A 72,089-nucleotide genomic window follows, 5' to 3' on the forward strand; every position below is an offset into this window, starting at 1 on the left:
CGAGAGATATGAAGTCTCCAATAAGTTCTTCAGCTGTAAGATGGAGGAAAATAGTTCTGTCAGTGAGCACATACTCACTATGTCTGGGTTGCATAACCGCTTGCCTCAGCTGGGAGTTAATCTCCCGGATGATGCGGTCATTGACAGAATCCTCCAGTCGCTTCCACCAAGCTACAAGAGCTTTGTGATGAACTTCAACATGCAGGGGATGCAAAAGACCATTCCTGAGTTGTTCTCAATGCTGAAATCAGCGTCAAGAAGGAACATCAAGTGTTGATGGTCAATAAAACCACTAAGTTCAAGAAAGGCAAGGGTAAAAAGAACTCCAAGAAGGACGGCAAGGAAGTTGCCGCGCCCGGCAAGCAAGCTGCCGGGAAGAAGCCGAAGAATGGACCCAAGCCTGAGACGGAGTGCTTTTATTGCAAAGGGAAGGGTCACTGGAAACGGAACTGCCCCAAATACTTAGCGGACAAGAAGGCCGGCAAAACAAAAGGTATATTTGATATACATGTAATTGATGTGTACCTTACCAGTACTCGTAGTGACTCCTGGGTATTTGATACCGGTGCCGTTGCTCGTATTTGTAACTCACAGCAGGAGCTGCGGAATAAACGGAGACTGGCAAAGGACGAGGTGACGATGCACGTCGGTAATGGTTCCAAGGTCGATGTGATCGCCGTCGGCACGCTGCCTCTGCATTTACCTACGGGATTAGTTTTAAACCTCAATAACTGTTATTTAGTGCCAGCTTTGAGCATGAACATTGTATCGGGATCTCGTTTAATTCGAGATGGCTACTCATTTAAATCTGAGAATAATGGTTGTTCCATTTATATGAGAGATATGTTTTATGGTCATGCTCCTATGGTGAATGGTTTATTCTTAATGAGTCTCGAACGTAATGCTACACATGTTCATAATGTGAGTACCAAAAGATGTAAGGTTGATAATGATAGTTCCACATACTTGTGGCACTGCCGCCTTGGTCACATAGGTGTCAAACGCATGAAGAAGCTCCATGCAGATGGACTTTTAGAGTCTCTCGATTATGAATCATTTGACACGTGCGAACCATGCCTTATGGGTAAAATGACCAAGACTCCGTTCTCAGGAACAATGGAGCGAGCAACCGACTTATTGGAAATCATACATACTGATGTGTGCGGTCCAATGAGTGTTGAGGCTCGCGGTGGATATCGTTATGTTCTCACCCTCACTGATGATTTAAGTAGGTATGGGTATATCTACTTAATGAAACACAAGTCTGAAACCTTTGAAAAGTTCAAGGAATTTCAGAGTGAGGTTGAAAATCAACGTGACAGGAAAATCAAGTTTCTACGATCAGATCGTGGAGGAGAATACTTGAGTCATGAATTTGGCACACACTTAAGGAAATGTGGAATAGTTTCACAACTCACGCCGCCTGGAACACCTCAGCGTAACGGTGTGTCCGAACGTCGTAATCGCACTCTATTAGATATGGTGCGATCTATGATGTCTCTTACCGATTTACCGCTATCTTTTTGGGGCTATGCTTTAGAGACTGCCGCATTCACTTTAAATAGGGCTCCGTCGAAATCCGTTGAGACGACACCGTATGAATTATGGTTTGGGAAGAAACCTAAGCTGTCGTTTCTAAAAGTTTGGGGATGCGATGCTTATGTGAAGAAACTTCAACCTGAGAAGCTCGAACCCAAGTCGGAAAAATGCGTCTTCATAGGATACCCAAAAGAAACTATTGGGTACACCTTCTACCTCAGATCCGAAGGCAAGATCTTTGTTGCCAAGAATGGGTCCTTTCTAGAGAAAGAGTTTCTCTCAAAAGAAGTAAGTGGGAGGAAAGTAGAGCTTGATGAAGTATTACCTCTTGAACCGGCAAATGGTGCAACTCAAGAAAATGTTCCTGAGGTGCCTGCACCGACTAGAGAGGAAGTTAATGATGATGATCAAAATACTTCTGATCAAGCTCCTACTGAGATTCGAAGGTCCACAAGGACACGTTCCGCACCAGAGTGGTACGGCAACCCTGTCTTGGAAATCATGTTGTTGGACAACGGTGAACCTTCGAACTATGAAGAAGCGATGGCAGGCCCGGATTCCGACAAATGGCTAGAAGCCATGAAATCCGAGATAGGATCCATGTATGAAAACGAAGTATGGACTTTGACTGACTTGCCCGTTGAATGGCGAGCCCTAGAGAATAAATGGATCTTTAAGAAGAAGACAGACGCGGATGGTAATGTGACCATCTATAAAGCTCGGCTTGTCGCTAAGGGTTATCGACAAGTTCAAGGGGTTGACTACGATGAGACTTTCTCACCGGTAGCGAAGCTAAAGTCCGTCCGAATCATGTTAGCAATTGCCGCATTCTATGATTATGAGATATGGCAAATGGACGTCAAAACGGCATTCCTTAATGGTTTCCTTAAGGAAGAATTGTATATGATGCAGCCGGAAGGTTTTGTCGATCCTAAGAATGCTGACAAGGTGTGCAAGCTCCAACGCTCGATTTATGGGCTGGTGCAAGCATCTCGGAGTTGGAACATTCGCTTTGATGAGATGATCAAAGCGTTTGGGTTTACACAGACTTATGGAGAAGCCTGCGTTTACAAGAAAGTGAGTGGGAGCTCTATAGCATTTCTCATATTATATGTAGATGACATACTATTGATGGGAAATGATATAGAACTCTTGGACAGCATCAAAGCCTACTTGAATAAGAGTTTTTCAATGAAGGACCTTGGAGAAGCTGCTTATATATTAGGCATCAAAATCTATAGAGATAGATCAAAACGCCTCATAGGTCTTTCACAAAGCACATACCTTGATAAGATATTGAAGAAGTTCAATATGGATCATTCTAAGAAGGGGTTCTTACCTGTGTTACAAGGTGTGAAATTGAGCTCAGCTCAATGTCCGACCACGGCAGAAGATATAGAAGAGATGAGCGTCATCCCCTATGCCTCAGCCATAGGTTCTATTATGTATGCCATGCTGTGTACCAGACCTGATGTAAACCTTGCCGTAAGTTTGGTAGGAAGGTACCAAAGTAATCCCGGCAAGGAACACTGGACAGCGGTCAAGAATATCCTGAAGTACCTGAAAAGGACTAAGGAAATGTTTCTCGTTTATGGAGGTGACGAAGAGCTCGTCGTAAAGGGTTACGTCGACGCTAGCTTCGACACAGATCTGGATGACTCTAAGTCACAAACCGGATACGTGTATATGTTGAATGGTGGAGCAGTAAGCTGGTGCAGCTGCAAGCAGAGCGTCGTGGCGGGATCTACATGTGAAGCGGAGTACATGGCAGCCTCGGAGGCAGCACATGAAGCAATATGGGTGAAGGAGTTCATCACCGACCTAGGAGTCATACCCAATGCGTCGGGGCCAATCAAACTCTTTTGTGACAACACTGGAGCTATTGCACTTGCCAAGGAGCCCAGGTTTCACAAGAAGACAAGGCACATCAAGCGTCGCTTCAACTCCATTCGTGAAAATGTTCAAAATGGAGACATAGAGATTTGTAAAGTACATACGGACCTGAATGTAGCAGATCCGTTGACTAAACCTCTCCCTAGAGCAAAACATGATCAACACCAGAATTCCATGGGTGTTCGATTCATCACAATGTAACTAGATTATTGACTCTAGTGCAAGTGGGAGACTGTTGGAAATATGCCCTAGAGGCAATAATAAAAGCATTATTATTATATTTCCTTGTTCATGATAATTGTCTTTATTCATGCTATAATTGTATTATCCGGAAATCGTAATACATGTGTGAATAACAGACACCAACATGTCCCTAGTAAGCCTCTAGTTGACTAGCTCGTTGATCAACAGATAGTCATGGTTTCCTGACTATGGACATTGGATGTCATTGATAACGAGATCACATCATTAGGAGAATGATGTGATGGACAAGACCCAATCCCAAACATAGCACAAGATCGTATAGTTTGTTTACTAGAGTTTTCCAATGTCAAAGTATCTTTTCCTTAGACCATGAGATCGTGTAACTCCCGGTTACCGTAGGAGTGCTTTGGGTATGCCAAACGTCACAACGTAACTGGGTGACTATAAAGGTACACTACGGGTATCTCCGAAAGTGTCTGTTGGGTTGACATGGATCAAGACTGGGATTTGTCACTCCGTATGACGGAGAGGTATCACTGGGCCCACTCGGTAATGCATCATCATAATGAGCTCAAAGTGACCAAGTGTCTGGTCACGGGATCATGCATTACGGTACGAGTAAAGTGACTTGCCGGTAACGAGATTGAACGAGGTATTGGGATACCGACGATCGAATCTCGGGCAAGTAACATATCGATTGACAAAGGGAATTGCATACGGGGTTGATTGAATCCTCGACATCATGGTTCATCCGATGAGATCATCGTGGAGCATGTGGGAGCCAACATGGGTATCCAGATCCCGCTGTTGGTTATTGACCGGAGAGTCGTCTCGGTCATGTCTGCTTGTCTCCCGAACCCGTAGGGTCTACACACTTAAGGTTCGGTGATGCTAGGGTTATGAAGATATGTATATGCAGAAACCCGAATGTTGTTCGGAGTCCCGGATGAGATCCCGGACGTCACGAGGAGTTCCAGAATGGTCCGGAGGTAAAGAATTATATATAGGAAGTGCTGTTTCGGGCATCGGGACAAGTTTCGGGGTTATTGGTATTGTACCGGGACCACCGGAAGGGTCCCGGGGGTCCACCGGGTGGGGCCACCTATCCCGGAGGGCCCCATGGGCTGAAATAGGATGAAACCCAGCCCATAGTGGGCTGGGGCGCCAGCCCCTATAGGCCCATGCGCCTAGGGTTCCACCATGGAAGAGTCCATGTGGTGGAAGGCACCCCTAGGTGCCTTGGGGGGGAGGGAATCCTCCCCTTGGCCGCCGCCCCCCCTAGTAGATCTCATCTACTAGGGCCGCCGCCCCCCCATGGCACCCCTATATATAGTGGGGGGGAGAGGAGGGATTTTACCCCAGCCCCTGGCGCCTCCCTCTCTCCCCGTTACGTCTCTCCCTCGTAGTCTTGGCGAAGCCCTGCTTTTGTGACGCCCTGCATCCACCACCACGCCGTCGTGCTGCTGGATCTTCATCAACCTCCCCTTCCCCCTTGCTGGATCAAGAAGGAGGAGACGTCTCCCGTCCCGTACGTGTGTTGAACGCGGAGGTGCCGTCCGTTCGGCGCTGGTCATCGGTGATTTGGATCACGTCGAGTACGACTACATCATCACCGTTCTTTTGAACGCTTCCGTGCGCGATCTACAAAGGTATGTAGATGCATCCAATGACTCGTTGCTAGATGAACTCCTAGATGATCTTGGTGAAACGAGTAGGAAAATTTTTGTTTTCTGCAACGTTCCCCAACAGTATGCCATGCTGTGTACTAGACCTGATGTAAACCTTGCCGTAAGTTTGGTAGGAAGGTACCAAAGTAATCCCGGCAAGGAACACTGGACAGCGGTCAAGAATATCCTGAAGTACCTGAAAAGGACAAAGGACATGTTTCTCGTTTATGGATGTGACGAAGAGCTCGTCGTAAAGGGTTACGTCGACGCTAGCTTCGACACAGATCTGGATGACTCTAAGTCACAAACCAGATACGTGTATATGTTGAATGGTGGAGCAGTGAGCTGGTGCAGCTGCAAGCAGAGCGTCGTGGCGGGATCTACATGTGAAGCGGAGTACATGGCAGCCTCGGAGGCAACACATGAAGCAATATGGGTGAAGGAGTTCATCACCGACCTAGGAGTCATACCCAATGCGTCGGGGCCAATCAAACTCTTTTGTGACAACACTGGAGCTATTGCACTTGCCAAGGAGCCCAGGTTTCACAAGAAGACAAGGCACATCAAGCGTCGCTTCAACTCCATTCGTGAAAATGTTCAAGATGGAGACATAGAGATTTGTAAAGTACATACGGACCTGAATGTAGCAGATCCGTTGACTAAACCTCTCCCTAGGGCAAAACATGATCAACACCAGAATTCCATGGGTGTTCGATTCATCACAATGTAACTAGATTATTGACTCTAGTGCAAGTGGGAGACTGTTGGAAATATGCCCTAGAGGCAATAATAAAAGCATTATTATTATATTTCTTTGTTCATGATAATTGTCTTTATTCATGCTATAACTATATTATCCGGAAATCGTAATACACGTGTGAATACATAGACCATAATGTGTCCCTAGTAAGCCTCTAGTTGACTAGCTCGTTGATCAACAGATAGTCATGGTTTCCTGGCTATGGACATTGGATGTCATTGATAACGGGATCACATCATTAGGAGAATGATGTGATGGACAAGACCCAATCCTAAGCATAGCACAAAGATCGTGTAGTTCGTTTGCTAGAGCTTTTCCAATGTCAAGTATCTTTTCCTTTGACCATGAGATCGTGTAACTCCCGGATACCGTAGGAGTGCTTTGGGTGTATCAAACGTCACAACGTAACTGGGTGACTATAAAGGTGCACTACAGGTATCTCCGAAAGTGTCTGTTGAGTTGACACGGATCGAGACTGGGATTTGTCACTCCGTGTAAACGGAGAGGTATCACTGGGCCCACTCGGTAATGCATCATCATTATGAGCTCAAGGTGACCAAGTGGTTGATCACGGGATCATGCATTACGGTACGAGTAAAGTGACTTGCCGGTAACGAGACTGAACAAGGTATTGGGATACCAACGATCGAGTCTCGGGCAAGTAACATACCGATTGACAAAGGGAATTGTATACGGGGTTGATTAATCCTCGACATCGTGGTTCATCCGATGAGATCATCGTGGAGTATGTGGGAGCCAACATGGGTATCCAGATCCCGCTGTTGGTTATTGACCGGAGAGTCGTCTCGGTCATGTCTACATATCTCCCGAACCCGTAGGGTCTACACACTTAAGGTTCGGTGACGCTAGGGTTGTAGGGATATGTATATGCAGTAACCCGAATGTTGTTCGGAGTCCCGGATGAGATCCCGGACATCACGAGGAGTTCCGGAATGGTCCGGAGGTAAAGATTTATATATGGGAAGTCCTGTTTCGGGCATCGGGACAATTTTCGGGGTTATCGGTATTGTACCAGGACCACCGGAAGGGTCCCGGGGGTCCACCGGGTGGGGCCACCTGTCCCGGGGGGCCACATGGGCTGTAGGGGGTGGGCCTTGGCCTACATGGGCCAAGGGCACCAGCCCCAAAGAGGCCCATGCGCCTAGGGTTACAAGGGGAAAGAGTCCTAGGAGGGGAAGGCACCTCCTAGGTGCCTTGGGGGGGAGGGAAACCTCCCCTTGGCCGCCGCACCTAGGAGATTGGATCTCCTAGGCTGGCGCACCCCCCCTTGGCCCTCCTATATATAGTTGGGGAGAGGAGGGACTTCATACCTCAGCCTTTGGTTGCCTCCTTCTCCCTCTCCAACACCTCCTCCTCCTCCATAGCGCTTGGCGAAGCCCTGACGGAGTACTACAGCTCCATCATCACCACGCCGTCGTGCTGCTGCTGGTGCCATCTCCCTCAACCTCTCCTCTCCCCTTGCTGGATCAAGAAGGAGGAGACGTGGATGTTCCGTACGTGTGTTGAACGCGGAGGCATCGTCCGTTCGGTGCTAAGATCTTCGGTGATTTGGATCACGTCGTGTTCGACTACCTCATCCCCGTTATTTGAATGCTTCCGCTCGCGATCTACAAGGTACGTAGATGCATCTAATCACTCGTTTCTAGATGAACTCCTAGATGGATCTTGGTGAAACCGTAGGAAAATTTTTGTTTTCTGCAACGTTCCCCAACACTTACTAGGGACATGGTGTTGTCTATGTATCCACACATGTATCTGAGTTTCCTATCAATACAATTCTAGCATGGATAATAAACGATTATCATGAACAAGGAAATATAATAATAACCAATTTATTATTGCCTCTAGGGCATATTTCCAACAAGTAGTACATCAAGATCGTCACCACGCCGTCGTGCTGACGGAACTCTTCCCCGACACTTTGCTGGATCGGAGTCCGGGGATCGTCATCGAGCTGAACGTGTGCTAGAACTCGGAGGTGCCGTAGTTTCGGTGCTTGATCGGTCGGGCCGTGGAGACGTACGACTACATCAACCAAACGCTTCCGTTGTCGATCTACAAGGGTACGTAGATCACACTCTCCCCTCTCGTTGCTATGCATCACCATGATCTTGTGTGTGCGTAGGAAAATTTTGAAATTACTACGTTCCCCAACAGTGGTATCCGAGCCTAGGTTTTATATGTTGATGTTATATGCACGAGTAGAACACAAGTGAGTTGTGGGCGATATAAGTCATACTGCTTACCAGCATGTCATACTTTGGTTCGGCGGTATTGTTGGACGAAGCGGCCCGGACCGACATTACGCGTACGCTTACGCGAGACCGGTTCTCCCGATGTGCTTTGCACATAGGTGGCTTGCGGGTGACAGTTTCTCCAACTTTAGTTGAATCGAGTGTGGCTACGCCCGGTCCTTGCGAAGGTTAAAACAGAACCAACTTGACAAACTATCGTTGTGGTTTTGATGCGTAGGTAAGATTGGTTCTTGCTTAAGCCCGTAGCAGCCACGTAAAACTTGCAACAACAAAGTAGAGGACGTCTAACTTGTTTTTGCAGGGCATGTTGTGATGTGATATGGTCAAGACATGATGCTAAATTTTATTGTATGAGATGATCATGTTTTGTAACCGAGTTATCGGCAACTGGCAGGAGCCATATGGTTGTCGCTTTATTGTATGCAATGCAATCGCGCTGTAATGCTTTACTTTATCACTAAGCGGTAGCGATAGTCGTGGAAGCATAAGATTGGTGAGACGACAACGATGCTATGATGGAGATCAAGGTGTCGCGCCGGTGACGATGGTGATCATGACGGTGCTTCGAAGATGGAGATCACAAGCACAAGATGATGGTGGCCATATCATATCACTTATATTGATTGCATGTGATGTTTATCTTTTATGCATCTTATCTTGCTTTGATTGACGGTAGCATTATAAGATGATCTCTCACTAATTATCAAGAAGTGTTCTCCCTGAGTATGCACCGTTGTGAAAGTTCTTCGTGCTGAGACACCACGTGATGATCGGGTGTGATAGGCTCTACGTTCAAATACAACGGGTGCAAAACAGTTGCACACGCGGAATACTCAGGTTATACTTGACGAGCCAAGCATATACAGATATGGCCTCAGAATACGGAGACCGAAAGGTCGAGCGTGAATCATATAGTAGATATGATCAACATAGTGATGTTCACCAATGAAACTACTCCATCTCACGTGATGATCGGACATGGTTTAGTTGATTTGGATCACGTAATCACTTAGAGGATTAGAGGGATGTCTATCTAAGTGGGAGTTCTTTAAGTAATATGATTAATTGAACTTTAATTTATCATGAAGTTAGTCCTGGTAGTATTAGCATATCTATGTTGTAGATCAATAGCTCGCGTTGTTGCTTCCCTGTGTTTATTTTGATATGTTCCTAGAGAAAATTGTGTTGAAAGATATTAGTAGCAATGATGCGGATTGGATCCGTGATCTGAGGTTTATCCTCATTACTGCACAGAAGAATTATGTCCTTGATGCACCGCTAGGTGACAGACCTATTGCAGGAGCAGATGCAGACGTTATGAACGTTTAGCTAGCTCAATATGATGACTACTTGATAGTTTAGTGCACCATGCTTAATGGCTTAGAATCGGGACTTCAAAGACGTTTTGAACGTCATGGACCATATGAGATGTTCCAGGAGTTGAAGTTAATATTTCAAGCAAATACCCGAGTTGAGAGATATGAAGTCTCCAACAAGTTCTATAGCTAAAAGATGGAGGAGAATCGCTCAACTAGTGAGCATGTGCTCAGATTGTCTGGGTACTACAATCGCTTGAATCAAGTGGGAGTTAATCTTCCAGATAAGATAGTGATTGACAGAATTCTCTAGTCACCATCACCAAGTTAGTAGAACTTCGTGATGAACTATGATATGCAAGGGATAACGAAAACGATTCCCAAGCTCTTCGTAATGCGGAAATTGACGAAGGTAGAAATCGAGAAAAACATCAAGTGTTGATGGTAGACAAGACCACTAGTTTCAAGAAAAGGGCAAAGGGAAGAAGGGGAACTTCAAGAAGAACAGCAAGCAAGTTGCTGCTCAAGTGAAGAAGCCCAAGTCTGGTCCTAAGCCTGAGACTAAGTGTTTCTACTGCAAAGGGACTGGTCACTGGAAGCGGAACTACCCCAAGTGATTGGCAGATAAGAAGGATGGCAAAGTGAACATAAGTATATTTGATATACATGTTATTGATGTGTACTTTACTAGTGTTTATAGCAACCCCTCAGTATTTGATACTAGTTCAGTTGCTAAGATTAGTAACTCAAAACGGGAGTTGCAGAATAAACAGAGACTAGTTAAGGGTGAAGTGACGATGTGTGTTGGAAGTGGTTCCAAGATTGACATGATCATCATCGCGCACTCCCTATACTTTCGGGATTAGTGTTGAACCTAAATAAGTGTTATTTGGTGTTTGCGTTGAGCATAAATATGATTTGATCATGTTTATTGCAATATGGTTATTCATTTAAGTAAGAGAATAAATTGTTGTTCTGTTTACATGAATAAAACCTTATATGGTTACACACCCAATGAAAATGGTTCGTTGGATCTCAATCGTAGTAATACACATATTCATGATATTGAAGCCAAAAGAAGCAAAGTTAATAATGATAGTGCAACTTATTTGTGGCACTGCCGTTTAGGTCATATTGGTGTAAGGCGCATGAAGAAACTCCATGCTGATGGGATTTTGGAATCACTTGATTATGAATCAGTTGATGCTTACGAACCATGCCTCATGGGCAAAGATGACTAAGACTCCGTTCTCCGGAACAATGGAGCGAGCGACAGATTTATTGGAAATCATATATACTGATGTATGTGGTCCGATGAATAGGCTCGTGGCAGGTATCATTATTTTCTAATCTTCACAGATGATTTGAGCTGTCGTTTCTTAAAGTTTGGAGTTGCGATGCTTATGTGAAAAAGTTTCATCTCAATAAGCTCAAACTCAAATCGGAGAAATATGTCTTCATTGGATACCCAAAGGAGACAGTTGGGTACACCTTCTATCACAGATCCGAAGGCAAGACATTCGTTGCTAAGAATGGATCCTTTCTAGAGAAGGAGTTTCTCTCGAAAGAAGTGAGTGGGAGGAAAGTAGAGAACTTGATGAGGTAACTGTACCTACTCCCTTATTGGAAAGTAGTTCATCACAGAAATCTGTTCCTGTGACTACTACACCAATTAGTGAGGAAACTAATGATGATGATCATGTAACCTCAGATCAAGTTACTATCGAATCTCGTAGATAAACCAGAGTGAGATCCGCACCAGAGTGGTACGGTAATCCTATTCTGGAGGTCATGTTACTTGACCATGATGAACTTGCGAACTATGAGGAAGCGATGATGAGCCCAGATTCCGCGAAATGGTTTGAGGCCATGAAACCTGAGATATGATCCATGTATGAGAACAAAGTATGGACTTTGATGGATTTGCCCGATGATCGGCAAGCCATAGAAAATAAATGGATCTTCAAGAGAAAGACGAACGCTGATAGTAGTGTTACTATCTACAAAGCTAGAATTGTCGCAAAAAGGTTTTCGACAAGTTCAAGGTGTTGACTACGATGAGAGTTTCTCACTCGTATCTATGCTTAAGTCTGTCCGAATCATGTTAGCAATTGCCGCATTTTATGAAATCCGGCAAATGGATAAACAAAACTGCATTCCTTAATGGATTTATTAAAGAAGAGTTGTATATGATACAACCAGAAGGTTTTGTCAATCTTAAAGGTGCTAACAAAATGTGCAAGCTCCAGCGATCCATCTATGGACTGGTGCAAACATCTCGGACTTGGAATATACGCTTTGATAAGTTGATCAAAGCATATAGTTTTATACAGACTTGCGGTGAAGCCTGTATTTACAAGAAAGTGAGTGGGAGCACTACAACATTTCTAATAAAGTATATGTGAAAGACATATTGTTGATCGGAGATAATGTAGAATTATTCTGCAAAGCATAAAGGAATGTTTGAAAGGAGTTTTTCAAAGAAAGACCTCGATGAAGCTGCTTACATATTGAGTATCAAGATCTATAGAGATAGATCAAGACGCTTGATAAGTTTTTTCAATGAGTACATACCTTGACAAGATTTTGAAGTAGTTCAAAATGGAACAGTCAAAGAAAAAGTTTCTTGCCTGTGTTACAAGGTGTGAAGTTGAGTAAGACTCAAAACCCGACCACGACAGAAGATAGAAAGAGAATGAAAGTCATTCCCTATGCCGCAGTCATAGGTTCTATAAAGTATGCCATGCTGTGTACCAGATCTATTGTATACCATACACTGTGTTAAGAGAGGGAGTACAATAGTGATCTAGGAGTAGATCAATGGACAGCGGTCAAAATTATCCTTACTTGAATAAGGATATGTTTCTCGATTACGGAGGTGACAAAAGGTTCGTCGTAAAGGGTTACGTCGATGCAAGTTTTGACACTGATCCAGATGACTCTAAGTCTCAATCTGGATACATATTGAAAGTGGGAGCAATTAGCTACAGTAGCTCCATGCAGAGCATTGTTGACACAGAAATTTGCAAAATACATGCGGATCTGAATGTGGCAGACCCGTTGACTAAACTTCTCTCACAAGCAAAACATGATCACTTTTTGGGTCTTAATCACATAGCGATGAGAACTAGATTATTGAATCTAGTAAACCCTTTGGGTGTTAGTCACATAGAGATGTGAACCAATCACATAAAGATGTGAACTATTGATGTTAAATCACATGGCGATGTGATCTAGATTATTGACTCTAGTGCAAGTGGGAGACTGAAGGAAATATGCCCTAGAGGCAATAATAAAGTTATTATTTATTTCCTTATATCATGATAAATGTTTATTATTCATGCTAGAATTGTATTAACCGGAAACATAATACATGTGTGAATACATAGACAAACAGAGTGTCACTAGTATGCCTCTACTTGACTAGCTCGTTAATCAAAGATGGTTATGTTTCCTAACCATGGACAAAGAGTTTTTATTTGATTAACGGGATCACATCATTAGGTGAATGATCTGATTGACATGACCCATTCCATTAGCTTAGCACCCGATCGTTTAGTATGTTGCTATTGCTTTCTTCATGACTTATACATGTTCCTATGACTATGAGATTATGCAACTCCCGTTTGCCGGAGGAACACTTTGTGTGCTACCAAACATCACAACGTAAATGGGTGATTATAAAGGTGCTCTACAGGTGTCTCCAAAGGTACATGTTGGGTTGGCGTATTTCGAGATTAGGATTTGTCACTCCGATTGTCGGAGAGGTATCTCTGGGCCCTCTCGGTAATGCACATCACTTAAGCCTTGAAAGCATTGCAACTAATGAGTTAGTTGCGGGATGATGTATTACAGAACGAGTAAAGAGACTTGCCAGTAACGAGATTGAACTAGGTATTTGGAATACCGACGATCGAATCTCGGGCAAGTAACATACCGATGACAAAGGGAACAACGTATGCTGTTATGCGGTCTGACCGATAAAGATCTTCGTAGAATATGTAGGAGCCAATATGAGCATCCAGGTTCCGCTATTGGTTATTGGCCGGAGACATGTCTCGGTCATGTCTACATTGTTCTCGAACCCGTAGGGTCCGCACGCTTAAGGTTACGATGACAGTTATATTATGAGTTTATGCATTTTGATGTACCGAAGTTTGTTCGGAGTCCCGGATGTGATCACGGACATGACGAGGAGTCTCGAAATGGTCGAGACATAAAGATTGATATATTGGAAGCCTATGTTTGGATATCGGAAGTGTTCCGGGTGAAATCGGGATTTTACCGGAGTACGGGGAGGTTACCGGAACCCCCCGGGAGCTATATGGGCCATGATGGGCCTTAGTGGAAAAGAGAAGAGGCAGCCCTTCATGGGCCGCGCGCCCCTCCCCTCCCTTGGTCCTAATAGGATAAGGAGAGGGGCCGGCCCCTCTCTCTCTTTTCCCCCCTCCGGGAATCCTATTCCAACTAGGATTGGGGGGGGGGGAATCCTACTCCCAGAGGGAGTAGGACTCTCCTGGCGCGCCTCTCCTAGGCCGGCCGCACTCCCCCTTTAGTCCTTTATATACGGAGGCAAGGGCACCCCAGAGACACACAAGTTGATCCACGTGATCATATTCTTAGCCGTGTGCGGCGCCCCCTGCCACCATAGTCCTCGATAATATTGTAGCGGTGCTTAGGCGAAGCCCTGCGGCAGTAGTACATCAAGATCTTCACCACGACGTCGTGCTGACGGCACTCTTCCCCGACACTTCGCTGGATCGGAGTCCGGGGATCGTCATCGAGCTGAACGTGTGCTAGAACTCGGAGGTGCCGTAATTTCGGTGCTTGATCGGTCGGGCCGTGGAGACGTACGACTACATCAACCAAACGCTTCCGTTGTCGATCTACAAGGGTACGTAGATCACACTCTCCCCTCTCGTTGCTATGCATCACCATGATCTTGCGTGTGCGTAGGAAAATTTTGAAATTACTACGTTCCCCAACATAAACGTCATGTAATTACTTTACTTTATTGCTAACCGTTAGCTGTAGTAGTAGAAGTAATAGTTGGCGAGACAACTTCATGAAGACACGATGATGGAGATCATGGTGTCATGCCGGTGACAACGATGATCATGGAGCCCCGAAGATGGAGATCAAAAGGAGCAAAATGATATTGGCCATATCATGTCACTTTTTAATTGCATGTGATGTTTATCATGTTTTTGCATCTTATTTGCTTAGAACGACGGTAGTAAATATCCCTCATTAAAATTTCAAGAAAGTGTTCCCCCTAACTGTGCACCGTTGCGAAGGTTCGTTGTTTTGAAGCACCACGTGATGATCGGGTGTGATAGATTCTAACGTTCGAATACAACGGGTGTTGACGAGCCTAGCATGTACAGACATGGCCTCGGTACACATGCGAAACACTTAGGTTGACTTGACGAGCCTAGCATGTACATACATGGCCTCGGAACACGGAGGACCGAAAGGTCGAGCATGAGTCGTATGGTAGATACGATCAACATGAAGATGTTCACCGATGATGACTAGTCCGTCTCACGTGATGATCGGACACGGCCTAGTTGACTCGGATCATGTAATCACTTAGATGACTAGAGGGATGTCTATCTGAGTGGGAGTTCATAAGATGAACTTAATTATCCTGAACATAGTCAAAAGGTCTTCGCAAATTATGTCGTGGCCCGCGCTTAAGTTCTACTGTTTAGATATGTTCCTAGAGAAAATTTAGTTGAAAGTTGATAGTAGCAATTATGCGGACTAGGTCCGTAAACTGAGGATTGTCCTCATTGCTTCATAGAAGGCTTATGTCCTTAATGCACCGCTCAGTGTGCTGAACCTCGAACGTCGTCTGTGGATGTTGCGAACATCTGACATACACATTTTGATAATTACGTGATAGTTCAGTTAAATGGTTTAGAGTTGAGGCACCGAAGACGTTTTGAAACGTCGCGAAACATATGAGATGTTTCGAGGGCTGAAATTGGGATTTCAGGCTCGTGCCCACGTCAAGAGGTATAAGACCTCTGACGATTTTCTTAGCCTGCAAACTAAGGGATAAAAGCTCAATTGTTGAGCTTGTGCTCAGATTATCTGAGTACAACAATCATTTGAATCGAGTGGGAGTTGATCTTCCAGATGAGATAGTGATGTTTCTCCGAAGTCATTTCCACCAAGCTGCTAGAACTTCGTGATGAACTATGATATATCAGGGACATATATGATGATCCTTGAGATATTCGCGATGTTTGACACCACAAAAGTAGAAATCAAGAAGGAGCATCAATTGTTGATGGTTGGTGAAACCACTAGTTTCAAGAAGGGCAAGGGCAAGAAGGGATACTTCATGAAACGGCAAATCAGCTGTTGCTCTAGTTAAGAAACCCAAGGTTGAACCCAAACCCGAGACTAAGTGCTTCTGTAATAAGGGGAACAGCCACTGGAGCAGAATTACCCTACATACTTGGTAGATGAGAAGGCTGGCAAGGTCGATAGAAGTATATTGGATATACATTTGTGTTAATGTGTACTTTACTAGTACTCCTAGTAGCACCATGGTATTAGATACCGGTTCGGCTGCTAAGTGTTAGTAAACTCGAAATAAAAGGCTGCGGAGTAAACGGAGACTAGCTAAAGGTGAGCTGGCGATATGTGTTGGAAGTTTTTCCCAAGCTTGATGTGATCAAGCATCGCACGCTCCCTCTACCATCGAGATTGGTGTTTGCGTTGAGCATAGACATGATTGGATTATGTCTATCGCAATATGGTTATTCATTTAAGGAGAATAATGGTTACTCTGTTTATTTGAATAATACCTTCAATGTTCTTGCACCTAAAATGAATGGTTTTTTTTGAATCTCGATCGTAGTGATACACATGTTCGTGTCAAAAGATATAAGATAGTAATGATAGTACCACCAACTTGTGGCACTGCCACGTAAGTCATATCGGTATAAAACGCATGAAGAAGCTCCATGTTGATGGATCTTTGGGCTCACTCGTTTTTGAAAAATTTGAGACATGCGAACCATGTCTATTGGTGTATATGCATGAAGAAACTCCATGCAAATGGACCGTTTGGACTCACTTGATTTTGAATCACTTGAGACATGCAAATCATACCACATGGGCAAGATGACTGAAAGCCTCGTTTTCAGTAAAATGGAACTAGAAAGCAACTTGTTGGAAGTAATACATTTTGATGTGTGCACTCCAATGAGTGCTGAGGCGTGTAGTGGATATTGTTATGTTCTTACTTCACAGATGATTTGAGTAGATGTTGAGTACATTTACTTGATGAATCACGAGTCTGAATTATTGAAAGGTTCAAGTAATTTCAGGGTGAAGTTGAAAGATCTTCGTGACAAGAGGATAAAATATCTATGATATGATCATAGAGATGAATATATGAATTATGAGTTTGGCATAGAATTAAGACATTGTGGAAATTGTTTCACAACTAATACAGCCTGGAACACCATAGTGTGATGGTGTGTCTGAACATCATAACTGCACCCTATTGGATATGATGCATACCATGATGTCTCTTATCGAATTACCACGATAGTTTATGGGTTAGGCATTAGAGACAACCACATTCACTTTAAATAGGGCACCACATAATTCCGATGAGATGACACTGTATGAACTATGGTTTAGAGAAACCTAAGCTGTCATTTCTTAAAAGTTTGGGGCTGCCACGCTTATGTGAAAAAGTTTCAGGCTGATAAGCTCGAACCCAAAGCGGATAAATGCATCTTCATAGGACACCCAAAACAGTTGGGTATACCTCATGTCTCAGATCCGAAAGCAATAAGGGATTGTTTCTAGAATCGGGTCCTTTCTCGAGGAAAAGTTTCTCTCGAAAGAATTGAGTGGGAGGATGGTGGAGACTTGATGAGGTTATTGAACCGTCTCTTCAACTAGTGTGTGGCAGGGCACAGGGAGTTGTTCCTGTGGCACCTACACCAATTGAAGTGGAAGCTTATGATAGTGATCATGAAACTTCAGATCAAGTCACTACCAAACCTCGTGGGATGACAAGGATGCGTACTACTTCAGAGTGGTACGTAATCCTGTCTTGGAAGTCATGTTGCTAGACAACAATGAACCTACGAGCTATGGAGAAGCGATGGTGGGCCTGGATTCCAAAATGGCTCGAGGCCATATAATCCGAGAGAGGATCCATATATGAAAACAAAGTGTAGACTTTGGAAGAACTACTTGATGGTCGTAAGGCTGTTAGGTACATATGGATTTTAAAAGGAAGACGGACAATGATGGTAAGTATCACCATTAAGAAAGCTTGACTTGTCGTTAAGATGTTTTCCGACAAGTTCAAGGAGTTGACTACGATGAGACTTTCTCACTCGTAGCGATTCTAAGAGTCTGTTGGAATTATATTAGCGATTACTGCATTATTTATGAAATCTTGCAAATAGGATGTCAAAACATTGTTTCCTCGACGATTTTCTTGAGGAAAGGTTGTATGTGATACAACCGGAAGGTTTTGTCAATCCTGAAAGATGCTGATAAGTATGCAAAGCTCCAGCAATCCTTCTAAGGACTGGGGTAAGCATCTCGGAGTTGGAATGTATGCTTTGATGAGATGATCAAAGATTTTGGGTGTATACAAAGTTTATGAGAAACTTGTATTTCCAAAGAAGTGAGTGGGAGCACTACAATATTTCTGATAAGTATATGTGGATGACATATTGTTGATCTGAAATAATGTAGAATTTCTGGAAAGCATAAACGGTTGTTTGAAGAGTGATTTTCAAAGGAAGACCTGGATAAAGCTGCTTACATATTGGGCATCAAGATCTATAGAAATAGATCAAGACGTCTGATGATACTTTCAAATGAGCACATACCTTGACATGATCTTGAAGGTGTTCAAGATGGATCAGTCAAAGAAGGAGTTCTTGCCTGAGTTGTAAGGTATGAAGTTAAGACTTAAAGCTCGACCACGGCAGAAGAAAGAGGAAGGACGAAGGTCGTCCCCTATGCTTTTGTCATAGGCTCTATACGGTATGCCATGCTGAGTACCGCACCTGATGTGTGCCTTGCCACATATCTGGCAAGAGGGTACAAAAGTAATCTAGGAGTAGATCACCAGATAGCGGTCTAAATTATCCTTAGAGGAATAAGGATATGTTTCTCGGTTATGGAGGTGATAAAGAGCTCGACGTAAAGAGTTACGTCGATGCAAGCTTAACACTTATCCGGATAGCTCTGGGTAGAGATACCGGATACGTATAATGGAGCAACAATTTAGAATAGCTCCAAGTAGAACAGTTATTTGAAATGGCTCCAAATGTAGCGTAGTAGTTGCATCTACAAGATGACATAGAAATTTGCGAAGTACATACGGATCTGAATGTTGCAGACCCGTTGACTGAAACCTCTCTCACAAGCATAACATGATCAAACCCAGAACTCTTTGGGTGTTAGTCACATGGGGATGTGACCTTGAGTGTTAATCACATATCGATGCGAACTGGATTATTGACTCTAGTGCAAGTGGGATACTGTTGGAAATATGCCCTAGAGGCAATAATAAATTGGTTATTATTATATTTACTTGTTCATGATAATCGTTTATTATCCATGCTAGAATTGTATTGATAGGAAACTCAGATACATGTGTGGATACATAGACAACACCATGTCCCTAGTAAGCCTCTAGTTGACTAGCTCGTTGATCAATAGATGGTTACGGTTTCCTGACCATGGACATTGGATGTCGTTGATAACGGGATCACATCATTAGGAGAATGATGTGATGGACAAGACCCAATCCTAAGCCTAGCACAAAAGATCGTGTAGTTCGTATGCTAAAGCTTTTCTAATGTCAAGTATCATTTCCTTAGACCATGAGATTGTGCAACTCCCGGATACCGTAGGAGTGCTTTGGGTGTGCCAAACGTCACAACGTAATTGGGTGGCTATAAAGGTACACTACAGGTATCTCCGAAAGTGTATGTTGGGTTGGCACGAATCGAGACTGGGATTTGTCACTCCGTGTAACGGAGAGGTATCTCTGGGCCCACTCGATAGGACATCATCATAATGTGCACAGTGTGATCAAGGAGTTGATCACGGGATGATGTGTTACGGAACGAGTAAAGAGACTTGCCGGTAACGAGATTGAACAAGGTATCGGGATACCGACGATCGAATCTCAGGCAAGTATCGTACCGATAGACAAAGGGAATTGTATATGGGATTGATTAAGTCCTTAACATCGTGGTTCATCCGATGAGATCATCGTGGAGCATGTGGGAGCCAGCATGGGTATCCAGATCCCTCTGTTGGTTATTGACCGGAGAGTTGTCTCGGCCATGTCTGCATGACTCCCGAACCCGTAGGGTCTACACACTTAAGGTTCGATGACGCTAGGGTTATAGGGAAAGTATGTACGCGGTTATCGAATGTTATTCGGAGTCCCGGATGAGATCCCGGATGTCACGAGGAGTTCCAGAATGGTCCGGAGGTAAATATTGATATATAGGAAGTATGGTTTTGGCCACCGGAAGTGTTCCGGGCATCACCGGTAGTGTACCGGGACCACCGGAGGGGTCCGGGGGTCCACCAGGTGGGGCCACCAGCCCCGGAGGCCTACATGGGCCAATAGTGGGAAGGGACCAGCCCCTAGGTGGGCTAGGGCGCCTCCCACCAAGGCCCAAGGCGCCTCCAATAGGGGAAGGGGCAAACCCTAGGGCAGATGGGCCCTAAGGCCCACCCTAGGTGCGCCTCCCCCTCTCCCCCTTGTGGCCGCCACCCTAGATGGGATCTAGGGCTGCCGCACCCCTTGGGGTGGGAACCCTAGGTGGGGGCGCAGCCCTCCATATCCCCCTATATATAGTGGAGGCAAAGGGGCAGCCCAACACACGATTCAATCTCCCTGTTGGCGCAGCCCTACCCCTCTTCCTCCTCGTCTCTCGTAGTGCTTGGCGAAGCCCTGTTGGAGTCCCGCGCTCCTCCTCCACCAACACGCCGTCGTGCTGCTGCTGGATGGAGTCTTCCCCAACCTCTCCTTCTCCCCTTGCTGGATCAAGGCGTAGGAGACGTCACCGGGCTGTACGTGTGTTGAACACGGAGGTGCCGTCCGTTCGGCACTAGGATCATCGGTGATTTGGATCACGACGAGTACGACTCCATCAACCCCGTTCACTTGAACGCTTCCGCTTAGCGATCTACAAGGGTATGTAGATGCACTCTCCTTCCCCTCGTTGCTAGATTACTCCATAGATTGATCTTGGTGATGCGTAGAAAATTTTGATTTTCTGCTACGTTCCCCAACAAAAGAATCGTTAACAAAAAAAGTTGTGACACTGATAGTGCATTTCTACACACTTTTAGTTCCCTCTATGTCACCAGCTTCTTCTTCAAACTGCAATAAACTAGACAAATAACCTTCTGCGCAAAGGAGGAATAGATAGGGGGAGAGAGGATCTCCTTGCCTAATTCCTCTAGTAGGCATAAAAGTCAGTAGCGGTTTCTTCAGAGTTATACCTTACTCTGTATCTCGCCAAGCCAACACATGCCATCATCTCCTCTATAAATCTTTCAAGAAAGCCCAATTTCGGCATCATGTTCCTCAGGAACACCCACTCTACTCGATCATAAGCCTTATGCATATCCAGCTTAATTGCACAAGGCATGTTTGCCCCACTCTTTTAGTTTTTATTTTATGAATACATTCATAAGCGATGAGAATATTATCAGCATTGAGCCTTTCAGGGACAAAGGCGCTTTGGGTTGGAAAGATAATATCTGGAAGAATTGTTTCCAATCGAGCCGCAATCTTCTTTGAACTAACTTTATAAAGTACATTGCAAAGACTAATGGGTCTGAACTTAGTTACTGTCTCTGGGAGTCAATTTTTGGAGTCAAAACTATCGTTGTATCATTCCATTTAGCAGGGAGTTCTTGGGTAATTCCCTCCCCGAGTATATGCCAATATTTCTTAAAGAACTGTGCATGAGGTCCATCCGACCCTGGTGGCTTAAGATAACCGATGCTAAAGACAGCTTTACGAACATCATCCTGCATGTAAGGAGCCAGTAACATATTATTCATCTGTGATGTAACCATAGAATTTACCTTATCCAAGATAGATGGTTTGATATGATGCACTTCGGACGTAAACAGGTTGGAAAAGTAATTCTGAATATGTGGATTCAGAGCCACCACTCCTTCCATCCAATTGCCACCGGTGTCTTTCAACTTTTTAATATAGGTTCTCTTTCTCCTTGCCGACGCATATGCTTGAAAGAATGTCATATTTCCGTCCCCATTTTTCAACCATGAAACTGCATCATGTGAATTTCTTCAAGTTCTAGAAGACATTCAATAAACTCCGAAAGCTCTTTCCTTGCTTCTTCGCTATCATCGCTTATTGGGCCTGCCATCACCCTTTCAAGGTTCCATTGCGCCTTACGGAGGCGCTGTTTAGGTTTCTTGAGAACCCTTTGGTCCCAATCATGAAACATCGCATGCATGCGATTTAGCTTTTCATACACCGAGCTGGTAGTAGGATCTGAACCTACTTTCTACCAAGCCTCCTTTACAGTATCATTAGTTTTCGCTTCCCGTAACCACCTTGACCCAAACCTCTTCGGCTGTGCATCACCATGGGCGGGCGCAGAATAATACTCAGTGTGAGTGATGATTGCTTTTAAGAGCCGGCGTTGAGTCGTCATCTTCTTCCTCTTGTTGCTCCTTCCTTCTTCTCCATCCTTCCTTTTTCTTCATCCTGAGACGATCAAGCACTACCTCTCTTCCTCCTTCCTTTTTCTTCCTTCGGCCAGCACCGCTGCTGAGCACGTACGCCATGCCCGCTGGGTGGGAAGTGGGGGGTCATTGCCAGCAGCACTGCTTTTGCAACCTCGCTCCCTTGTGATCGTGGGCGTCGTCACGTGCCTCCGCCACACCTTGCTCCAACGTCGTCGTGTCTTTAGTATAACATACAATTTGGGTTAATTCAACACGAATGTTCTACCAACATTGTGCTCTCAATATTATCGACATTATCATTATGCCCATGATTAGAAAAACAGACCCGTTAATCAACACATGAGCTAGTCCTAGAGGCAAGACTAGGAATCTTTATTTTACTGTTTATAACCTACACATGCTCATGAGTTTTCCTCTGAACCTCTTATTATTGTAGATTCGAGAACCATAACAATTATAATATAGAATATAAACATTAATTATAAACTGGGAAATAAATAATACTCAAATGTTAACTTTAGAAGCAAAAGATGATACTCCAGTATGGAGTGACTCGATACTCTCATGATCTAAGGAATTGTGCATATGCTAACTTCCTGTGTTATGGACTATAGAATTTTGACAATTTCATATCTTTAATATTACATACAACTTGGGTTAATTCAACACGAATGTTCTACCAACATTCTGCTCTCAATATTATCGACATTATCATTCATGCCTATGATCATAAAAACAGAACCATTAGTCAACACATGAGCTAGTCCTAGAGGCAAGACTAGAAATCTTTATTTTACTGTTTATAACCTGGACATGCTCATGGGTTTTTCCTCTGAACCTCTTGCTATTGCAGATTCGAGAACCATAACAATTATAACATAGAATATAAACGTTAATTATAAACTTGGAAATAGATAATGCTCAAATATTATTGCTGCCTCTATGACATATTTCCATCACTTCGTCCTCGACGCCATCGGCACATAATCCGATAGTCCAACTTTAGAAGCAAAAGATGATACGGCTTACTTAGTAAAAACAAAGAATTTTTTATGTTGTTTTTATCTGTAATCATTTTGGCTTATGTAGTCTATTAATCCCTTTTTAGTCACTGAATGAAACGTCTACTTTAGAAGGCAAAAAAAGATCGCGAGATAAAGATGAACTTACAATGACAAATTCTAAAAAGAGGTCACTATTTGACTATGGGAAGACCACCCACCAATGATTCTTATGAATTGCTGATATGAGCTGTTTGATCAGCTGCAGATTTGCGGCCAAACAGTTGTTCGCAAGGTACCTCTTGAAATAAGCGGGTAGCTATCTCAAAATCAATTAGCAACAAAGAAAATTTGTTGTTCGCAAGGTTCGATCAGTCTGTGCAGTACTGTTGTTAAGTTGTTAACATGGCTATTCCAGATTCTACCATGGAAGCATATTTTTGCTTTTACATTAAATTAGTTACTATGATTGTGTTATCTATGTGGGTGCCAGATATGCTCTTTTTTTTACCTCTCTATATAGGTCTCAGGATACTTCACATAGTGGGGCCTTCCAAAATTCAACAGATCCAAACCCTACAATGAGCCCACCGGCGAGGCTTTCGAATGCCAGTTTTCCATTCGTTCATACTTCCACAAATTTTGGAGACAAAATGTTGTTGCACACTAGCTACCACTGGTGTGATCACACAAGGTGATCTACACATCGCATTGCCGACCTTGTCAAAGGTAAAAACATCAACAACACCAAATAACCTGATGCAATTGCATCAAGAATCAATCTCCGTGCAGATATATAGAAAGGAAACAACAGAGTACCAGGCGATGATCTTACAATGCCATGTCATTCCTGGTGAGCTTTTAACATCGAAAAAAGTTGCCACAGCAACAACAAGGCAGGCCGTCTAAACTGGAGTATAACCGGCGCGTTATAACTTATCCAAGATTGCGACATATGATATGTCACGACGATCAAATGATAAGACGTCTAATTAATGCAGAGTACAAAATCTCCTTGACATGACTCAGCGGATCCCCTGCCATGAATGGATCTTCTTCTTCTTCAGGCTGCATCATACCAACAGCCAAGAACACATATAAATTGTACTCCCGACTAGCTAAATTACTAGAGTACAGATGCTCTCTTCAGCGGCAGCTAAGAATTTGCCCTGTTGTCCATAAAAAAACAGCATGCTAATTAATGGCACTTTGCTGGGTTGATGTTCTCTTGTTGCCCGGCGAGGCTAGGACCCGATGCCTGCGACTCCTTTGGCTTGAGCCGCTGCTTGCTGTGCTGCAGCTGCTGCGGCGGCCGCAGCCGCTGCTGCTGGAGACTGGGGTGAGGCTGGGGCAGCGGGTGTTTGCTGTGGAACCTCAGCAGCCTGGGGCTGCTGAGTGTCACTGCTGCTGTTTACCTGCGACAGAAGGTTCTTGATCTGGGCGCCAGTGAGGGTCTCGCGCTCGATGAGGGCGTTGGCGAGCGCGTGCAGCTCCTTGTTGTGGGTCGTGAGGATCGTCTTGGCATTGTTGTAGGCCGTCTCCAGCAGCTCCTTCACCTCCTGCTCCACCAGACCCCGCGTCTGCGTGCTCATGGTCTTCCCATCGTCGTCATAGTTGTAGGCCACAAGGCCCACGCGCTTGCTCATGCCATACTTGGTCACCATGGCCTTGGCCAGCCGGGTCGCTTGGCTTAGGTCGGATGACGCGCCCGACGTTACCTCGCTCTCCCCAAATATAAGCTCCTCGGCCACCCGCCCTCCCATGCAGACGTCCAGCCTTGCCAGCATCTGCTTCCTAGACACGCTGGTCTGGTCCTTCTCTGGCAGCTGCGTGACCATGCCCAGAGCCATTCCCCTCGGAACAATGGTGGCCTTGTGGACGGGGTGGGCACCGGCCGTGTGTATCGCGACCAGCGCATGCCCTCCCTCATGGTATGCAGTCATCTTCCTGCTTTCGTCGGATATCACTGCTGATTTGCGCTCGCTGCCCATCATGATCCTGTCCTTGGCAAACTCGAGGTCGGTCATTGAAACAGATTTCGCTCCATCCATGGCAGCCTTGAGAGCAGCCACGTTCACCAGGTTTGCAAGGTCTGCACCTGAGAATCCAGGCGTTCCCCTGGCAATGGTCATCAAATCCACATCGTCTGCTTTTAACACCTGCAGTTCAGTTCAGGGAGAAAAGGTGGAGTCAGCTGCCTTAAATTATGTGGAGAAAACCAATCAAGCATTACAAGAGAAATGCATGGGATAAGGAAGGATTCTTTACCTTTGACATATGAGTCTCCAGGATCTGCCGTCGGCCCTCAACATCTGGGTTAGGAACCACGATATGACGGTCAAAACGCCCAGGCCTAACAAGGGCTTTATCTAGTGACTGGGGGAAGTTTGTTGCTGCAATTACAATGATCCCATCATTCTGCTTAAAGCCATCCAGCTCAACAAGTAACTGGTTCAAGGTCATCTTCATATACTGTTGATCTTTTGGGTTTCTGCTCCCACCAATTGCATCAATTTCATCAATGAAAATTATACATGGAGATCGTTTCTTTGCTGCACTGAATAGATCCCTCACTCTTCTTGCCCCGACACCCACAAACATCTCCTCAAACTCACTGCCGCTGCAGGAGAAGAAAGGAACGCCAGCTTCCCCAGCGATAGCCCTTGCCAACATGGTTTTCCCTGTCCCGGGTGGGCCGACAAGTAGAACACCTTTTGGAAGCTTGCCACCAAGGCGTGTGAAACGCTGCAAAGCATGAAAGGTGATGGTGAATACTTATAAAAGAACAAGGGCACATCACATGAAACACTCTACACATCTTTAAGCAAAACTTGGTTTAACAGCTCAGCACCAAGGACACAGTATAAAAAGGCACAATGTCATGACAAAAGCAATAGTATATTTCATTCTATGTAAGACTTAAAAGCTACTCCCTCCGTCCCATAATGTAAGACGTTTTTTGACACTTTGAAATAAAGTGGCGCAAAGACTACTCTATGTAAGACATTTATTCTACACTTTACTTTGTACTCATGCAAGAAAAGCTCAGCACCAAACTTGGTTTAAGCTACACTGAAGACATTTATTCTATGTAAGACTTAAAAGCTACTCCCTCCGTCCCATAATGTAAGAGTACAAAGTAAAGTGGCGCAAACTTTTCAAAAGAAAGGCAGAAGAGCCTTTCTTTCCATGTAAGCTGCAGCGTATATTTCATTCTATGTAAGACTTTTATCATTTATCGAGTATCTCTAGAAGACCAGGATGAAAATATTAGATGGGAAATGCAATTCTTCTGCGGGCTAAAAATCACAACAAATAGAGGGAAAGGGAGGCATGACATGATTAAGTATCAATTTATCATGTAGCAGACCAGTTGATTTGGTATTAACTAAATTGTATCTGTCTTTAAATTTCAGTACAGCACAGCATGTTTAATTGTTTATGATAGCAGCCTCGTTGGGGAAGAGTGTAGACATATTTGTTTACAGTATCATTACCCAGCTGTTAATATCTTCCTAATTCACTGGTGGATGGAAACAGCAGAGTGATAAAACTTCACCTTGGGATCTCGTAGGTAGTGAACTATTTCCTCGAGTTCAGCTTTAGCTTCATCAACCCCCTTGACATCACTGAATTTTGTGCTCGAATCCAAGCTTGGCTGAACCTCTTCATGCAATCCAAGGCCTGCATATATAATTCAAAGTGAATAGGGACTACTGCTGGAACTGAATAAGGATCAGGAGATGTATATAAAGTCATCAAAATGACAAACCTTTACTAATTCCTCTATCTTCAATCAGAGCCCCGATGCCGGAGATTACTAGGAAAGTGAGTGCAATGCTTCGGAAGGTACGCCAAAGCTGCTCCTTGAATTGGCCAGTCTCTGATGCAACCATGTGAATTGGTGCACCAGCAGTACCAAGAGCCCCATCTTTCGTCGTACGGCCAACACTTTGAAATGCTGGGATGCCACTAAACCCTTCTTCCTCCCTTGCTGAATTGACAATTCCTGCGTGTTTAGATCATGTTGAGTGTTAACATCAAAATATGAGAGCAGAAAGTTAAAAATAAGGGCATGTGTATATCATAAAAGAAACCCACTAGTTAAAGGTGCGGGTACGGCGTAAACAGACAGTATCATGTTCAGTACGTTGAATGAAGGACGCACTTGAACAAACAGCACAAAAAATCAATCAGTTAAAGTGAAGCAGTAGAGACCACTACCTCTCTGCAATGTCTTAAGCAGCGGGCTTTCATCCAGCCTGTCGAGAGCGACAAGAGCCTTCACATACTGGGAGAGAGCCGAAGAGTTGTTATGTAAGGAAGGCTGGCTCTCAAAGATCTGCACGACCCTTTCTGGGTTACTTCTGTAGATCTCTTTAAGAAGGGAGGCATCACTTGGCGTGTCAAAGTCTCGTAGCCTGCGCGCGAAGCTACCGACGTAGCTTGATCGGTACCTCTCTTGCAGCGCCTTGAGAACTCCGCCTGCATTAATTAGAACACCCAACCTCAGTTTGCAAACAGCAGGATTTCTTTCATGAGCAACAACTGAAGCATGAGACCTGGAGTACAGTAAGATGCGTTTTTTTACACAAAGGGAAACTCTTTATGCCACACTAATAGAAAGAAATGCTCGGCATAATGAAACCAGGAGCTTGTTTCCACATAAGAGTATGTCCTTGGAAGAGAGGGAGGGAGGGAGGCCATACCGGTGCCATTTGCAGGTGTCCTGAAAGCACTTGTACTCACTAGCTCATTGTAGACCACACTCGACGACCGCCTTCCAGCCTGCGACACAAACAGAAGTTCAAACATACTGCAACCAACGTTTGAGCTGAGCTGAGCTATCTCAATAGCGACAGGCATAAAGAAAGATCTGAAATGACTTAACTAAAATATATTTAAAAAGCCAAGATATTACACAAGGTTATCACATATCAGGTGACTCATGGAAGCTCAAGTGGAGATTAAAACATACCAGGCTCTATTGCATGACTAAAAGCAGCATGAGTCCAAAGAGGCCAATAGCTCCAACAATTGAATAAAAGAGCAGGTTCATGTGAAATTGTGAATACTACTCCCTCCGTTCATAAATATAAGATGTTTTGGATATTTCAATACGGACTACATACAGACTGAAATGAGTGAAACAACAGTGTAAAACGTGGCCTATATGCATCCGATTCAGAAAAAAGTTAAAAAAAAAACATCTTATATTCATGAACAGAGGGAGTGGTTTTTAGCCTTTCTCTAACAGTGAAATCTCCAGCATCTTCATTCATAGCCTTGAATCAGTGAAAACACAAGAAGCACGGCATGCCAAACAGAGCAATCGACAGCGGTACAAACAAACAAACAAACAAATATCCCTGAAAAGGGGGTAGCCACTGCCTTGGATATGCAACATCTGATTTCTGAATAAAGGGCGAGACACCACCGCCTGGCATTCGGCGGTCCGAGATAGAAATTCTAAGCACCATCCATCTGCTACAGATTTCAGCCTTATTTTCTCCATGCGACGAATAATTAACCTAACCTACTACTACTAGTCTGCATAGTTGCCGTTGCACTGGCGTGATTCGACAGCCACCGGCTACGGCGGCTAGGCTAGGCACTGGACGGCGGAGGAGAAGTAGGCCGGCGCGGTAAGATCTACTCCCTCCGTAGTATCTATGTATTGCGGGGGGGTTGAATATTCCAGAGTCAGACTCGCGGCGCCCTAATAAACCCTAGCTAGCCCCGCGGACGACGGCGCGGCGGGCGCCCTGAAACCGCGGCACGCACGGCCGATCCAAGTTACCGACACGGGCGGGATCGCCTGCGGCGGCGCCGGCGGCGGACGGAAGGGGACGGAAGAGGAATCTTGTTCGCGGAGGGAGGGAGGGAGTACCTTGGAGAGGGCGAGCCGCCAGGCCATGGGGGGGAGGGGATGGGGTGCGCCCCGCCGCGAGCCCACCCGCCGGGTGATCGGAGCCGGTGAGGGAGACTGGAGAGAGAGAGAGAGATTGGAGAAGAAGAAAGAGTAGATTTTTTTCCCCTTGTGTTTTCTCAGGCTGTGGTTAATTTCGTGGCGTCCTTCTTTCCCTGGGCCGGGCCGGGCCGGGCTGGCGGTTGGGCGAGGGCCGGACCGGGCTGGCAGTTGGGCGAGGGCCGGACCGGGCTGGCAGTTGGGCGAGGGCCAGGCCACGAGGCCCACGGACTTGAACGGATACCATTTTAAAAAACATGTGCTATCCCACTCCATGTGGATTATCATCAATAAAGCTTAGTTTTGCCCTAAAAAAAAGTGAATGATAGAAAAATGTTCTACTCCGATTTGCCAAAATTTTGATGATAAAACAAGTGCTCAGTACTACAAAAATACAGTATTGTCTAAAAAAAACTTAAAAATACAGTAGATGATAAAAAGGTGCCAAGTTTGTTCTTCAAAAAAAATAGCCAGGTTGATGGTGTAGCAAAGTTAATTTGGTCTCAAGATTTTCAACAAAGTTCAAAATTTGGTTTGGGAAAACTACATTGGAGTATATTGTTTTTTGACAAACACATTACAATACCCTATGAACGCACACATGCATACCCTGCCTCTACGAGCACCTCCAAGAAAGTTCTTTTATCCTTTTTCCTTGTGGCTGGTCTTGAGATTGATGAAGTTTGGTGCTGATACAAGCAGACAGTCAAAGTGGTTCCAGACCTCAACCAAAAACTCAATTGTAAATTCAGCGGCATACAGAAATCTCCAAAAACATATTTTGAAAAAGATCACCATTCACATTCCCTCAGAAAAAAAAAACAGATCTCTCAATTGGCATGAACAGCTCCAAGAGATGCATATATCTCCATTCATTCAACAAAAAAAATAAGGAGCTGGATTTGTTACTTCATTTTTACAAGGAATAGCACACCACTTCAGCCCTGCCAAAAGCATAAATAAGCAGCAGCAATTCTCAAGCCTCGACAAACTAGAATGAAATGCAAATCTGCTAGCAGTCAATCATCTCAGCTTTGGCAACAGAATCAACAGCAGCAGCTCTCAGTCTCACCAACTTTAAAACATGTATTATATATTCGCAGGCATTCGGCCATTTTAATTTAAAAACCAAGGGATTCGAAACGAGCGGCGTTACGCCACGCCGGCCTGCATACATCTCTCCGAAATACAACATCATCCATCTTCATCAAGGGACTAAAATTAACGCCGCAAGCGACCACAACAAAGGGGAGAAACAAACTGTACAAATTAAAACGGCCAAGCAACCCACCGCCGTCATCAAACACCATTCGTTCATTCCATTTCCATCCATTCATTCGTTATAAAGAAGACCACGGCACGCCCGCCCGTGGTAGCCGCTGCCTGGCTGAGACATCCCCGCCAGACCACACCTCTTATTTGCCCGGCCTCCTCCGTCTCGGGGCCTAGTAGTGGTTCCTGGTGTCGTCGCCGTCGAAGTTGAGGCCCTGGATGCCCCGCACCGTGGACTCGTAGTTCTTGGCGCTCGACGACTGGTGCCTGCCCGAGGACGACCGGCCCCTCGTGTCCGACGAGTCGCCAACCTGCGGGCTCCACCGCGGGGCGGACGACCGCTGGAACGCCCCTGGGCTCGCGTCAGTCGTGCGGCTGCGCGTCTGCTCCGCGTCCGTGCTCGGCTCCCGGCTGCTAGAGACAGCAGGTCGCCTTGAGGATCCGCTTGACCGTCCCAGCAAAGTCGAACTGGAGAACTACACGTCATTTAAGGGTCAGGTGTTACAGGCCAGTTTTATGTATGTATGTACACAAGACCACTTCAGTGGTCTGCATATTTCCCTAGCAACAAGAGACAGATGGGATGAAATACGTAGCAACTCTTGACAACTTACCATAGCATCTTTTGAGGTGGATTGGTCATGTCTGATTGGCGACTTCTGTTTGGCCAGGCTGCCTGCATTTATAGCTGGAGGTGGAACCTGGCGCCGCATGCCATCCATATCTGACCACCCGCTCCTCCTCCCTTCTTCAGTGGCTGCATCCATTCAGCGCACGGTTGTTAAACACATAAAGGCGCGAGGCAAAGACCAAACTGCGACTGGTCTCAATGGGTTCATTATCATACATCTGTATTTCCCACACGCTTATGTGATTATCATTTAAACGGTTCCCGGATATACATACAATTAACCAACTCAACAGAACAAAGCAACAGGTAATGAGCCTGATTTCTAACTCCCTACTAGTACGAACATTTTGTAATCTCAACCTGGTTGTACCACATGCACATTTCAAAAATCTATTTTCCAGGGAAATACCATCTTATTTGAAGAATACACACTACACAGACTTACATCTACTACAGATACTAACTTATTGCCTTGCATATAAATAACTGATAAGATACTCTAGAATCCATCATGAGATGGATAATATACTGTACCTGACTGTCTATTTGCCATGGGAGCCATCCCAGAGCTTTGTCCTGCTGCCGCGGCCTAACATAAAAGGAAAGCAGCAAACGGTAAGACATGAATCGTCATGTGCGCAGCATTAAGGAAAGGAGGAACAGCAATGTACTGACCATGGCGCGCGGTGGAGCACTGGTCATTTGTGACTGTTGATACTTGAGAATCGTCCAATCAAAAACATAATCAAATTGAAACCCTGCAAGTACCAAACATTGCTCTGTCAAGAGTTTAAAAGGAGAGCAATTTGCAGCATTTTGGTGTGTAAACATCAATGAATCATCAATCACTAAATTAAATGAATGATTATAAGTTCAAAACATGCAAAAAAGAAAACTCACCCTCTCGAATAAAAAGGTCTCTGAACAATCTCTTGAGATACTGATAATCTGGCGTATCTTCAAAGCGCAGTGAGCGGCAGTAATGGAAATAAGATGCAAATTCAGTAGGATATCCACGACAGAGGGCCTACAGTCAAGAGAATACAATTAAGAAAATAATGCCTCAATGGTGGTGAACGCAGGATATAGAGAAGAACACACGCTACCTCAGTTGAAGTGGCAATTTTCCTTTCGCTGATTTTCTCATACTTCTGTTTCTTGTTCCCAGCTTTCAGACCCTGCCATGGAAGACTGACAGCAACAACAGCATGTGTCAGTGCAGATAATTAGGCTGCCAGAAAATCACGTGTGGCTATTGTCAACAACCTTCCTCTTAAGAAGTACATCAGCACATATCCAAGAGATTCCATGTCATCCCTCCTGCTTTGTTCTACGGTGAAGCAGAAAAATAAATTAGGATATCTGAACAGATTAATGCATGAAAGGTAAGAGAATTTTACAAGGAACAAATAACACTAGATGCCTCGGGAGTCTAAGTACAGTTACAGAATAAAGGAGTACACAGCCAACAGTCAAGGAAACTTACCAATTCCAAGATGAGTGTTTACACTCGCATATCTTGCTGTTCCTGTCAAGTTCTTGTTCTCTCTGTGATTAAATAGAGAACGGTCATAAGTTTTGCCACAGATACTGTGTTGTCCACTGATTTAAATTATATAATCAGTGCAAAACTCAGGCATGAACATAAAATGCTTATGCCATGAATGTAAAGAAGTTATGTGTGGCAACATCAAAAGAATAGCCGTAACTTTGACAATATACTGTAGAATGCATCCAAATCTCTTCAAGTAGATCACCAATGGGATATAACATTTACCTATATGGAATGTGCTGGTGTGTCGATGTATCCCTATACTTCTTTGCAAGCCCAAAATCTATACAATAAACCTACAGATAGATGAAAGTTGCAGATAAGAACACCAATAATACATCCATCAATAAAGGCATGCCAGTGGAATGTAGCGTTGACCTGATTTGCCCTTTTCCCAAGACCCATGAGAAAATTGTCCGGCTTGATATCTCTATGCAAGAAAGACTTGGAATGGACGAATTCAACACGGTTGATCTGAAAAAAAGGAAGTAATTCAAATCCCACATGATGAAACGAAAGAGACCAAAGTAATGATGCCAAGGGAATCTGAGGTGTTGCATACCATTTGATCAGCAAGCATCAAAACAGTTTTTAGAGACAGCTTCCTGTTGCAAAAACTGAAGAGATCCTCGAGGCTTGGGCCCAGCAAGTCCATCACCAAAACATTGTAATCACCCTCCACACCAAACCACTTGACGTTTGGGATTCCAGCTGCAGAACAGTAGGGAGAGTCAGTTGATCCCTCCATGAATAAATAAACAAGAGAAAAGAGACTGGACCAAGTAAGACCAAGGAAGCAGGAAAATATATATTACTTCCTCCTTGAAGTATTCTGTACAGCTTTGACTCATACAGCAGCTGCGGATGCTTTGTCTTGACATTTTCCTGAGCAAAACCACGCAGAAACAAGACGAATCAAAGAGCATCACCTCAGGTAAATGAATCAGGCAGAACACTTGTAATGAAATTAGAAACTTATTATGGTTATGAGATCAAAGCAAATTAAGGCTAGCCTACAGAGAAGTGAAACAGAAGCAACTATACTGGTGCGAAACATTTGTGTGTTCCATTCCATCTCTTGAAGAATCTCATATTTTGGTAGACAAAACATGTAATTACAAGCTTGCGGTAAGAGACTGAGCAAATGAATCCTAGCCTAGGAAAAGCAAACAGAGGGGCAGTGGTGTATTCCATCTCTTTAATTAAGGTTTGTATTTCGGCAGCAGCAGCTAAAGCATGTAACTAGACAAGACAGGTAGAGCAAACTGCATTGCACACAGCCAGCCAAAGCACATAATTCAGTTAGCACCCCAAATCCTTCCATGCATCACCATTCCATGAGCATCAGCTACAGGAATTAACAAGCGGCGTAATCCACGGGTTTCCACGGCCTTATTAATCCGACGCTAAGAAAATCATGGCATGGCAATTCGTCAAATCTAGCATCCAATTCGACCTAGATCCCCCGAAACCACACCACGGGGGGCGGAGAAAATTGATGAGCGTCGTGGAGAGAGAGGGACGGAGGAACTCACGAGCTTGATCGCGACCTCCTCGTTGGTCTGCACGTTGGTGCCTGCACAGAGAGACGGAGACGGAATTTGTTAAAAAAAAAAGAGGAAGAGAAAAAGGCGATGGCTTTGGGAGGAAAGGGGGATCTGGCGGCCGGAGGGGAGGGGGACGGACCGAGGTAGATCTCCCCGAAGGAGCCGCTCCCCAGCTTGCGGCCGACGCGGAACTTGTTGCCGATGCGCGGCTCCATGGCCGCCGCCCTGCCTGTCCGTCCGCGCGAGCCGAGGCTACCGCCGGCCGGAGCCTCGCATGCGGTGGACGGGAGGGGAGGGGAGGGGAGGGAGAGGATCGGATCGGGGCGGCCGGAATTGGGTCGGGGTCGGGGGCGCGGGGCTAGGGCTCGATCGAGTGGATCGGAGTGAGGAGGAGGGATTGGGGATTTCTTCCGGGGACGGAGGAGCGAGCGAGCACCTGACCTGACCTGACCACGAGACGGACAAGCGCCGGGGCTCGGGGACGAAATACTGGGGAACCCGGGGTGCCCCACGGCAAAGATGGCGGGTCGGGGTGGTGGAGTCCCCCCCTCCTTTTCCCTTTTTTTCCCTTCTAGTATAAAAATAAATAATCTCCCTTTCCCAAGCCAACAAAACCTCAACTAGCAACACATCTCTTTCATCTTCTTCCCATTTTTAGTTTGGATGGAGGATGTGTCCTTTTTTTTTTGAACCGGGCTAACCCCCTGTCCATTATAGAGGACGGAAATACATCAGTCTTACATAGTATCAGGAGAAACGAGAGGGGTAAGGGGAAAGCGAGTTCAACGCACTTCTAGGAAACCCACTGCATCCGCCCATCATCAAAACGAATGCTATGGGGCGAAAACCTAGCAGCACCAAAATAGTCTAGCCCTATTACAGACTGATCGCAGCCAGAGTATCAGGCCAAGTGAAAAATAACCAGCCTCCATAAGACCACCAAGAGAAAACGACTCAAAATAAGCAGCTAATCATGCCATATCCCTAGAGCAAAGCAGCATCTATCTTTAGCAGTCATCAATTCTTGTAGTAGCATCTAGCTTCAGCAATCACCAATTCTTGTAGTAGCATCACATATCCTCATCAGCGCCATGGTCCCAGTGCGAACCATGTCTGCTCCGGCACAAAGCTTCATCATCTCGCCTTCCTTCTGTAGACCTGCCCAATAAAGAAGAAGAGAGCAGACCGAGAACACGATTTCAAAAGGAGATTTAATCAATTTCTTCTCAAAAGTGGCTCTGTTTCGGGCTAACCAAATTGCCCAAGTAACAGCCCCAAGGCCAACAGTATAAAAGTTGTCATAACCAGGGAGGAAAGAATGGCACCAATAATAAAATTGCCAAAGGTTCTTTGGGCATAGATCAGTACCCAGCGTCACCCCAATCGCTCTCCATACTATTTTGGCAACCGAGCAACCAAAGAAGAGATGTTGTGCTGTTTCTATCTCCCGACAGAAGGAACAAGTCGGATTACCAGGCCAACGGCGAGATCTCATCACCTGCCTGGTAAGAATGGCATTCTGGAATATCTGCCATAGGAAAATTTGGATTTTGAGAGGAAGTTTTGCCTCCCAAATCCATTTGAAATTACACCCACTAAGGGGTTTCTCCAACCACCTGTACATCGATTTAGTAGTATATCGAGTTGTTTTATTCAGCCCCCAGTAAACAAAATATGCAAGCTCCAGCGATCCATCTATGGACTGGTGCAAGCATCTCGGAGTTGGAATATACGCTTTGATAAGTTGATCAAAGCATATAGTTTTATACAGACTTGCGATGAAGCCTGTATTTACAAGAAAGTGAGTGAGAGCACTACAACATTTCTGATAAGTATATGTGAATGACATATTGTTGATCGGAAATAATGTAGAATTATTCTGCAAAGCATAAAGGAGTGTTTGAAAGGAATTTTCCAAAGAAAGACCTCGGTGAAGCTGCTGACATATTGAACATCAAGATCTATAGAGATAGATCAAGACGCTTGATAAGTTTTTTTTCAATGAGTACATACCTTGACAAGATTTTGAAGTAGTTCAAAATAGAACAGTCAAAGAAAGAGTTCTTGTCTGTGTTACAAGGTGTGAAATTGAGTAAGACTCAAAACCCGACCACGACAGAAGATAGAAAGAGAATGAAAGTCATTCCCTATGCCTCAGCCATAGGTTCTATAAAGTATGCCATGCTATGTACCAGATCTATTGTATACCCTACACTGATTTTGGCAAGGTAGTACAATAGTGATCTAGGAGTAGATCACTGGACAGCGGTCAAAATTATCCTTAGTGGAATAAGGATATGTTTCTCGATTATGGAGGTGACAAAAAGGTTCGTCGTAAAGGGTTACGTCGATGCAAGTTTTGACACTAATCCAGATGACTCTAAGTCTCAATCTGGATACATATTGAAAGTGGGAGCAATTAGCTAGAGTAGCTCTGTGCAGAGCATTGTTGACATAGAAATTTGCAAAATACATACGGATCTGAATGTGGCAGACCCGTTGACTAAACTTCTCTCACAAGCAAAACATGATCACTTTTTGGGTCTTAATCACATAGCGATGTGAACTAGATTATTGAATCTAGTAAACCCTTTGGGTGTTAGTCACATGGAGATGTGAACCAATCACATAAAGATGTGAACTATTGATGTTAAATCACATGGCGATGTGATCTAGATTATTGACTCTAGTGAAAGTGGGAGACTGAAGGAAATATGCCCTAGAGGCAATAATAAAGTTATTATTTATTTCTTTATATCATGATAAATGTTTATTATTCATGCTAGAATTGTATTAACCGGAAACATAATACATGTGTGAATACATAGACAAACAGAGTGTCACTAGTATGCCTCTACTTGACTAGCTCGTTAATCGAAGATGGTTATGTTTCCTAACCATAAACAAAAGAGTTGTTATTTGATTAATGGGATCACATCATTAGGAGAATGATGGGATTGACATGACCCATTCCATTAGCTTAGCACCCGATCGTTTAGTATGTTGCTATTGCTTTCTTCATGACTTATACATGTTCCTATGACTATGAGATTATGCAACTCCCGTTTGCCGAAGGAACACTTTGTGTGCTACCAAACGTCACAACGTAACTGGGTGATTATAAAGGAGCTCTATAGGTGTCTCCAAAGGTACATGTTGGGTTGGCGTATTTTGAGATTAGGATTTGTCACTCCGATTGTCGGAGAGGTATCTATGGGCCCTCTCGGTAATGCACATCACATAAGCCTTGCAAGCATTGCGACTAATGAGTTAGTTGTGAGATGATGTATTACGGAACGAGTAAAGAGACTTGCCGGTAACAAGATTGAACTAGGTATTAAGATACCGACGATCGAATCTCGGGCAAGTAACATACCGATGACAAAGGGAACAACGTATGTTGTTATGCGGTCTGACCGATAAAGATCTTCGTAGAATATGTAGGAGCCAATATGGGCATCTAGGTCCCGCTATTGGTTATTGACCGGAGACGTGTCTCGGTCATGTCTACATTGTTCTCGAACCGTAGGGTCCGCACGCTTAAGGTTTCGATGACAGTTATATTATGAGTTTATGAGTTTTGATGTACCGAAGGAGTTCGGAGTCCCGGATGAGATCGGGGACATGACGAGGAGTCTCGAAATGGTCGAGACGTAAAGATCGATATATTGGACGACTATATTCGGACATCGGAAAGGTTCCGAGTGATTCGGGTATTTTTCGGAGTACCGGAGTGTTACGGGAATTCGCCGGGGAGTATATGGGCCTTATTGGGCCATACGGGAATAGAGGAGAGAGGCCAAAAGGAAGGAGGCCTGCGCCCCCCCTCTGGTCCGAATTGGACAAGGGGCGCAGCCCCCTTTTCCTTCTTCCTCTCCCCCTCTTTCCCCTTCTCCTACTCCAACAAGGAAGGAAGGAGTCCTACTCCCAGTGGGAGTAGGACTCCCCTTGGCGCGCCCCCTCCTAGGCCGGCCGCCCCCTCCCCCTTTCTCCTTTATATACGGGGGCAGGGGGGCACCTCTAGACACACAAGTTGATCTTCGTGATCGTTCCTTAGCCGTGTGCGGTGCCCCCTCCACCATATTCCACCTCAGTCATATTGTAGCGGTGCTTAGGCGAAGCCCTGTGACGGTAGAACATCAAGATCGTCACCACGCCGTCGTGCTGACGGAACTCCTCCCCGACGCTTTGCTGGATCGGAGCCCGGGGATCGTCATCGAGCTGAACGTGTGCCAAGAACTCGGAGGTGCCGGAGTAACGGTGCTTGGATCGGTCGGATCGTGAAGACGTACGACTACATCAACCGCGTTGTCACAACTGTAAGTGCATCTAGTGCCACCCCTAGTTGGTTTTGGAGTATTGACGACAAACCTAGTTGAGGGACTAACGTGTTTGTGAGAATTGCAGGAAAACACAGGTAGAAGTCCCTCATTGATTCGGTTTTATTACCAGAGATGACCCCTAAAAATGTACGAAAACATTGAAGACAATGGTGGTTTATGAAGATATTCATATTGAAGACAATGACATGAGAAGACTCCCTATGAAGCTTATGGAACTCGAAGACTTAGAACCTTCGTAGTTTTATTTCATTTATGTTGTGTCATAGGAATCACCGTACTGTTAAGTGGGGTCCAAGAGAACCAGTCAAAATGACTGAAGTGATGCCTAATTCAAATCCTATGTCTTCAAACGAAGACTTTGAGAGAAAATCTTGTCCAGAGTCAGACAAGTCAGCTTTACTTGTAGCCCAAGTAAAGTTGCCGTGTGAGTTCAAAATTCGACCGTTGGTACACGTGTCAGTTCCTTAGTGACCCAGGGTCATTTCGGACAGATCAGGTCGGGTTGCCAAGTGGCTATAAATAGTCCACCCCCCACAACCTTAAACGGTTGGCTGCTCAGATTTCAGTGCACGGCTTTTGTCGTTTGAGAGCAACCCACCTCGAAGCCTTTGAGAGAAAAATTCCTAGTGAGGAGAAAAGCCCTAACCACCCAGAGCCAGAGTAAATTGGGCATCACTTAAGTCTTCTTGTCTGTGTGATCTGAAGACTTATTACACTTGAGGACTGTGCATCCTCCAGACGGTTAGGCGTCGCGTTCTGAGCATCCAAGAGAAATTGTGGATTGCCAGTAAACGAAGTCTGTGAAGGTTTGGGAGTCTACCTTGAAGACTTACCTGAGTGATTGCGCGAGGTCTGTGTGACCTTAGCTCAAGGAAAAAACGGTGAGGACTGGGTGTCTTGGACTAAGTGTCCTTGACTGGGTGTCCGGGACTGTGTGTCCTTTGGTTTAAATACCTAGCCGCTCCAACCAGACGTACAGTTGTCACAGCAACTGGAACTGGTCCAACAAATCATTGTCTTCAACGTGTCACTGGTTTCATCTTCACTTCCTTTTACTTACAGTTATTCATTGTGAAGCCATTGCATGCTTGCTTTATCTTTTGTCTTCACAACATGAATGTATGATCTGTTTGGCTTCATAACTTCTTCCTACCTGATCCTTATTACACTGAAGCTGTTTGTCATTGCGCTTTCACTCTATTGAATACATGACCATGGCTGGCCTAGTGTAATCTAACTTCCGCTGCATAGTGATAGGCATAATCTTCACTGTTTGTCTTCATAACTCTCACGTTTTGAAGACTTTCATAAAAATCGCCTATTCACCCCCCCTCTAGTCGATATAACGCACTTTCAATTGGTATCAGAGCAAGGTGCTCCCTTGTTCTGTGTGATTCGGTTTAACCACCTGGAGTTTTAGCTATGTCGACTGCAGGGATAATCAAAGTCTCCGCTGCTTGCCCCGTCTTCGATGGAACTGAATATCCCTACTGGAAGAATAAGATGCGCATGCATCTTGAAGCCATTGATGTCGACCTATGGTATGTCGTCGAGAACGGCGTTCCCAAGGCTGGAGAAGGTGTCACTGCTGCTGATGTCAAGAAATTCGTTCAACTGGACTCTACTGCTAAGAATATCATCTGTGGTCATCTGACCAAAGGACAATATGGCCGTGTGAGTGCTTTGAAGACATCCAAACTGGTCTGGGACTGGCTCTCCAAAGTTAATGAAGGCATCTCAACCCAAAGAGATCAAAGAATCAGTGTCCTTCGCAATCTCTTCAACCGCTTCAAGCGAAATGACAATGAGAATGTCCAGCACACATTTGACCGGCTCACTGACATCACAAATGAGCTTCAAGCCCTCGGCGCCACTGAGATCAGCAAACATGAAATCGTCAAGACGCTGCTGAGATCACTTGATTGTTCGTTTGACATCCTGGCCCTGATGATTCAAGAACGTCCTGATTTCAAGATACTCGATCCGTCTGACATACTTGAGAGGCTCAACATACATGAGTTTCAGCTTTCTGAGAAAAGAGATATCTACGGTCCAAACTATGGGCGAACTCGTGCTTTGAAGGCAAAAGCTGTCTCTTCATCTGAAGAAGAATCTGACTGCAGTTCTGATGATCCTGAAGACATTGGAAGAGAACTTGCAATGCTAGTGAAGAAGTTTCAAAAATTCACCAAGAAGAAAGGCTTCAGAAAATCTTCACGATCAAGCTCAAGGAATGATGAAGCTTCTGCTCATGACTACAAGAAGAAAACATGTCACAAGTGCAAGAAAACTGGGCACTTCATCTCTGAGTGTCCACAGTGGGACAATGAGAACAGAAGGAAGAAGAAGAGCAAGGAATATGATTCTGACGACAAGAAGAAGAAGAAACACTCAAAGTCTTCTTCCAAGTCTTCATCAAAGTCTTCATCACACAAGAAGAGCTCATCTGGCAAGGCACGTGCGTTTGTTGGAAAGGAGATGGATTCAGAAGAGGAGTCCGCATCTGAGGAGGCAGAGGTGGAGTCTGAGGAGGAGTCTGATTCTGGCATTGCAAGTCTGGCTACAGCATACGTCGCCAAGTCCATCTTCAACACTGAAGACAATGACTGCATCACCGACACCGACGCAAATGACAAGAACGACTCCACTCCTACCTACTGCTTCATGGCACGCGGTGCCAAGGTAAACACACGCACTACTCGCTATGAAACATCTAGTGACGATGACTCTGAATGTGATTCAAAACCTAGCTACAGAACACTTGCTAAAATTGCAACTGAACAACAGAAAGCTATGGAACATATTCAAAAACTGTTAGACAGAAGCGATGATCTGTTGGGTGCCGAAATGACTCGTTCTGAATCCTTAATTGAAGACATAAAAAATCTTCACGTTAAGTATCAGGAACTTGAAGATCGTCTTGAGACTCTCTCAACTACTCATGAAAAGCTCTCCTATGATTATCTTCAAAAGAAGCAAGATCTTGAGAAGTTGAGAGCGGATCATGAAGATCTTCAAAAGGAAAATGAGTCACTTCGCTCCGAACAGATCAGTCCCGCTCAGGAAGGATTTGAACCGCCATGTCTTAAATGCATTGAGCGTGATAATGCTAATTCTGTTGCTGAATGTTCCACTGCTACTGCTGTTCGAATATCTTCAAATGTTGATGTGGTAACTAACCCCTCTGCTGAGGATACCACTGCTATTGCTGATGAGAATGCTAGGTTGAAGACATTGCTTGAAACAGGGATGTACAAAAGTCTTCAAGGGCATCAGACATTATGTGATGTCCTCAAAAAGCAGATCCTGAATCGTAACCCTAGGAAAGAGGGTGTTGGATTCGTGAGGAAAATCAATGCGGATGGCTCTTACTGGAAACCTGAGCAGTACCCCAAAACTACATGGGTTGCTGCAAAGGAACTTTCAGCAGATCCATCCAATTTATCTGGCTTCACTTGTGCTAACCCAATTATCATTGATGAATCCTTTGATGCAAACTATAAACTGTTTAAGAATCAGAATGGTGAAGTGTTTGCCAGGTACATTGGTACTAACTGCAGGAATGGACCGCCTATGAAGAAGATCTGGGTTCCGAAAACATGTCTGGAAAATCTTCCTGTGAATGTCTTCATGACACCTCACTTGAAGAAGACAAACCTCGGTCCAAAGGCTTCATACAGACAGAGGACTCACCTGAGTCACACTAACGCAAATGTTTTGCAGGGAAACCATACTCAGGCATATGAATATGAGAGCGGTTCATCGAACCGTCATGTTCATATGACCAAAAATTATTCTGCTTATGCCTATGAGTATTATTGTCCCCCTGCTAGACTGTTTGCTAAGGCTTCAAAGCCAAAATTCTCAGATGCTGCACTTAGACTTATAGCTTCTAAGCCACCCTTGAAGATGTGGGTGGTTAAGAAAGCTTAACTCTCTTTTGCAGGGAAAGGTCTCCAGCACAAAAACAAAATCTTCTGATGCTATTGCTGGGGACCATAAAAATCTTGTGGGGCGCAAGATAAACTGCCCAAATGGCATCATTATGTACTTCGTTCCTGAATCACATGCTACTCTCCCCATTAGTCCTAATCTGGATCTAAGTTTTCATAACCCACTGGTTCGTCAAATGTTTATGCTTCACAACACTCTTCCTGAAGCCTATCCTCCTAACTGCACTGTAGGGTACGACACCAGCGACTTCAAAGTCTTCAGAATGGATTATTGACAGTGGGTGTACAAATCACATGACTGGCAGAAGAAGCCTTCTTATGGACTCCACTTTACGTCCATCCGACAAGAGCCACATTACATTCGCTGACACTGGTAAAAGTAAGGTATTGGGTCTAGGTAGAGTTGCAATCTCAAAGGATCAACACATGGATAAAGTCATGCTTGTTGAATCCCTTGGCTTCAACTTAATGTCTGTCTCAATGCTTTGCGATTTGAATATGATTGTAATGTTTGGCAAATATCGCTGCCTGGTGCTAATGGAATCTGACAAATCTCTAGTGTTTGAAGGGTATAGGAAAGGTGATTTGTATGTGGTAGATTTCTCAGCAGGACCACAACTTGCAGTATGTCTTCTTGCAAAAGCTTCAGAATGCTGGCTTTGGCATCGAAGGCTTGGGCATGCTGGCATGAGGAACCTCCACACTCTTGCGAAGAAAAAGCACGTAATAGGCATCGAGGGCGTCAAGTTCAAGAAAGATCACTTATGCGGTGCATGTGAAGCAGGGAAGATGACAAGGGCAAAACATCCCTCGAAGACAATCATGACCACTACTCAACCCTTCGAACTGCTTCACATGGATCTTTTCGGTCCCACTCACTACTCAACTTTTACTACTTCTGCTTGCCTCTATGGCTTCGTAATTGTTGATGATTATTCTAGATATACTTGGGTGCACATAATCCTTTACAAGACTGAAGTGCAGGATGTCTTCAGACGCTTCGCAAATCGAGCTATGAACAATTTTGGCGCCAAGATAAAGCACATCAGAAGTGAAAATGACATTGAATTCAAGAACACTGGCCTTGATACATATCTGGATACCTTGGGCATCACACATGAATTCTCAGCTCCATACACGCCACAGCAGAATGGCGTCGTCGAACGCAAGAACAGAACACTCATTGAGATGGCCAGAACAATGCTAGATGAACACAAGACTCCAAGAAAATTCTGGACTGAAGCCATTGATACTGCATGCCATACAATCAATCGTGTTTATCTTCACAAGCTTCTGAACAAGACATCTTATGAACTCCTAACTGGCAAGAAGCCAAATGTCAGTTACTTCAGAGTATTTGGCGCAAAATGCTGGATCAAGGACCCACACCACACCTCAAAGTTTGCACCAAAAGCACATGAAGGCTTCATGCTTGGATATGGAAAGGATTCGCACTCCTACAGAGTCTTCAATCTCTTCCACTACAAAGTGGTTGAAACAGTGGATGTGCGATTTGATGAAACCAATGGGTCACAAAGAGAGCAATTGCCAAATGTGCTAGATGAAGTTCCAGCAAATGAATCAATCAAGCTTATGGGAACTGGAGAAATTGTACCATCTGAAGCTCATCCTGAAGAAGAACTTATCATCTCAGCACCTGATCCACATGAAGACAATGCTCAGCCTGAAGATATACCTTCAAATGACCACATAGATCAGCAAGAGCAAAGTCTTCGCCCCACACACCCTCGTGTTGCAAACGAAGTACAAATTGACAAAATACTTGACAGCATCAATGCACCTGGTCCACTCACTCGTTCAAGGGCAACTCAACTAACAAACTTCTGTGGGCATTTCGCATTCGTCTCAATATCAGAACCCAAGAAAGTTGAAGAAGCCTTCATGGAACCTGAATGGATTCAAGCTATGCAAGAAGAGCTTCAACAGTTTGATCTGAATAATGTATGGGAACTGGTTAAGCGTCCTGATCCACGGAAGCACAACATAATTGGCACCAAATGGATATACCGCAACAAGCAAGATGAGCATGGTCAAGTTGTCAGAAACAAAGCTCGTCTCGTTGCTCAAGGATATACTCAAGTGGAGGGCATTGACTTCGATGAAACATTTGCTCCTGTGGCTAGGCTTGAAGCCATACGCATACTGCTGGCCTATGCAAATCATCATAACATACTTCTCTATCAGATGGATGTGAAAAGTGCCTTTCTCAATGGCAAGATTGAAGAAGAAGTGTATGTTGCACAACCACCTGGCTTTGAAAATCCAAAACATCCTGATATGGTATACAAGCTCAACAAGGCACTGTATGGCCTCAAACAAGCCCCTAGGGCCTGGTATGATACACTCAAGTACTTTCTGAAAAGCAAAGGCTTCATACCTGGTTCCCTGGATCCCACTCTTTTCACGAAGACATATGATGGTGAACTGTTTGTGTGCCAAATATATGTGGATGACATTATCTTCGGATGCACCAATCAGAAGTATAGTGAAGAGTTTGGATATATGATGCAAGAGCAATATCAGATGTCCATGATGGGGGAGCTGAAGTTCTTCCCCGGTCTTCAAATACGGCAACAACGCAACGGCATCTTCATATCTCAAGAGAAATATCTTAAAGAGTGCCTGAAGAAGTTCGGTATGCAAGACTGCAAAGGCTTCACAACACCAATGCCAGCCAAGCATCATCTGGGTCCCGACGACAATGGTAAAGAGTTCGATCAAAAGGTATACCGCTCCATGATTGGGTCTTTGCTTTATTTATGTGCATTAGGCCAGATATCATGCTTAGTGTTTGCATGTGTGCTCGATTTCAAGCGACACCAAAGGAGTCGCATCACTTAGCTGTGAAGCGAATTCTTCGATATTTGGCTCACACCCCAACTCTAGGATTATGGTATCCAAAGGGCTCAAAGTTTGATTTGGTTGGATTTTCTGATGCTGATTATGCTGGTGACAAAGTTGATCGCAAGTCTACATCAGGCACATGTCACTTTCTGGGACGATCACTTGTATGTTGGTCTTCAAAGAAGCAGAACTGTGTATCACTCTCCACTGCTGAATCTGAATACATTGCTGCTGGATCTTGCTGCGCTCAGCTTCTGTGGATGAAGCAAACACTCAAGGATTATGGCATTCATCTGAAGCAAGTGCCACTTTACTGCGACAACGAAAGCGCCATCAAGATTGCCAACAACCCAGTTCAGCACTCGAAGACAAAGCACATTGAAATTCGTCATCACTTTCTGAGAGATCATGTTGTGAAGGAAGACATTGATATCATACACGTCAACACTGAAGAACAATTGGCAGATATCTTCACCAAACCCTTGGATGAGAAGAGATTTTGCAAGTTACGGTGTGAGCTAAATATCTTGGAATCCTCAAATGTCCTGTGATCAGGCACACATCCTAACACTTATGCATATTGATGACTTAGATGTGCAACACACGAAGTAGCGTATATCTTCAAACAATGAAGACATACATTCTAAGTGTGAATACATTAATGTGGAATTTGACTTCGGAGCGCCACGATAATTGTGCGCCGTGTCTGGGTCCAATACTTCCTATACGGTGGGTAACGCCACCACCAAACGTTCCATTTTGAAGTGTTTCTCTCATGGCGTTACCTCTCAATGTCTTCACATTTGGTTTGGCTTCATTCTCAATATGTCTTCATGATTATCTTCACTGCGTTGATTATATGGATATATATATGTACTGATGTTCTGTCCTCTACAGCATTCACTTATAGCTATGTCTTCTTGGTTGAATCTTTTGAACTAAGTGAATGTGATCGGACCCTAAACCTCTCTATGCTTCCTATCCCAAACTCTATCTCTCCAAGTCATATGCATTCTGTTGAAACTGTCAAATGTCTTCACTGTGTCCTTGTCAGCTGAAGACATAGTGACAACCATAAAAGTCCGTTTTTAATGCTCATTCCTCCACATAAGATCCGGAGAAGCAGGAACGACCGCCCGACAATTTAGGCGTGCGTGGGACGTGGAACAAATCCCAATCTTCCTCTAACTGGCCACGCGTGCCTCAAATGCGAACCGCCAGGGGTACCTGCGTAATAGCGCAGTGCCGCCTCTATCCCTATAAATACACGATTCACTGCGGTCATTATCTCCTTCTTCCACCCTCGCACGAACCCTAGCGCCACCGCTAGCACTCGACGACGCCGGCGACGAAGCGCTTCACTGCCGCAACCTCTCCGACGCCGTTTTCACGCCGACAGCGGACATCGCTCTCTCCGCCGTCGCCGTAGGTGTCTTCCGTCGCCAAGTTAGGGCACGGAGGATCGAACTGCTCGACCTCAACTCACACTTCGTCTAGCAGTTCCAAGTGTGGTAAATAAAACCTCTTTTTACAGCCTCTTTTGATCCCATAGTTCAGTCACTTTCTGCCATAAGGAGTTTCTCTTCACATCAGTTAGTTATCTTGCTACATCTCATGACATGCCTAGTATATTCACTTGTGCTTCATAAGGTAGTTAGATTCCTCACTTGTACTGATCTGTGGGTTCGTACAAATCTGGAACCAACTTCTTATCTGTGAGTGAATGTCTTCGCACAATGAGGTCTATGTCTTCTAAAACGATTTATCTTCAAAATCTTCTGAGAATGCATATGACCTCTTCCCCTTCCCTCGCACCTTAATGCTGTCACAGGTACATGTCCGTGGGAGAATCCTTTGGTTCTCATAGTCTTCATTCATTTGCAGAGTACTTGCAGCATCACATCAACTCTCCTGAAGCCAGTTCTTGCAAAAGGAAGCCTTTGAAGCCTTTGAACATCTTGAAGCCTTCCAAGTTATTCATGGCTTCAGAAACAGCAGCAAGGAAGGGAGGCAGACAGCAACGTGGTGAAACGTCCAAAGATCTGCCTGATGAATTGGCAGAGATGTACAAAACTGATCCTGAAGAAAGCTATGGTCAGCGCAAGACACGAATCCAATGGATTCGAAGATATTGGGCAGAGTAATGGTTCCACTACCGCTTCGTCACTCAGGAATATGCGGAGAAGTGCGCCATCAAGAGACCGTGGGGAGACGTACTATACAAAAATCTCGTACCCAGGTCCAGAGTCGAAGCCATTGCTCAAGGCTTCTATCCATGCATGGTGAGAGGACCACAGCCAGCTGAAGCACATCCGTCATCACTTCTCTGGTGCCGCGATGATAATCTCTTCAAGCGCAACTTTCAGTTTGCACAACAATCAGCGAAGATAAATAAGAAGAAATTTGGGCTTGACTTCAACCCTGGCCCCTCCTCACCAAGGGCAGATGGCACACGCGACGCCGATCCCAATATCATCGGGCCGTATGCCAATCTTGCAGGCCACATCACTCGCATCCTAGTCCAAGGGACTGCTGTGAATGACCCTCCAGCAGATACTGAGTCAGATGACGCCCCTGCTGCGCCGAAGCCGAAGCAGAAGAAGCCAAAAGCTTCAAAGCCAGCCGCTTCTCCCAAGATCGCAAGAGTGAAGCCTTTAGCAACTGCACCTCCCGAAGCTAGTATGCAGTCAGAAGGCTTATCACGAGTGTCCAAGCCCCAAGAAGCCAAGAAGCCTCAGCCACACACAGGCAAAGAGCTCACAGCTGCTGACATTCTGCGCTGCGAAGCCATTGATCTCTCAAGCGATGAAGATCTTGGAGATGATGCTCTTGAGCAGCTCATCAAGAGCAAGGAGGAGGCTGAAATCTTCAACAATCTGCCTCTGTTTGATGTCGCCATCATCCACAACTTCATCGACGAATGGTTTGCCTCACCGGACATCAGCTTCAACGATCTGCAGCTGCCCGTAGGCCTCAGCGTTGCCTTTCAAGGTGCAATTGCTTCAGAACTTGCAATAGCCCAGCGAATTGTAGAACTGAAGCAGAAAATTGATTATGAAAAGGATAAGTTCAAGAAGCACGTGGCCAAGCTCAGCGTGCAAGAAGTGAAAAACTTCAAGATCATGTTGCACGAGCTGAAAGAGAACTTTCTGAAGACGCGTGCTGAAGCTCAAGGCTCACGAGAGCGCATGAAGACTTTGGCTGATCGCTGCGTGCAGGCCTACAATGAGGCAGAGAAGCGCAAGGCACTTGGGCATCCCGGCATTGACCCCAGGATGGCCGCGAAGAAGAAAAAGAAGGCTGCTGTGCCTGAACCTGAAGCGCCAAGGTCAGAAACTGCTCCGATTGTCTTCCCCGCTGCAACGACTGGCTCGAAGCCAAAGAGTCGATCAACCGCCTCACAGCACAAGAAGACACGGACTGCAGAGGCTAAAGCTAAGAAGAGAAAACATTCTGAAGCCTCTCCTTCTGAACCCATCATCAAGAAGCGCAAGACCAAGAAATCTCGGGCTGCTCTCACAGAGCCCTTGACAGTTGAACCCCTCTCCGTCCGCTATCCTGACGCAGATCGTCAGTTGACTGTGCATGAACCCAACGCTGAAGACATTCCAGCAGACGAACCCAACGCTGCTGAAGACATTGGTCTCCAAGACAATGTGCAAGGTGATGCAACCCTTCCTCAGCTTGAGACAAGCGAACTGATCAGTATTGGTCGTCCATTGACGCCAATCACACAAGATGCATCGTGGGCAGATCGCCCACAGGAGGAAAATGAGCCCCAACTCACTACAACTCCACCGGCGCCTACATTCCGTAGGCTTCGCAAAGGGCCAAGGGCTCAGGCTGCTGACGACATTCCGGCTGCATCAGCCGAAGAGCATGCAGAGATACCACAAGCTCCAACTCTCCCACACCAACAAGAAGCAGTTCTCCAGGAGAACGTGCCTGAGTCTGCAAATGTTGAGGCTGCCACAAACAACGCCGAAGCATATGTGGAGCCCAACCCAACAATAGCTTCAGAAGATAATGAAGCTACTGCTCCTGAACATTCTGTGCCTGAGTCTGCTGCCAGACCACAATTCAACTATCATATTGCGTACAGACCCCAGGTCCAGAAGCCGATCCCACGACTACCAAGGTTCCCAGGTCCTGCATCAGCTCCTGGTTCCTTCAACATCAACGGCTTCAGGGCAGATAACACGTTTTTCGACCGCTCCAAGAACCCTTATTCAAGGGAACGAATTGTATCAGATAGGTTCTGGAGCCATCAACAACGCAGCTATTATTCATGCATCCTATACAACCAAGGCCGCATCTTTCCTCACAAGCGCCTTGAGGTTGAAGCTGTTGCTGGTCTGCCTGGTCTGGAAGAAGCACTGGATTGCTTCAAGCAAGTGGGTTTGCTGCCATTTATCACTGATGAAGAGCACTGGAACGAAGAGCTTCTGCTCCAGTTCTATGCCACTTTGCATATCAAAGGCTATAACAGAGATCCGAAGACATGGATTCTGGAGTGGATGACAGGCAATATCCATCATGAAGCCAATGCTTTCGACCTAATTGAGCTTACCGGCCTTCCCACTCCTGGCGAATTCTTTGAAGAAGGGTGCCAACTCCATGCTGAAGCAATTAAGAGCATATTTCAGCGTCCTGAGCCAGATATGAGTCAGATGCTCTCAATAATGAAGCCACTGCCTCCTAATGCACCCTATCCAACTAGGTTCTTCGTTGAAGACTTAGAGTACCTGCCCAGAACAATATATCACATCATAAGGCGGACTCTATGGCCTGTAAAGGGACACTCTCGATATGCAACAATCGATGGTGCAATGAAGACTCTCATCTTATGCATTCTTCATGGCAAATGCTTCAATGCACAGGATCTCTTCATCCGTCACTTTGCAGCATCTGCCTCAGAACTGTTTGGATTAAAGTTCTATGCTCCTTGGGTTATGAGGCTGATCAAGCTTCACTCTGCAATCTCCTATCAACCCTCAGCCCGCAACCATAGGATATTTTTGCCAGATGTGGACACATCTGTTGAAGCAATATATCCAGAGCCTGGCAAGCAACCATTAAGTCTTCAAAATGCAGAACACCAGAGCTTCACTCAAAATATTGAAGGTGTTGAAGCTCTCTCCCGAGTGTATCCAATGGCTGGCACCACACGTGCCCCTGCATCAACTGAAGCCACTGACAGCACAGCTGCCAAGAGACCCAAGAAGCGCGCTCGAGCACTCAATGACCGAGAGCTTCTTGTGGCTCTTCACCAAAAGCAAGATAGGCATCACGACTGGCTCAAACGGCAGATGAGAAGCATCATGCAAGACGTCAATCGCATCAGAAATCTGGCAACCAAGAATGCGTTTGTCGCACACGAGACCTGTCGCCGCACTTGGAAAGGCCTCACCATGATGAGCAATGAAGCTGAACTGCAAGAGAATGGCTTCAGAGAGAGATTCCAATTTGACTCCACGCCTCCAAGAAGAGCTGTGATGCGAAGCACACCATCACTTGAAGAGTCAGAATTCTCTTCTTCTTCTGCAACCGTGTCTGCCCGGATTATTGAAGAAGACGACGACGCGACATCATCTCCACCTGCTTCAACACACGTCGAATCTGCACCAAGCTCATCTGCACCGCCACCAAACAACTCCACCGATCCTGCTGCGCCTGAGAACGCGTAGAAAACTCTATGTCTTCAAACCTTTTTGGTCATCACTGACAAAAGGGGGAGAAGCATGATGTTTATAGTCTTCAAGCGGGTCACTTTGGGCGGGTGCCTCTATATTTTGCTACATTTTGCTTCATGCTTACAACTCCCGTTTTTGCTAAATTTGCTTCTTTGAGTTGTAACACTTAGCCTTGATGGCCGTCTGCTACCTGCTTGCCACTCCGTTATGCAAAGATAAATTCCGCACTCATCTCTTACTGCAGACGTCCATTTTCCATCATGCATGTCATTATCTTCATATACTTTCACATGCATAGTGGATTGTCATCATAAGTTGAAGTGGATCTCCACAAGTACAACCTGCCATGTGCATTTGCATTCAAAAGGCAAATTACTTATATGCACATCTTCAGGGGGAGCCCTTGCAACTTATGAAGACAAATTCCTTTACTATTTCACAAATAATGTTCCCCGTTGAAAACTTCAACTAGTTTTTCATCAATCACCAAAAAAGGGGAGATTGTAAGTGCATCTAGTGCCACCCCTAGTTGGTTTTGGAGTATTGACGACAAACCTAGTTGAGGGACTAACGTGTTTGTGAGAATTGCAGGAAAACACAGGTAGAAGTCCCTCATTGATTCGGTTTTATTACCAGAGATGACCCCTAAAAATGTACGAAGACATTGAAGACAATGGTGGTTTATGAAGATATTCATATTGAAGACAATGACATGAGAAGACTCCCTATGAAGCTTATGGAACTCGAAGACTTAGAACCTTCGTAGTTTTATTTCATTTATGTTGTGTCATAGGAATCACCGTACTGTTAAGTGGGGTCCAAGAGAACCAGTCAGAATGACTGAAGTGATGCCTAATTCAAATCCTATGTCTTCAAACGAAGACTTTGAGAGAAAATCTTGTCCAGAGTCAGACAAGTCAGCTTTACTTGTAGCCCAAGTAAAGTTGCCGTGTGAGTTCAAAATTCGACCGTTGGTACACGTGTCAGTTCCTTAGTGACCCAGGGTCATTTCGGACAGATCAGGTCGGGTTGCCAAGTGGCTATAAATAGTCCACCCCCCACAACCTTAAATGGTTGGCTGCTCAGATTTCAGTGCACGGCTTTTGTCGTTTGAGAGCAACCCACCTCGAAGCCTTTGAGAGAAAAATTCCTAGTGAGGAGAAAAGCCCTAACCACCCAGAGCCAGAGTAAATTGGGCATCACTTAAGTCTTCTTGTCTGTGTGATCTGAAGACTTATTACACTTGAGGACTGTGCATACTCCAGACGGTTAGGCGTCGCGTTCTGAGCATCCAAGAGAAATTGTGGATTGCCAGTAAACGAAGTCTGTGAAGGTTTGGGAGTCTACCTTGAAGACTTACCTGAGTGATTGCGCGAGGTCTGTGTGACCTTAGCTCAAGGAGAAAACGGTGAGGACTGGGTGTCTTGGACTAAGTGTCCTTGACTGGGTGTCCGGGACTGTGTGTCCTTTGGTTTAAATACCTAGCCGCTCCAACCAGACGTACAGTTGTCACAGCAACTGGAACTGGTCCAACAAATCATTGTCTTCAACGTGTCACTGGTTTCATCTTCACTTCCTTTTACTTACAGTTATTCATTGTGAAGCCATTGCATGCTTGCTTTATCTTTTGTCTTCACAACATGAATGTATGATCTATTTGGCTTCATAACTTCTTCCTACCTGATCCTTATTACACTGAAGCTGTTTGTCATTGCGCTTTCACTCTATTGAATACATGACCATGGCTGGCCTAGTGTAATCTAACTTCCGCTGCATAGTGATAGGCATAATCTTCACTGTTTGTCTTCATAACTCTCACGTTTTGAAGACTTTCATAAAAATCGCCTATTCACCCCCCCTCTAGTCGATATAACGCACTTTCAACAACGCTTCCGCTGTCGGTCTACAAGGGTACGTAGATCACACTCTCCCCTCTCGTTGCTATGCATCACCATGATCTTGCGTGTGCGTAGGAATTTTTTTTGAAATTACTACGTGTTGGGTTTCGTAGTAATTACTATGTATGATCTACATACCTAGTAGATCGACAACGGAAGCGTTTGGTTGATGTAGTCGTACGTCTCCACGATCCGACCGATCAAGCACCGAAACTACGGCACCTCCGAGTTCTAGCACATGTTCAGCTCGATGACGATCCCCGGACTCCGATCCAGCAAAGTGTCGGGGAAGAGTTCCGTCAGCACGACGGCGTGGTGACGATCTTGATGTACTACTGCTGCAGGGCTTCGCCTAAGCACCGCTACAATATTATCGAGGACTATGGTGGCTGGGGGCGCCGCACACGGCTAAGGAATAGATCACGTGGATCAACTTGTGTGTCTCTAGGGTGCCTCTGCCTCAGTATATAAAGGACTAAAGGGGGGAGGCCGGCCGGCCACATAGGGCGCGCCAGGAGAGTCCTACTCCCTCTGGGAGTAGGATCCCCCCCAATCCTAGTTGGAATAGGACTCGCGGAGGGGGAAAAGAGAGAGAGGGGCCGACCCCCTCTCCTTGTCCAATTCGGACCAAGGGAGGGGAGGGGCGCGCGGCCCACTATGGGCTGCCTCTTCTCTTTTCCACTAAGGCCCAATAAGGCCCATCTAGCTCCCCCGGGGGTTCCGGTACTCCGGTAAAATCCCGATTTCACCCGGAACACTTACGATATCTAAACATAGGCTTCCAATATATCAATCTTTATGTCTCGACCATTTCGAGACTCCTCGTCATGTCGGTGATCACATCCGGGACTCCGAACAACCTTCGGTACATCAAAATGCATAAACTCATAATATAACTGTCATCGTAACTTTAAGCGTGCGGACCCTACGGGTTCGAGAACAATGTAGACATGACCGAGACACGTCTCAGGTCAACAACCAATAGCGGGACCTGGATGCCCATATTGGCTCCTACATATTCTACGAAGATCTTTATCGGCCAGACCACATAACAACATACGTTGTTCCCTTTGTCATCGGTATGTTACTTGCCCGAGATTCGATCGTCGGTATTCCAATACCTAGTTCAATCTCGTTATCGGCAAGTCTCTTTACTCCTTATGTAATACATCATCCCGCAACTAACTCATTAGTTTGCAATGCTTGCAAGGCTTAAGTGATGTGCATTACCGAGAGGGCCCAGAGATACCTCTCCGACAATCGGAGTGACAAAACCTAATCTCAAAATACGCCAACCCAACATGTACCTTTGGAGACACCTGTAGTACTCCTTTATAATCACCCAGTTACGTTGTGACGTTTGGTAGCACCCGAAGTGTTCCTCCGGCAAACGGGAGTTGCATAATCTCATAGTTATAGGAACATGTATAAGTCATGAAGAAAGCAATAGCAACATACTAAACGATCGGGTGCTAAGCTAATGGAATGGGTCATGTCAATCAGATCATTCACTTAATGATGTAATCCTGTTAATCAAATAACAACTCCTTGTTTATGGTTAGGAAACATAACCATCTTTGATTAACGAGCTAGTCAAGTAGAGGCATACTAGTGACACTCTGTTTGTCTATGTATTCACACATGTATTATGTTTCCGGTTAATACAATTCTAGCATGAATAATAAACATTTATCATGATATAAGGAAATAAATAATAACTTTATTATTGCCTCTAGGGCATATTTCCTTCAGTCTCCCACTTGCACTAGAGTCAATAATCTAGATTACACAGTAATGATTCTCACACCCATGGAGCCTTGGTGCTGATCATGTTTTGCTCGTGGAAGAGGCTTAGTCAACGGGCCTGCAATATTCAGATCCGTATGTATCTTGCAAATCTCTATGTCTCCCACCTGGACTAGATCCCGGATGGAATTGAAGCGTCTCTTGATGTGCTTCGTTCTCTTGTGAAATCTGGATTCCTTTGCCAAGGCAATTGCACCAGTATTGTCACAAAAGATTTTTATTGGACCCGATGCACTAGGTATGACACCTAGATCGGATATGAACTCCTTCATCCAGACTCCTTCATTTGCTGCTTCTGAAGCAGCTATGTACTCCGCTTCACATGTAGATCCCGCTACAACACTTTGTTTAGAACTGCACCAACTGACAGCTCCACCGTAAACACGTATCCGGTTTGCGATTTAGAATCGTCCGAATCAGTGTCAAAGCTTGCATCAACGTAACCTTTTACGATGAGCTCTTTGACACCTCCATATATGAGAAACATATCCTTAGTCCTTTTCAGGTATTTCAGGATGTTCTTGACCGCTGTCCAGTGATCCACTCCTGGATTACTTTGATACCTCCCTGCTAGACTTATAGCAAGGCACACATCAGGTCTGGTACACAGCATTGCATACATGATAGAGCCTATGGCTGAAGCATAGGGGACATCTTTCATATTCTCTCTTTCTTCTGCAGTGGTCGGGCATTGAGTTTTACTCAACTTCACACCTTGTAACACAGGCAAGAACCCTTTCTTTTCTTGATCCATTTTGAACTTTTTCAAAACTTTGTCAAGGTATGTGCTTTGTGAAAGTCCAATTAAGCGTCTTGATCTATCTCTATAGATCTTAATGCCTAATATGTAAGCAGCTTCACCGAGGTCTTTCATTGAAAAACTCTTATTCAAGTATCCCTTTATGCTATCCAGAAATTCTACATCATTTCCAATTAGTAATATGTCATCCACATATAATATCAGAAATGCTACAGAGCTCCCACTCACTTTCTTGTAAATACAGGCTTCTCCAAAAGTCTGTATAAAACCAAATGCTTTGATCACACTATCAAAACGTTTATTCCAACTCCGAGAGGCTTGCACCAGTCCATAAATGGATCCATTTATTCTCAATTGCTTGCCGATCATCGGGCAAGTCAACCAAAGTCCATACTTTGTTCTCATACATGGATCCCATCTCAGATTTCATGGCTTCAAGCCACTTTGCGGAATCTGGGCTCACCATCGCTTCTTCATAGTTCGTAGGTTCATCATGATCTAGTAGCATGACTTCCAGAACGGGATTACCGTACCACTCTGGCGCGGATCTTACTCTGGTTGATCTACGAGGTTCAGTAGTATCTTCTTCTGAAGTTTCATGATCGTTATCATTAGCTTCCTCACTAACTGGTGTAGGTGTCATAGAAACAATTTTCTGTGATGTACTACTTTCCAATAAGGGAGCAGGTACAGTTACCTCGTCAAGTTCTACTTTCCTCCCACTCACTTCTTTCGAGAGAAACTCCTTCTCCAGAAAGTTTCTGAATTTAGCAACAAAAGTCTTGCCTTCGGATTTGTGATAGAAGGTGTATCCAATAGTCTCCTTTGGATATCCTATGAAGACACATTTCTCTGATTTGGGTTCGAGCTTATCAGGTTGAAGCTTTTTCACATGAGCATCGCAGACCCAAACTTTCAGAAACGACAACTTTGGTTTCTTGCCAAACCACAGTTCATAAGGCGTCGTCTCAACGGATTTTGATGGTGCCCTATTTAACGTGAATGCGGCCGTCTCTAGAGCGTATCCCCAAAACGATAGCGGTAAATCAGTAAGAGACATCATAGATCGCACCATATCCAGTAAAGTACGATTACGACGTTCGGACACACCATTACGCTGTGGTGTTCCGGGTGGCATGAGTTGCGAAACTATTCCACAATTTTTTAAATGTACACCAAACTCGTAACTCAAATATTCTCCTCCACGATCAGATCGTAGAAACTTTATTTTCTTGTTACGATGATTTTCAACTTCACTCTGAAATTCCTTGAACTTTTCAAACGTTTCAGACTTATGTTTCATTAAGTAGATATACCCATATCTGCTTAAATCATCTGTGAAGGTGAGAAAATAACGATATCTGCCACGAGCCTCAATATTCATCGGACCACATACATCTGTATGTATGATTTCCAACAAATCTGTTGCTCTCTCCATAGTACCGGAGAACGGTGTTTTAGTCATCTTGCCCATGAGGCACGGTTCGCAAGTACCAAGTGATTCAGAATCAAGTGGTTCCAAAAGTCCATCAGTATGGAGTTTCTTCATGCGCTTTACACCGATATGACCTAAACGGCAGTGCCACAAATATGTTGCACTATCATTATCAACTCTGCATCTTTTGGCTTCAACATTATGAATATGTGTATTACTACTATCGAGATTTAACAAGAATAGACCACTATTCAAGGGTGCATGACCATAAAAGATATTACTCATATAAATAGAACAACCATTATTCTCTGATTTAAATGAATAACCGTCTCGCATCAAACAAGATCTAGATATAATGTTCATGCTCAACGCTGGCACCAAATAACAATTATTCAGGTCTAATATTAATCCCGAAGGTAGATGTAGAGGTAGCGTGCCGACTGCGATCATATCGACTTTGGAACCGTTTCCCACACGCATCGTCACCTCGTCCTTAGCCAATCTTCACTTAATCCGTAGTCCCTGTTTCGAGTTGCAAATATTAGCAACAGAACCCGTATCAAATACCCAGGTGCTACTGCGAGCATTAGTAAGGTACACATCAATAACATGTATATCACATATACCTTTGTTCACCTTGCCATCCTTCTTATCCGCCAAATACTTGGGGCAGTTCCGCTTCCAGTGACCAGTCTGCTTGCAATAGAAGCACTCAGTTTCAGGCTTAGGTCCAGGTTTGGGTTTCTTCTCTTGAGTAGCAACTTGCTTGACGTTCTTTTTGAAGTTCCCCTTCTTCTTCCCTTTGCCCTTTTTCTTGAAACTAGTGGTCTTGTTGACCATCAACACTTGATGCTCCTTCTTGATTTCTACCTCCGCAGCTTTCAGCATCGCGAAGAGCTCGGGAATAGTCTTATTCATCCCTTGCATATTATAGTTCATGTGTTGGGGAACGTAGTAATTTCAAAATTTTCCTACGCACACGCAAGATCATGGTGATGCATAGCAACGAGAGGGGAGAGTATGATCTACGTACCCTTGTAGATCACAACGGAAGCGTTGACACAACGTAGAGGAAGTAGTCGTACGTCTTTTTCCCGATCCGACCGATCCAAGCACCGTTACTCCGGCACCTCCGAGTTCTTGGCACACGTACAGCTCGATGACGCTCCCCGGGCTCCGATCCAGCAAAGCTTCGGGGATGAGTTCCGTCAGCACGACGGCATGGTGACGATGATGATGTTCTACCGACGCAGGGCTTCGCCTAAGCACTACAACGATATGACCGAGGTGGAATATGGTGGAGGGGGGCACCGCACACGGCTAAGGAACGATCACGAAGATCAACTTGTGTGTTCTAGGGTGCCCCCTTGCCTCCGTATATAAAGGATCCAAGGGGGGGGGGGGTGCGGCCGGCCTAGAGGAGGCGCGCAGGAGGAGTCCTACTCCTACCGGGAGTAGGACTCCCCTCCCGTTCCTTGTCCAACTAGGAGAGGTGGAGGGAGAGAAGGAAAGGGGGTGCGCCCCCCTCCCTCCTTGTCCAATTCGGACTAGGGGGATAGGGGGCGCGTGGCCTGCCCTGGCAGCCCCTTCCTCTTCTCCACATTAGGCCCATAAGGCCCATTAACCCCCGGGGGGGTTCCGGTAACCCCCGGTGCTCCTGTTTTATCCAAAACTTTCCCGGAACCCTTCCGGTGTCCGAATATAGTCGTCCAATATATCAATCTTTATGTCTCGACCATTTCGAGACTCCTCGTCATGTCCGTGATCACATCCGGGACTCCGAACTAACTTCGGTACATCAAAATGCATAAACTCATAATAACTGTCATCATAACGTTAAGCGTGCGGACCCTACGGTTCGAGAACAATGTAGACATGACTGAGACAAATCTCCGGTCAATAGCCAATAGCGGGACCTGGATGCCCATATTGGCTCCTACATATTCTACGAAGATCTTTATCGGTCAGACCGCATAACAACATACGTTGTTCCCTTTGTCATCGGTATGTTACTTGCCCGAGATTCGATCGTCGGTATCCAATACCTAGTTCAATCTCGTTACCGGCAAGTCTCTTTACTCGTTCCGTAATACATCATCTCACAACTAACTTATTAGTTGTAATGCTTGCAAGGCCTATGTGATGTGCATTACTGAGAGGGCCCAGAGATACCTCTCCGACAATCGGAGTGACAAAACCTAATCTCGAAATACGCCAACCCAACATGTACCTTTGGAGACACTTGTAGTACTCCTTTATAATCACTTAGTTACGTTGTGACGTTTGGTAGCACCCAAAGTGTTCCTCCGGTAAACGGGAGTTGCATAATCTCATAGTTATAGGAACATGTATAAGTCATGAAGAAAGCAATAGCAACATACTAAACGATCGGGTGCTAAGCTAATGGAATGGGTCATGTCAATCAGATCATTCACTTAATGATGTGATCCCGTTAATCAAATAACAACTCCTTGTTTATGGTTAGGAAACATAACCATCTTTGATTAATGAGCTAGTCAAGTAGAGGCATACTAGTGACACTTTGTTTGTCTATGTATTCACACATGTATTATGTTTCCGGTTAATACAATTCTAGCATGAATAATAAACATTTATCATGATATAAGGAAATAAATAATAACTTTATTATTGCCTCTAGGGCATATTTCCTTCAGTCTCCCACTTGCACTAGAGTCAATAATCTAGATTACACAGTAATGATTCTAACACCCATGGAGCCTTGGTGCTGATCATGTTTTGCTCGTGGAAGAGGCTTAGTCAACGGGTCTGCTACATTCAGATCCGTATGTATCTTGCAAATCTCTATGTCTCCCACCTGGACTAGATCCCGGATGGAATTGAAGCGTCTTTTGATGTGCTTGGTTCTCTTGTGAAATCTGGATTCCTTTGCCAAGGCAATTGCACCAGTATTATCACAAAAGATTTTCATTGGACCCGATGCACTAGGTATGACACCTAGATCGGATATGAACTCCTTCATCCAGACTCCTTCATTTGCTGCTTCCGAAAAGCAGCTATGTACTCCGCTTCACATGTAGATCCCGCTACAACGCTTTGTTTAGAACTGCACCAACTGACAGCTCCACCGTTTAATGTAAACACGTATCCGGTTTGCGATTTAGAATCGTTCGGATCAGTGTCAAAGCTTGCATCAACGTAACCTTTTACGATGAGCTCTTTGTCACCTCCATATACGAGAAACATATCCTTAGTCCTTTTCAGGTACTTCAGGATGTTCTTGACCGCCGTCCAGTGATCCACTCCTGGATTACTTTGGTACCTCCCTGCTAGACTTATAGCAAGGCACACATCAGGTCTGGTACACAGCATTGCATACATGATAGAGCCTATGGCTGAAGCATAGGGAACATCTTTCATATTCTCTCTATCTTCTGCAGTGGTCGGGCATTGAGTCTTACTCAACTTCACACCTTGTAACACAGGCAAGAACCCTTTCTTTGCTTGATCCATTTTGAACTTCTTCAAAACTTTGTCAAGGTATGTGCTTTGTGAAAGTCCAATTAAGCGTCTTGATCTATCTCTATAGATCTTAATGCCTAATATGTAAGTAGCTTCACCGAGGTCTTTCATTGAAAAACTTTTATTCAAGTATCCCTTTATGCCATCCAGAAATTCTACATCATTTCCAATTAGTAATATGTCATCCACATATAATATCAGAAATGCTACAGAGCTCCCACTCACTTGTAAATACAGGCTTCTCCAAAAGTCTGTATAAAACCAAATGCTTTGATCACACTATCAAAACGTTTATTCCAACTCCGAGAGGCTTGCACCAGTCCATAAATGGATCGCTGGAGCTTGCACACTTTGTTAGCTCCCTTTGGATCGACAAAACCTTCTGGTTGCATCATATACAACTCTTCTTCCAGAAATCCATTCAGAAACGCAGTTTTGACATCCATCTGCCAAATTTCATAATCATAAAATGCGGCAATTGCTAACATGATTCGGACAGACTTAAGCATCGCTACGGGTGAGAAGGTCTCATCGTAGTCAATCCCTTGAACTTGCCGAAAACCTTTTGCGACAAGTCGAGCTTTGTAGATAGTAATATTATCGTCAGCGTCAGTCTTCTTCTTGAAGATCCATTTATTCTCAATTGCTTCCCGATCATCGGGCAAGTCAACCAAAGTCCATACTTTGTTCTCATACATGGATCCCATCTCAGATTTCATGGCTTCAAGCCATTTTGCGGAATCTGGGCTCACCATCGCTTCTTCATAGTTCGTGGGTTCATCATGATCTAGTAGCATGACTTCCAGAACAGGATTACCGTACCACTCTGGCGCGGATCTCACTCTGGTTGATCTACGAAGTTCAGTAGTATCTTGTTCTGAAGTTTCATGATCATTATCATTAGCTTCCTCACTAACTGGTGTAGGTGTCACAGAAACAGTTTTTTGTGATGTACTACTTTCCAATAAGGGAGCAGGTACAGTTACCTCGTCAAGTTCTACTTTCCTCCCACTCACTTCTTTCGAGAGAAACTCCTTCTCCAGAAAGTTTCTGAATTTAGCAACAAAAGTCTTGCCTTCGGATTTGTGATAGAAGGTGTATCCAATAGTCTCCTTTGGATATCCTATGAAGACACATTTCTCCGATTTGGGTTCGAGCTTATCAGGTTGAAGCTTTTTCACATAAGCATCGCAGCCCCAAACTTTCAGAAACGACAACTTTGGTTTCTTGCCAAACCACAGTTCATAAGGTGTCGTCTCAACGGATTTTGATGGTGCCCTATTTAACGTGAATGCGGCCGTCTCTAGAGCATATCCCCAAAACAATAGCGGTAAATCAGTAAGAGACATCATAGATTGCACCATATCCAGTAAAGTACGATTACGACGTTCGGACACACCATTACGCTGTGGTGTTCCGGGTGGCGTGAGTTGCGAAACTATTCCACAATTTTTCAAATGTACACCAAACTCGTAACTCAAATATTCTCCTCCACGATCAGATCGTAGAAACTTTATTTTCTTGTTACGATGATTTTCAGCTTCACTCTGAAATTCCTTGAACTTTTCAAACATTTTAGACTTATGTTTCATTAAGTAGATATACCCATATCTGCTTAAATCATCTGTGAAGGTGAGAAAATAACGATATCTGCCACGAGCCTCAATATTCATCGCACCACATACATCTGTATGTATGATTTCCAACAAATCTGTTGCTCTCTCCATAGTACCGGAGAACGGTGTTTTAGTTATCTTGACCATGAGGCACGGTTCGCAAGTACCAAGTGATTCAGAATCAAGTGGTTCCAAAAGTCCATCAGTATGGAGTTTCTTCATGCGCTTTACACCGATATGACCTAAACGGCAGTGCCACAAATATGTTGCACTATCATTATCAACTCTGCATCTTTTGGCTTCAACATTATGAATATGTGTATTACTACTATCGAGATTTAACAAGAATAGACCACTATTCAAGGGTGCATGACCATAAAAGATATTACTCATATAAATAGAACAACCATTATTCTCTGATTTAAATGAATAACCGTCTCGCATCAAACAAGATCTAGATATAATGTTCATGCTCAACGCTGGCACCAAATAACAATTATTCAGGTCTAATATTAATCCCGAAGGTAGATGTAGAGGTAGCGTGCCGACTGCGATCATATCGACTTTGGAACCGTTTCCCACGCGCATCGTCACCTCGTCCTTAGCCAATCTTCGCTTAATCCGTAGTCCCTGTTTCGAGTTGCAAATATTAGCAACAGAACCAGTATCAAATACCCAGGTGCTACTGCGAGCATTAGTAAGGTACACATCAATAACATGTATATCACATATACCTTTGTTCACCTTGCCATCCTTCTTATCCGCCAAATACTTGGGGCAGTTCCGCTTCCAGTGACCAGTCTGCTTGCAATAGAAGCACTCAGTTTCAGGATTAGGTCCAGGTTTGGGTTTCTTCTCTTGAGTAGCAACTTGCTTGCCGTTCTTTTTGAAGTTCCCCTTCTTCTTCCCTTTGCCCTTTTTTTTGAAACTAGTGGTCTTGTTGACCATCAACACTTGATGCTCCTTCTTGATTTCTACCTACGCAGCTTTCAGCATCGCGAAGAGCTCGGGAATAGTCTTATTCATCCCTTGCATATTATAGTTCATCACAAAGCTGTTGTAGCTTGGTGGCAGTGATTGGAGAATTCTGTCAATGACGCAGTCATCTGGAAGATTAACTCCCAACTGAATCAAGTGATTATTATACTCAGACATTTTGAGTATATGCTCACTGACAGAACTGTTCTCCTCCATCTTGCAGCTATAGAACTTATTGGAGACTTCGTATCTCTCAATCCGGGCATTTGCTTGAAATATTAACTTCAACTCCTGGAACATCTCATATGCTCCATGACGTTCAAAATGTCGTTGAAGTCCCAATTCTAAGCCGTAAAGCATGGCACACTGAACTATTGAGTAGTCATCAGCTTTGCTCTGCCAGATGTTCATAACATCCGGCGTTGCTCCTGCAGCAGGCCTGGCACCCAGCGGTGCTTCCAGGATGTAATTCTTCCGTGCAACAATGAGGATAATCCTCAAGTTACGGACCCAGTCCGTGTAATTGCTACCATCATCTTTCAACTTTGCTTTCTCAAGGAACGCATTAAAATTCAACGGAACAACAGCACGAGCCATCTATCTACAATCAAACATAAACAAGCAAGATACTAATCAGGTACTAAGTTTCATGATAAATTTAAGTTCAGTTAATTTACTTAAAGAACTCCCACTTAGATAGACATCCCTCTAATCCTCTAAGTGATTACGTGATCCAAATCAACTAAACCATGTCCGATCATCACGTGAGATGGAGTAGTTTCATTGGTGAACATCTTTATGTTGATCATATCTACTATATGATTCATGCTCGACCTTTCGGTCTCCGTGTTCCGAGGCCATATCTGTATATGCTTGGCTCGTCAAGTTTAACCTGAGTATTCCACGTGTGCAACTGTTTTGCACCCGTTGTATTTGAACGTAGAGCCTATCACACCCGATCATCACGTGGTGTCTCAGCACGAAGAACTTTCGCAACGGTGCATACTCAGGGAGAACACTTCTTGATAATTTAGTGAGAGATCATCTTATAATGCTACCGTCAATCAAAGCAAGATAAGATGCATAAAAGATAAACATCACATGCAATCAATATAAGTGATATGATATGGCCATCATCATCTTGTGCTTGTGATCTCCATCTCCGAAGCACCGTCATGATCACCATCGTCACCGGCGCGACACCTTGATCTTCATCGTAGCATCGTTGTCGTCTCGCGAAGCTTGTGCTTCCACGACTATCGCTACCGCTTAGTGATAAAGTAAAGCATTACATCGCGATTGCATTGCATACAATAAAGCGACAACCATATGGCTCCTGCCAGTTGCCGATAACTCGGTTACAAAACATGATCATCTCATACAATAAAAATCAGCATCATGTCTTGACCATATCACATCACAACATGCCCTGCAAAAACAAGTTAGACGTCCTCTACTTTGTTGTTGCAAGTTTTACGTGGCTGCTACGGGCTTAAGCAAGAACCAATCTTACCTACGCATCAAAACCACAACGATAGTTTGTCAAGTTGGTGTTGTTTTAACCTTCGCAAGGACCGGGCGTAGCCACACTTGGTTCAACTAAAGTTGGAGAAACTGTCACCCGCAAGCCACCTATGTGCAAAGCACGTCGGGAGAACCGGTCTCGCGTAAGCGTACGCGTAATGTCGGTCCGGGCTGCTTCGTCCAACAATACCGCCAAACCAAAGTATGACATGCTGGTAAGCAGTATGACTTATATCGACCACAACTCACTTGTGTTCTACTCGTGCATATAACATCAAACCATATAACCTAGGCTCCGATACCACTGTTGGGGAACGTAGTAATTTCAAAATTTTCCTACGCACACGCAAGATCATGGTGATGCATAGCAACGAGAGGGGAGAGTATGATCTACGTACCCTTGTAGATCGCAACGGAAGCGTTGACACAACGTAGAGGAAGTAGTCGTACATCTTCTTCCCGATCCGACCGATCCAAGCATCGTTACTCTGGCACCTCCGAGTTCTTGGCACACGTACAGCTCGATGATGCTCCCCGGGCTCCGATCCAGCAAAGCTTCGGGGATGAGTTCCGTCAGCACAACAGCGTGGTGACGATGATGATGTTCTACCGACGCAGGGCTTCGCCTAAGCACTACAACGATATGACCGAGGTGGAATATGGTGGAGGGGGGCACCGCACACGGCTAAGGAACGATCACGAAGATCAACTTGTGTGTTCTAGGGTGCCCCCTTGCCTCCGTATATAAAGGATCCAAGGGGGGGGAGGGTGCGGCCAGCCTAGAGGAGGCGCGCAGGAGGAGTCCTACTCCTACCGGGAGTAGGACTCCCCTCCCGTTCCTTGTCCAACTAGGAGAGGTGGAGGGAGAGAAGGAAAGGGGGTGCGCTGCCCCTCCCTCCTTGTCCAATTCGGACTAGGGGGAGAGGGGGCGCGCGGCCTGCCCTGGCAGCCCCTTCCTCTTCTCCACATTAGGCCCATAAGGCCCATTAACCCCCGGGGGGGGGGGGGGGGTTCTGGTAACCCCCCGGTGCTCCTGTTTTATCCGAAACTTCCCCGGAACCCTTCCGGTGTCCGAATATAGTCGTCCAATATATCAATCTTTATATCTCGACCATTTCGAGACTCCTCGTCATGTCCGTGATCACATCCGGGACTCCGAACTAACTTCGGTACATCAAAATGCATAAACTCATAATAACTGTCATCGTAACGTTAAGCGTGCGGACCCTACGGTTCGAGAACAATGTAGACATGACTGAGACAAATCTCCGGTCAATAACCAATAGCGGGACTTGGATGCCCATATTGGCTCCTACATATTCTATGAAGATCTTTATCGGTCAGACCGCATAACAACATACGTTGTTCCCTTTGTCATCGGTATGTTACTTGCCCGAGATTCGATCGTCGGTATCCAATACCTAGTTCAATCTCGTTACCGGCAAGTCTCTTTACTCGTTCTGTAATACATCATCTCACAACTAACTTATTAGTTGTAATGCTTGCAAGGCTTATGTGATGTGCATTACCAAGAGGGCCCGCAGAGACCTCTCCGACAATCGGAGTGACAAAACCTAATCTCGAAATACGCCAACCCAACATGTACCTTTGGAGACACTTGTAGTACTCCTTTATAATCACCCAGTTACGTTGTGACGTTTGGTAGGACCCAAAGTGTTCCTCCGGTAAACGGGAGTTGCATAATCTCATAGTTATAGGAACATGTATAAGTCATGAAGAAAGCAATAGCAACATACTAAACGATCGGGTGCTAAGCTAATGGAATGGGTCATGTCAATCAGATCATTCACTTAATGATGTGATCCCGTTAATCAAATAACAACTCCTTGTTTATGGTTAGGAAACATAACCATCTTTGATTAATGAGCTAGTCAAGTAGAGGCATACTAGTGACACTTTGTTTGTCTATGTATTCACACATGTATTATGTTTCCGGTTAATACAATTATAGCATGAATAATAAACATTTATCATGATATAAGGAAATAAATAATAACTTTTTATTGCCTCTAGGGCATATTTCCTTCATCATCACGAAGCTCTTGTAGCTTGGTGGCAGTGATTGGAGAATTCTGTCAATGACGCAGTCATCTGGAAGATTAACTCCCAACTGAATCAAGTGATTATTATACCTAGACATTTTGAGTATATGCTCACTGACAGAACTGTTCTCCTCCATCTTGCAGCTATAGAACTTATTGGAGACTTCGTATCTCTCAATCCGGGCATTTGCTTGAAATATTAACTTCAACTCCTGGAACATCTCATATGCTCCATGACGTTCAAAACGTCGTTGAAGTCCCGATTCTAAGCTGTAAAGCATGGCACACTGAACTATTGAGTAGTCATCAGCTTTGCTCTGCCAGACGTTCATAACATCCGGCGTTGCTTCTGCAGCAGGCCTGGCACCCAGCGGTGCTTCCAGGACGTAATTCTTCTATGCAGCAATGAGGATAATCCTCAAGTTACGGACCCAGTCCGTGTAATTGCTACCATCATCTTTCAACTTTGCTTTCTCAAGGAACACATTAAAATTCAGCGGAACAACAACACGAGCCATCTATCTACAATCAAACATAAACAAGCAAGATACTAATCAGGTACTAAGTTTCATGATAAATTTAAGTTCAGTTAATTTACTTAAAGAACTCCCACTTAGATAGACATCCCTCTAATCCTCTAAGTGATTACGTGATCCAAATCAACTAAACCATGTCCGATCATCACGTGAGATGGAGTAGTTTCATTGGTGAACATCTTTATGTTGATCATATCTACTATATGATTCATGCTCGACCTTTCGGTCTCCGTGTTCCGAGGCCATATCTGTATATGCTTGGCTCGTCAAGTTTAACCTGAGTATTCCACGTGTGCAACTGTTTTGCACCCGTTGTATTTGAACGTAGAGCCTATCACACCCGATCATCACGTGGTGTCTCAGCACGAAGAACTTTCGCAACGGTGCATACTCAGGGAGAACACTTCTTGATAATTTAGTGAGAGATCATCTTATAATGCTACCGTCAATCAAAGCAAGATAAGATGCATAAAAGATAAACATCACATGCAATCAATATAAGTGATATGATATGGCCATCATCATCTTGTGCTTGTGATCTCCATCTCTGAAGCACCGTCGTGATCACCATCGTCACCGGCGCGACACCTTGATCTTCATCGTAGCATCGTTGTCGTCTCGCCAAGCTTGTGCTTCCACGACTATCGCTACCGCTTAGTGATAAAGTAAAGCATTACATCGCGATTGCATTGCATACAATAAAGCGACAACCATATGGCTCCTGCCAGTTGCCGATAACTCGGTTACAAAACATGATCATCTCATACAATAAAAATCAGCATCATGTCTTGACCATATCACATCACAACATGCCCTGCAAAAACAAGTTAGACGTCCTCTACTTTGTTGTTGCAAGTTTTACGTGGCTGCTACGGGCTTAAGCAAGAACCAATCTTACCTACGCATCAAAACCACAACGATAGTTTGTCAAGTTGGTGTTGTTTTAACCTTCGCAAGGACCGGGCGTAGCCACACTTGGTTCAACTAAAGTTGGAGAAACTGTCACCCGCAAGCCACCTATGTGCAAAGCACGTCGGGAGAACCGGTCTCGCGTAAGCGTACGCGTAATGTCGGTCCGGGCTGCTTCGTCCAACAATACCGCCAAACCAAAGTATGACATGCTGGTAAGCAATATGACTTATATCGACCACAACTCACTTGTGTTCTACTCGTGCATATAACATCAAACCATATAACCTAGGCTCTGATACCACTGTTGGGGAACGTAGTAATTTCAAAATTTTCCTACGCACACGCAAGATCATGGTGATGCATAGCAACGAGAGGGGAGAGTATGATCTACGTACCCTTGTAGATCGCAACGGAAGCGTTGACACAACGTAGAGGAAGTAGTCGTACGTCTTCTTCCCGATCCGACCGATCCAAGCATCGTTACTCTGGCACCTCCGAGTTCTTGGCACACGTACAGCTCGATGATGCTCCTCGGGCTCCGATCCAGCAAAGCTTCGGGGATGAGTTCCGTCAGCACAACAGCATGGTGACGATGATGATGTTCTACCGACGCAGGGCTTCGCCTAAGCACTACAACGATATGACCGAGGTGGAATATGGTGGAGGGGGGCACCGCACACGGCTAAGGAACGATCACGAAGATCAACTTGTGTGTTCTAGGGTGCCCCCTTGCCTCCGCATATAAAGGATCCAAGGGGGGGGGGGGAGGGTGCGGCCAGCCTAGAGGAGGCGCGCAGGAGGAGTCCTACTCCTACCGGGAGTAGGACTCCCCTCCCGTTCCTTGTCCAACTAGGAGAGGTGGAGGGAGAGAAGGAAAGGGGGTGCGCTGCCCCTCCCTCCTTGTCCAATTCGGACTAGGGGGAGAGGGGGCGCGCGGCCTGCCCTGGCAGCCCCTTCCTCTTCTCCACATTAGGCCCATAAGGCCCATTAACCCCCGGGGGGGGGGGGGTTCTGGTAACCCCCCGGTGCTCCTGTTTTATCCGAAACTTCCCCGGAACCCTTCCGGTGTCTGAATATAGTCGTCCAATATATCAATCTTTATGTCTCGACCATTTCGAGACTCCTCGTCATGTCCGTGATCACATCCGGGACTCCGAACTAACTTCGGTACATCAAAATGCATAAACTCATAATAACTGTCATCGTAACGTTAAGCGTGCGGACCCTACGGTTCGAGAACAATGTAGACATGACTGAGACAAATCTCCGGTCAATAACCAATAGCGGGACTTGGATGCCCATATTGGCTCCTACATATTCTATGAAGATCTTTATCGGTCAGACCGCATAACAACATACGTTGTTCCCTTTGTCATCGGTATGTTACTTGCCCGAGATTCGATCGTCGGTATCCAATACCTAGTTCAATCTCGTTACCGGCAAGTCTCTTTACTCGTTCCGTAATACATCATCTCACAACTAACTTATTAGTTGTAATGCTTGCAAGGCTTATGTGATGTGCATTACCAAGAGGGCCCGCAGAGACCTCTCCGACAATCGGAGTGACAAAACCTAATCTCGAAATACGCCAACCCAACATGTACCTTTGGAGACACTTGTAGTACTCCTTTATAATCACCCAGTTACGTTGTGACGTTTGGTAGGACCCAAAGTTTTCCTCCGGTAAACGGGAGTTGCATAATCTCATAGTTATAGGAACATGTATAAGTCATGAAGAAAGCAATAGCAACATACTAAACGATCGGGTGCTAAGCTAATGGAATGGGTCATGTCAATCAGATCATTCACTTAATGATGTGATCCCGTTAATCAAATAACAACTCCTTGTTTATGGTTAGGAAACATAACCATCTTTGATTAATGAGCTAGTCAAGTAGAGGCATACTAGTGACACTTTGTTTGTCTATGTATTCACACATGTATTATGTTTCCGGTTAATACAATTCTAGCATGAATAATAAACATTTATCATGATATAAGGAAATAAATAATAACTTTATTATTGCCTCTAGGGCATATTTCCTTCATCATCACGAAGCTCTTGTAGCTTGGTGGCAGTGATTGGAGAATTCTGTCAATGACGCAGTAATCTGGAAGATTAACTCCCAACTGAATCAAGTGATTATTATACCTAGACATTTTGAGTATATGCTCACTGACAGAACTGTTCTCCTCCATCTTGCAGCTATAGAACTTATTGGAGACTTCGTATCTCTCAATCCGGGCATTTGCTTGAAATATTAACTTCAACTCCTGGAACATCTCATATGCTCCATGACGTTCAAAACGTCGTTGAAGTCCCGATTCTAAGCTGTAAAGCATGGCACACTGAACTATTGAGTAGTCATCAGCTTTGCTCTGCCAGACGTTCATAACATCCGGCGTTGCTTCTGCAGCAGGCCTGGCACCCAGCGGTGCTTCCAGGACGTAATTCTTCTATGCAGCAATGAGGATAATCCTCAAGTTACGGACCCAGTCCGTGTAATTGCTACCATCATCTTTCAACTTTGCTTTCTCAAGGAACACATTAAAATTCAGCGGAACAACAACACGAGCCATCTATCTACAATCAAACATAAACAAGCAAGATACTAATCAGGTACTAAGTTTCATGATAAATTTAAGTTCAGTTAATTTACTTAAAGAACTCCCACTTAGATAGACATCCCTCTAATCCTCTAAGTGATTACGTGATCCAAATCAACTAAACCATGTCCGATCATCACGTGAGATGGAGTAGTTTCATTGGTGAACATCTTTATGTTGATCATATCTACTATATGATTCATGCTCGACCTTTCGGTCTCCGTGTTCCGAGGCCATATCTGTATATGCTTGGCTCGTCAAGTTTAACCTGAGTATTCCACGTGTGCAACTGTTTTGCACCCGTTGTATTTGAACGTAGAGCCTATCACACCCGATCATCACGTGGTGTCTCAGCACGAAGAACTTTCGCAACGGTGCATACTCAGGGAGAACACTTCTTGATAATTTAGTGAGAGATCATCTTATAATGCTACCGTCAATCAAAGCAAGATAAGATGCATAAAAGATAAACATCACATGCAATCAATATAAGTGATATGATATGGCCATCATCATCTTGTGCTTGTGATCTCCATCTCTGAAGCACCGTCGTGATCACCATCGTCACCGGCGCGACACCTTGATCTTCATCGTAGCATCGTTGTCGTCTCGCCAAGCTTGTGCTTCCACGACTATCGCTACCGCTTAGTGATAAAGTAAAGCATTACATCGCGATTGCATTGCATACAATAAAGCGACAACCATATGGCTCCTGCCAGTTGCCGATAACTCGGTTACAAAACATGATCATCTCATACAATAAAAATCAGCATCATGTCTTGACCATATCACATCACAACATGCCCTGCAAAAACAAGTTAGACGTCCTCTACTTTGTTGTTGCAAGTTTTACGTGGCTGCTACGGGCTTAAGCAAGAACCAATCTTACCTACGCATCAAAACCACAACGATAGTTTGTCAAGTTGGTGTTGTTTTAACCTTCGCAAGGACCGGGCGTAGCCACACTTGGTTCAACTAAAGTTGGAGAAACTGTCACCCGCAAGCCACCTATGTGCAAAGCACGTCGGGAGAACCGGTCTCGCGTAAGCGTACGCGTAATGTCGGTCCGGGCTGCTTCGTCCAACAATACCGCCAAACCAAAGTATGACATGCTGGTAAGCAATATGACTTATATCGACCACAACTCACTTGTGTTCTACTCGTGCATATAACATCAAACCATATAACCTAGGCTCTGATACCACTGTTGGGGAACGTAGTAATTT

The 72,089-nt window shown here is 44.7% G+C and overlaps 2 protein-coding genes across 3 annotated transcripts; both read right to left on the minus strand.

The window, feature by feature from the left end:
- Window positions 1-24,155: 24,155 nt before the first annotated feature.
- On the minus strand, window positions 24,156-29,451 carry LOC125532472 (ATP-dependent zinc metalloprotease FTSH 5, mitochondrial). 2 transcript variants are annotated; one of them, XM_048696525.2, is made up of 7 exons: window positions 29,294-29,451; window positions 28,113-28,191; window positions 27,628-27,888; window positions 27,176-27,412; window positions 26,963-27,087; window positions 25,672-26,148; window positions 24,156-25,562 (listed from the first exon to the last, which is right to left on the minus strand). In XM_048696525.2, exons 1-7 carry the CDS (start codon window positions 29,318-29,320, stop codon window positions 24,648-24,650), a joined length of 2,121 nt encoding a protein of 706 aa, XP_048552482.1. In that variant the 5' UTR covers window positions 29,321-29,451; the 3' UTR covers window positions 24,156-24,647. The 2 variants fall into 2 exon arrangements, with proteins under 2 accessions (XP_048552482.1, XP_087389912.1); XM_087533786.1 differs by lacking the exon at window positions 29,294-29,451 and having other exon boundaries at window positions 28,113-28,284.
- A 988-nt stretch (window positions 29,452-30,439) lies between these two features.
- On the minus strand, window positions 30,440-34,863 carry LOC125532473 (casein kinase 1-like protein 2). Its single transcript, XM_048696526.2, has 14 exons — window positions 34,513-34,863; window positions 34,362-34,402; window positions 33,642-33,711; window positions 33,389-33,537; window positions 33,205-33,300; window positions 33,052-33,122; window positions 32,761-32,822; window positions 32,541-32,604; window positions 32,381-32,465; window positions 32,175-32,301; window positions 31,950-32,032; window positions 31,809-31,863; window positions 31,258-31,400; window positions 30,440-31,119 (listed from the first exon to the last, which is right to left on the minus strand). Exons 1-14 carry the CDS (start codon window positions 34,586-34,588, stop codon window positions 30,817-30,819), a joined length of 1,425 nt encoding a protein of 474 aa, XP_048552483.1. The 5' UTR covers window positions 34,589-34,863; the 3' UTR covers window positions 30,440-30,816.
- Window positions 34,864-72,089: the final 37,226 nt, after the last annotated feature.

Source organism: Triticum urartu, chromosome 1A (genome assembly GCF_056163025.1).
Source record: "Triticum urartu cultivar PI428250 chromosome 1A, HENAU_Tu73, whole genome shotgun sequence".
NCBI classification, from domain to species: Eukaryota; Viridiplantae; Streptophyta; class Magnoliopsida; order Poales; family Poaceae; genus Triticum; species Triticum urartu.

Bases quoted from the DNA above. Each gene is read 5' to 3' on its own strand.
- LOC125532472 (XM_087533786.1), bottom strand. From the start codon at position 28,269: ATGCCTGTCGCTATTGAGATAGCTCAGCTCAGCTCAAACGTTGGTTGC. The intron at 27,889-28,112 runs GTATGGCCTCCC...TAATTAATGCAG, and splicing joins GACACCTGCAAATGGCACCG to GCGGAGTTCTCAAGGCGCTG. The intron at 25,563-25,671 runs GTAAAGAATCCT...ACTGAACTGCAG, and splicing joins TGGAGACTCATATGTCAAAG to GTGTTAAAAGCAGACGATGT.
- LOC125532473 (XM_048696526.2), bottom strand. From the start codon at position 34,588: ATGGAGCCGCGCATCGGCAACAAGTTCCGCGTCGGCCGCAAGCTGGGG. The intron at 33,712-34,361 runs GTGAGTTCCTCC...GGTTTTGCTCAG, and splicing joins AGGAGGTCGCGATCAAGCTC to GAAAATGTCAAGACAAAGCA. The intron at 32,823-33,051 runs GTAAATGTTATA...ATTTAATCACAG, and splicing joins CACCAGCACATTCCATATAG to AGAGAACAAGAACTTGACAG.